The 71570-nt window shown below is 46.1% G+C and overlaps 2 protein-coding genes across 2 annotated transcripts; one reads left to right on the forward strand and one right to left on the reverse strand.

Annotated features, from left to right (window-relative positions):
- Nucleotides 1-2364: 2364 nt before the first annotated feature.
- On the forward strand, nucleotides 2365-31276 carry ASB2 (ankyrin repeat and SOCS box containing 2). Its single transcript, XM_082316641.1, has 10 exons — nucleotides 2365-2458; nucleotides 8452-8720; nucleotides 10309-10413; nucleotides 15528-15694; nucleotides 16373-16528; nucleotides 18513-18758; nucleotides 21051-21222; nucleotides 26057-26618; nucleotides 30062-30215; nucleotides 30969-31276. Exons 2-10 carry the CDS (start codon nucleotides 8476-8478, stop codon nucleotides 31103-31105), a joined length of 1944 nt encoding a protein of 647 aa, XP_082172767.1. The 5' UTR covers nucleotides 2365-2458; nucleotides 8452-8475; the 3' UTR covers nucleotides 31106-31276.
- Nucleotides 31277-37486: 6210 nt separating this feature from the next.
- FAM181A (family with sequence similarity 181 member A) lies at nucleotides 37487-38356 on the reverse strand (the record flags this gene model as incomplete). The annotated part of the gene is made up of 1 exon (XM_082317159.1): nucleotides 37487-38356. One exon carries the CDS (start codon nucleotides 38354-38356, stop codon nucleotides 37487-37489), a length of 870 nt encoding a protein of 289 aa, XP_082173285.1.
- Nucleotides 38357-71570: the final 33214 nt, after the last annotated feature.

The raw sequence follows: 71570 nt of genomic DNA on the forward strand, positions 1-71570 counted from the left end.
CTTGGGGTTAAGCTGAAAATGCAGATCCATAACTGTGAGTGCCCCAGGGGAAATATTAACAAATCTGATGCAATGCTAATAAATCATAATGATTGTTATTATTATGCTTTGAATGTGTTGTAATAAAGCCACAACTTTATTTTATTGGGGAAAAAAATCAACCCCCAAATGTATGAATTCATTCCTGTATAATAATATTTCTGTAATTAATATTTCAAACTTCTATGAGGTCTTCCTCTGAGGATACCAAAGTATTTCACAGATACTAATTAAATAAGGTCTTATTCGGCAATCTCTATCCATATAAGTAGTCTTGTTGGCTTCCCATCTGCAAGAAATTTTGGACTCTTCTCTAAAGTTAATGCATTTGATTATTTCCACTTCACTAATGTAGAAAATGAGACACAGAGGAATTAAATGATTTACTGAAGACAAAAAAGAGAGTCAGGGGTATCTGAAAATAGATCTTGTGAAGCAGAGTTCTGCGCTTTTATTGGAAAATGGTGCAGCAGTGTTCATATGAGCTCCAAATACATCAAAGGGGTGCATGGGGCTTTGCAAGGAAACCCAGGAACATGGGAGGGGAGGGAATTGCACTGTGCCTGGTGTGAATGGCATGGGGAACAACCTGCAACGTTCATAGCTGATGGGATCTTGAGTCCCAGTATCTTTTTTTTAATCTAACAATCCATCCTGGAAGACATAGGCACCCTTGCTTCTGCCAAACATGAATCTGCATCACAATATCGGCATTTTTCCTTGAGTTCAGTGGGACATCAAGCGGGCCATAAGAGTGACAAGGGTGTGGATCTGATGGGAGACTGACAAAAGGCAAGCAGAAGTGTTAAATGTGAGAGATATTCACTCTTGGTTTTAAGCCAAGGCTGGTTACAATCTTAAAGTAAATCAGGAAAAAAAGTGCTGGGTGTTGTTTAAAAGTCATGGAGGGTTGGTGACATGTTTTCAAGGGCGTAAGAGTTTCACACCCTCTTGGTGACAACATCCAGGGCTCCTTGGCCTGCCACAGTAACTGCTGAATGTCCTTAACTTTGGACAAAACAACAGCCCTAGCATTAGTTACGACGGGCAGATGGTTTTGCAGGCAGCAGAGAAGGTGGATATGTCAGCTACTGGCCACCCTGTTATGCTGGAGCAAGTCGGATCGAGGGGCAAGCATGGAGAGGGAATGATGTTGGTCCTGAAAGACCCTAAAAGCAAAGCAGGTGAGTTGGAAGGGATCACCTATTCGTGGATGATATGGTCTTGCTAAATTGATTCCCTTCAAGATTGCTCTCGTTAAGCCTTAGGCAGAGGGTGTTCATGCACTGACAGGGCGAGTACAGCTAGCCTGAGGCTCGACAAGGTACTCGGAAAGGACCCCAGACGCATTGCAATCTAGGCTTTATTTTCTTTATATGCAATGTTTTACCACGGGAATCAGTGAAGCAGGAGCTGAAGGAAAAAGCATAGGCATCATTTTGATACTGTATTATACTGCTTCCATTCATTCATCATATTAGCTGGACAAATACATAGAAACCTTCCCAAACTGAGTGTTATCCCCATGTTCCAGCTAATCCAACAGTGACAATTCTTCTCTATATGCCTGACTGATTCCTTCGAGCTCATCCCTGGATCAGTGCTATTTCTTCCTTGGATACCTTGCCCTCTGCCAGATGTGGGGAAGATGGCTACCATTTCACATTTATGGCCTCGAGGAGTCTGAGAGAGAGTCTGTCGTTCACATTTACGTAGTATGAGAGCAGTTCTTTTCCAGTGGTAAGCTCTTACAAATGCTACTTGGAACAGGTTCACAGCTGCTTTTGTCATCTTTTGGAATCCTGAAGTCTCAAACTTGCAGTCTTAAAAATATACGAACCACTCTAAAACATCAATAAATACCCATGTAATGTTTGCCTGTTTTGTTTAACAAGCAGCAGCTAAAAGAAAAGTAAATTGAGCTCCCTTCTCCCCAAGTAAATAAAACTCTCCAGGACAACATATTTTACTTCAAAATTATAAGGCATTTTTTTTTTCTCTTTAGGTTCCAGAAACATGTCCATATATGGTCTACTTGTCAGGGACAATAAATAATGATGTAATAGAAAGGTCAGTTTTGTGTCATTTAGCTACAGGATGTTTGATGAAGTGAAGTTCTTCAGATAATGCAACAAAGAAGAACTTTAGGATGGGTAAAAGTTTCTGCCGTGCATCTTCAAACAGGAAATCTGAGATTCAGAACAACTTATATTTTGGCTTGTATTCGCTGATCATGGGGTGATCCAGAAATAAACTCCAGGCTTCAAAGCGAGAGCATTTCAAAGCTGTCCTGCAGTTGATCGAAACATCCAGGCAAAGCAGGGAGACGAATACCAGCGAGGATTTTCTGAATTAAGACTTAATCAAGGAGATAACCCATTTCAACAGTATTATTACCCTTTTATTTCAGAACAAAAAGGTAATGCAAATATGCATGTTTTGAACTTATTTATCATTTTCAATCTGTCAGTTTGCTATGTCTATGCAAATATTTATTCCTATAGCAGTTTGTAACCTAACACCCTAACACAGTCTTGGGAGTTTTTGTGGTTTGCTTTTGGGTTTTTTTTCTTTTTCAAATAAGCCTTAAAACATTCATTGGTGTTAAGCAGAGCTGTAGCTCTGCCATTTCCTTATTTTTCTTTTACTTGCAGGTGATGCTTATATCTTTGTCCCTAAAATAACTTGCTCAGAAATAATTGCCGTTGTTGTGACAACATGCTCCGGTACAACATAGTGTGCAAGGCACAGCGTGAAGGCAATAAAGTGACATCAGCAAATTATTTCTTTCATTTATGAATTTCCATCTAGTATGACACAAAGCTAACATTGCACTGATTGCTGTGTGAATTAATGCTTTCTGAGAAGAAATAAAAGCTTGCAGGTGTATGCGTTTCCAGTAAAGTATTTGCACAGAGTCACAATTTGATGGCATCATAACATATGCCAGACTGATAGGTGACCTGTTTTGACAGCTGGGGCTGGACAAGGGGATTTGTTTGCTTGGAGGATTCTTTTGGGAAGCCTGGCTTTGCTCCTTCAGCACTGGGCTAGAACTTGAGCGGTTTGCATAAGCTGTCATTACAAAATATATTTGCCTGTTGCCGCAGCTGGACAGCATGAGGTGTCATTCTTCTAACGTCCCAGCTCTGGCAGGTCTGATGGGCACTGAGATCTTTCTGTTTTTAAAAAATCATTTGCTTCCCAGCAGTAGTTATCCAATATAATATCCTTTGAGAAATGCAAAGATTTATCTGGAAACTGACCTAAAATACAGCAAAAATGTGAGTACTTTAAGTGCTGCAAATTGGTTTAGGTTCCATTGCCAGCAGATGATCTGGCCTGAAAGATGCCTCAGTAAGAGCTAAAGTGGAGGCTTGGTTCACTGTGAAGATTTCCAGCCGTGTTTACCTTCCCCCTGTGTGCGCTCCTGCTGCTCTCAGAAGTAAAAAGGCAAACACATGGAAAGGCGAACACGTATCTGCAGAAGCTGGGGCTCAGTCATTCCTTGCAAAAAGCAAAACGAGCAAGCCGCTCCTCTTCTCTCTCTTTTGCAGCTTCCAAAGACTTGTTTTTGTTTTTAGAAATGTGGTTTATCACACCCTGAGCCATAAATACTGAGATCCTGTATTGAGTTACAAGCTCACTGGGGTAAACTCAGTGCAAAGGCAGGCGAAGTCCCTGGCTCTGCTCCCTTAATGACCTTGTCACTCACCTGCCACCCTCCTCTGACAGCAATAAGTAATTCTGCTAATTCTGCTGCCTGGGATCTATTGAAGGAGGACAGGCAGCCTTGCTAAGCTTTTCTTTGAGGAAGTGCTATCAATGGGGACCAGTTGTTTCAGATGCTAATGGTATTGAATAGCACAGTTCTGCATGTTCAAAGCCAGCTGTAATCCTTGTTGTTTATTTATGTTGCATCAGGGATCAGAGGCCCATTCTCCCAAACACTGTATGTTGACAGAGCTTGTAGTCCAAATATAATAGCAACCTAATTGTGTTTGTCTGTGGCTTTTGCCATGATGTGAGTGGTTACTAACTCACCCTGGTGAGTCGTACCTTTGGTTTCAAAGATCTGCCAGGTACAGCTGCTCATTAACGCAGGACAGAGCGTCACAGCCTGGCCCTGGCACAAGCATTTCCTTTCTAACCTTACCTCCTGGTCACTGGATGCAGCTAAGTTACCTCTGCATACCACAGGCCTGATTTCTACATCTAAATAAACAAACTCTCACTGAAATAGGGATGGCAAAATTAAGATCAGGATCAGGCCCTATGTGGAAATGATGATAAATTTAGATCCAGAAGATCTTGTCAGACTGAGCTATTAAATGGCAGCACAGGCAGCAGTATCCTAAGACATGTCTCTGCCAAGAGAGATCACTAACAAAGCCATTCAGACCTGAAGGCAAAGCGCTCTCTAAGGAATAATAAGGGCACTATCCCCACAGGTTTAAAAATCGGGTTCTGCTCTTACAGCCCATGCAATGCCATGTGCTACCTGCGTGTGAGGATGGGCTCTCGGGCTGCCAGAGAAATGCAGGGGACAGCCAAACATTGAAGCCTCCCCCAAAACCCTGAAGCTAGGGTGAACAGTAAACCCAGCATTTAACTTCTTATAAATCTGATTCCATTACTTTAAACCTACAGTAAGCAGGCTTAGAGCAAGCAAATAGATTCAAGCTGCATTTAGAAGGACCGCTTTGGCTGGATCTTATTTATCCAAACTTGTTTAACCATTCCTAGCAACAGATTGTTTTTTTTTTCACACCTTCGTTACAGAAGCTTATAGCTTTCGGTCCATTAGTCTAGTGGGCCTTCATAAGGTTGTAGTAGTTCACCACTGGCCACAGATGGGATTACCTTAGCCCTGCTGTGTCAGCTGAGCCAGGGTAGGTCCGGGTGGCTGCAGCAGCACCAGGCAATGCCACCGAGCTCAGCTGCAGTGAAAGAAGGTTAAACTGAATAAGGCTGCATTGCATTAGCCGCCAGCTGAGGGCATGTGCTCGGCCTGTTACCGCAGCTCAGCTGGCTCGCTGTGGCTTGTTACAGAAATAACTTGAACCAGTGCCTAAGCCTTGTGGCTCTGCAGCTTCTAACAAAAGCATCTCCAGGTGGAAGGGGAGGGTGGTGGCTCTGCTCTGCTCCGCTTGGGGCCATCACACAGGGAGCTGTAGGAGGAGGCACGTGTCGTACCTCCTGCCAAACTCAGACACGCCACGCAGGTCAGTCTGAGGTAGGGGAGACAGGCGGAGGGAAGCAAGAATGGCTTGAAGCCCAACTGGAACCAGCTCGGCTAGGGGTCAGGACAGCCAAGGCTGTCCTTGGCTATCAGGACCAACCCAAAAGCTCCTGTAGCCCCAGGATGTGACCCTCACACCTTCATTGGGATTGTGCCAGTTAGATGAGCAGAACAGAAAGCTTTTTCTATTTTGGGCCCCACGATGTTTCTTCCTGCAGGATGAGTCAGTGGTGGGAGCTGCAGCCAGCACTGTTGTTTCTGCACTCCGTGGGACTCCTGTCAAAATATTTAGATTAGTGAGGATCACCAACATGCAGGGGAGGTTCTCCCTTTCTCTGAGAGCGGGTGGGACCCGGTTAACCCGTACAAAGAATAAGAGGGTGAAACAGGAGTGATCCCCAAACTCAAAATGTTTCTTTTCCCTCCCTGTGCCTCAACAAGGTGTGAAACAAAAGAAGGAGGGAGGGGAAGATGTCCAGAAATGGCCTTTATACCTAGATCCATTGGGGATTTAGTGAGGCACCTAAATTAGCTAGCTCCTCTATGCCAGAGTGTGGAGTCGCATGTACAGTGGTCTCCTGTAGACTCCTCAAAGCCTGACTGCCCACGAAGAGACTCCAACACCCAGGTCAGAAGCACGGTGAGGCTGGACCCACTGCCTGCTCTGCCTCCCGTGCTGTCAGGATGCTGGCAGTGGGGCTGGGGAGGATAAAGAGGAGGGATCTGTGCCCCACACTCCACTGGCACAGGTTGTCCTCGGAGAGGAGCACTTTCAACTCCATTCTTGCCTTCTCCAAAGAGTCATTGTGCATCACCTCCATTACGAGCTTACGATCAGATCCTGCCCTCTCCATTAACTGCTTAGTTTAGGTCTCTGAGTCACCATCAGGGCCAGGTCCCTACATTTAGGCATTGCAGTGCTGGACACTGCAGACAAGCCCTCTGACTCCATCCTGTGGGTTTCACACATCTGCAGCGCACCAGTTACTGAGTGAGTACGTAGGCTGACGGACTATGGAAGTGCTGCCCAGCACACTAGGAGTTGAGCAAGCCAAGCAGCAGCAGAAGGTTCTAGGAAAACGAAGCTGTGTCATGGTTCTTGGCCGGGCGTGGGTTGGAGTGCAGCCAAGGACAGGTACTGGAATGGCTGGGGCATGGGGCGGGCAGCAGCTCCGTATGGGAGCTATCAGTGGTTGATGCCTGGGCTTGGTTCCTTGGGACACTGAGGGTCATAGCAGAGCTGAGGCACACCGGCTCTCAGTGGAGAAGGTAACCAACAGCAGCTATGAGCGATCCGGCTGAAAATAAAAAAGAAAACCCAACAAAATTGGGTTGCATTATTTACAGCAACAGAAGGTTTTATTTTGGCAGTTTTCATGGCTGTAAAATACATCCTTCATTGTTAAAAGTCATAATGTCAATCTGAAATCTGCTGGGCTTCCCTTTACCCTGAACACTTGCCACTTCTTCTGGGGTGTGCTTGGAGTCTGAGGTGGCTGTTGATGCGGGAGCTATCACCATTTCTGAAGTGAAAAGCTTAAATCCAAGATTTTATGTTACTTATTGCTTGATTCAAGTTCTTGCCATTTCTTCAAACTGTATTAGTTTCTTTTTTTTTAAATTATGGTTAAAGAAACAAACATGAGTGTCTTGACATGCATAGATATGGCTCTGTCTCCATTTGGGGAGCTATCATTTGCTCCAGGTCAGGACCATCTCCTGGCCATGCACACAGCAGTGAGGACTGCTAGAGCCAGGCAATCTCCTGATGCAAGGCTCGTGGCGTGCTGGGCCCCACTGCCACCGATGTGAGTGCAAGTCCCCGGGCACTCGGTGAGCCGGGGGCAGAGCCCCAGCCTGCTGGAGAGAGCAGCAATGCGGAGAAGGGGAGCTGAAGGCTTTGCTGTCAGTGGGGCCCAGCGTGGCGGGAGGCAGGTCCTGAGCGGCAGGAGGCTGGGTGGCTCTGCCAGGCAGCTTTGTTGGCAACCACGCTGGTGCAGTCAGCCATCCCCTCGCCTCTCCGTACCTGGGGAATATGCCTCCACAGTACCTTTCTGCTGGCTCCCTGTCCTCCCCTGCCCTGCCCACAGGCAGCTTGTACCTGTTGCTCCTCATCCCAGCGTTCTCCATTATTTTGCACAGTTCTCACTCACTGATGTGCTTATAAAAAGCAAACCTATTACCCCTTGGCTGTCATCTTCTTAAAAGAGGTAAGCTTTTCCATCTCCTCCCATGAACTAAACTCTTGAACACCAGTAGCCAGAGTGCTCTCTGGCATCCAGATGAGATCTTGCTAGAGCACAGAACCATACATGGCATTAGTACTTCCCTATCACTGCTGGAAATACTGCAGTATTTTGGATTGTCTTTGCCTTTTTTGAGTCCACGCTGCAGCGATGGTTCACAGTCATTCTGTGATTGCTGAGTGTGTCCTGGTGTTTCCCCCTTCTCTCATTTCCAGCTCTCAACCACCAGTTTTCAGAAGAGAGTCTGACCATAAGTCTTAAAGCTCATGACCTTGAACTTTGTTCTGTGAAAAGCGAAAAATCAGAAGTGAAACTGAGCAGTGTCGTGTTGCTCTTCTAGCTGAGTGAACAAAGAAAGTCACTTCAAAGAATAGCTTTGCATGTTGCTTGAGAGATCTCCAGATAAAGTGGAAAAAATTACTCCACGAAGTCTCTTTATACTTCATGGTGGAGAACCTGCCCTTGCAGAAAAACAGCAAACAGGCAAACCTCTTCCCTTAATTTTCTGCAATTAGAGCAAGAAATAAAACAAACAAAAAAAAAACAACAAAAAGAGGTGTCCATTGGCATTCTCCTAAATAAATTCATTTCAAAGATGTATCTCTCTAATCTTATAGGGATTTCCTTTACCTATTTTTCACTTGAGCTGTGGTAACCAGAATAAGTAGATAAAAACCTGCCTTGCTTGCAGCAGCTCCCTTCCCTTTTTTAAACACCAGCTAAATCAGTTACTTCTATGCGGTAGAAAGGAGTTAGTTCATTAAGTTTACATGCAGATTTTAGCTGTTAATGTTCTCTCCCTGGTGAAAGATTTCTGAAGGGTTTTCTGGTCAGTCTAATCAAGAGGCAGAGCTGAACAGAAGCACAAGATAGTTGAGTTTCTTTCATTTTCCAGATTTTGATGATCACAATTTCCTTTTACAGGAAAGCAAAAGCAAAATTAAAAAAATGGCTACAACAGCAGCAAATACTCAAAGACAAACGATAGGCTGTGAGGAATACAGTCTGTACAGTAGCTTGAGTGAAGACGAGCTTATAAAGATGGCCATCCAGCAGAGCTTGGAAGAGGACCCTGCGGGTCAGCCAGCTGCCCAGAGCCACCAGAAGTCGATGGTGGCGGCTCCCGGCGAGGCGGCCGCCCCGAGCCGCGCCAGCAGCCACAACCCGCCCTACCGCATCTACCCGTGGCAAAGGTGAGCGAGCGCCTGCCTGAGCCGCGCCGTCCCAACAAACACCCTGCCCGGGAAGCGCAAACAGCTTCCCCTGTCTGAACACGTGCTTTCTAATTAGCTCTGCCAAGCGGCTGCTCTGCGAGTCTGTCATTAGTCTGAAAGCCAGAGTCTGCTATAAATCCAATGAGGTCAATAATTCACGCCCTCACAGTGAAATGAGAATTTGCTTGATGTTGTCTGTTTTAAGCAACAAATAAAATAAGAAAAGGGGCACTGCTACAAGCTTTCCTGAACGACAGAAGCCCTGCCGAAGCCAGCGGCTCCTTTCCCCCATGAGGGCACACTGTACACCGAGCTTAGGTTTTGCCAGAGAGGGAGCACAGCGTTTGGTATAGGAAAACATAGTAGAAAAGCCAAAAATAGGTATATAAAGCAGTGTAAGCTGGCTACCTTTTAGATACTGCAGTCTTTAAAAGATGTAGTTATTTCAGATCAGAGTCCAACCTCAAGGACACCGCTCTCAGCCAAGAGCAGCTCCCGACACCAAAGCGTGGCGGCATCTCCCCCCCGGCGATGCCAGGCTGTGGGTTACAGACACCTATGGACAGTTTCAAACCCAGACATTGTTCTCCTTTCATTTTTTAAAAGGCAGATTTCTCGAGGGGGGAGGGAAGAGGCTACAAAGTCACCCCAAAACCAAGGAAAAATATCCTTTTACACTAATCTTTTTTTAATAATCTGGGAGTAACTGAAGTTTTGGTCCTCCTTCTTTCTCATCATTCCACTGTCCTCTGATGCCTCACTCATTACCACCTGTGATCATTTGGTTTCCAAGGCTGGGAAACTGGGGACAATTTAATTAGCAGTAAGCATGTTTCATAGCTGCGGAATCAGGATGCTGTACAGCAGGCAGATCTGCTCGCATCAAAGGTCGTGGCTTCTTGGTGGCGTTACCGTGCACTTGCACTGTCAGCTCTGCCGTGGGGACCCGATGTGGGGGAGAATAAGGGCTTCCCTGGCCATTTGGTCCTGTCCTCCTCAGGGGTCCTTTGACACCTGTTATTTTGGCAAAAGGCAGCATCTGCAGTTCTGTGAATTAACCTGTCCTGCCTTTGCCTCAGCCCAGCAGCTTTTGACCTCCCACTGGAGGGAAAACCTTTGCAGCTTGTAGCTCCAGATCTGTAGCATTGCCAAACTCTTCTGCCACCTGGGACAGCCAAGCTGGAAACGGAGCCAGCACCCGGGGGCCCTGAGTCCTCCTCTGCCCCCGCCTCCGACCTGCTTGCGTGGCACTGTGGAGGTGATGAATGTCACCTCGCCTCGTGCCTGCTTCCTGTGCGGTGGTGGTAGGGTTAACCTCACTCTTGTCTTATATGGTCATTTGAATCCCCTGACGCTTCCTCAGAGGGCCAAAAATAATCTCGAGCAGAGCAAGCAGCTGAATCCAGCACAGAGCAAGCCGTGGCCATCTGCTTTTATTCAAAGCCCTGACCAGCAGGCTTTCTCGCTCCGTCTCCGTGGATGTGTGTCTCTGTTTCTGCCTCAACATGACCTGTTTCTCCTATTCGGAGTATTTCTCCTTATTTCATTCATGTCATCGCCACTCCAGATTGACGGCCCAGCAGAGAGGCCGTGCTCAGCCATCCAGCTCGGGGGCAGCCTGGGGGGTCAGGCGAAGGTACGACGGCAGCCTGTTCAGCACATCCCAGCCTGTGTAAGTGCCTCCCTCTCCTGCTTTCCCCCCCCGGTCAAAACAAGCCTTGCTACCCACTCTCCCCCTGAGAGCGCTCTTCTAGGCAGTTCATCTGGAGGAGTTCATGAACTGCTTAGAGGGGTCTTGCTGATACCTGCACTGCACCCTTGCTGCCTTCCTGCTCTTCCTTCTGACCTCCCAGCTGCCCCGGGCCATGCCCTGGGTCTTGCGGGTGACCCACCTCAAACCTTCCTTGTTCTCTTCTCCCCCTTCGCCCCTTTCCATCCCTCCAGTGCACATGTCCCGGGGACTCCGGGTCATTTGGTAGCTCTGAGGTGACAAAGACAGCAGGGAAGGGATGCCTGCGCTGTGGTTTATTTATATAGGCAGGTTCCCGCATCAACACAGTAGATGAGGCAGGCAGGTGCTGATAGTAACTGCATTGGTATTAAGTTCAGGGTTCAACAGTGGGGAAGAGTGGGGAAAACAAACATTTTATCGTAGTATATAAACAAGGTGAGAAACTCCAGTCCTTCAAAGTAAATATTTTATAAATGCTTCCAAGATGCTGTGCCTGTTCCCAGCAATAACTGCACTGCCCTGCCACACTGAGGAGGGCTGCTGGGGAGCCGTACCACATCTTACCTGCCCAAGGAGGAAACCAGCTTGACTGACTTTGATCCTCCTGGCCACATTTTGTTGTTGGCAGAGACCATAAATAAGCTTAGGTGAACAGAGTCATGGATGAGGAAAGCAGACAGGCAAGCTCTGCCCCAGTGCCTGTGTGTAGTGGAAGTGTTTGGACCATGATGGGTTTATTACAGCTCCCTGAGGGGCAGAGTAGATGCAGGCACCTGCCTTTAGCTATCAGATGAAGACAGGAAAGTGTTGTAGGCAGCACTTGTATGTCCTGCAGAAAACTCTTCCCTGCCTTTTTTACCTACCCAGTTCAAATCCACTTTGTTTTATCCACCTTACAAGTCCCTCCCTGGATGCATGGTTGCAGTGACTACCCCTCCACCACTCCTTCCTTTCATCCCTCTCCCAGCTCTACATTCTTCCCTACCTCACCCTGCACCCTGGCTGATCAGGGCTCTATCCCACGCTCTCCACTGACATTGCCCTCCCTGACATATGTGAAAATCTCTTTCTGCTGAAACATGAAGCCTCCCTCATCCCTGTTACCTGCCAGCTCCCCTTGGCCACACTGAAATCGCATCCTCTCTCTGCACACCTTGCATGCCTCTATCCTGCTCTGGGTGCGATGACTGGAGGGCAGGCTTTTCTTCTGCATCACGAAGTTCAATAGAGTTCAGTCCACAAGAAGGCTGGGATAAAGCTGATAAGCTAGCCCTTCTCTGCTGCCAGGTGAGAGCAGAAATGTGGCTGGGAAGCCACAGAAAAGCATGATGGCACAACTGTTTTATAGCCCTGGTCTCCGAGCCAGGCAGGGATGATAGCTGGCTTCACCTGGGGAGATGTTGTTCCTTCATGCTGCCTGCATCTCACCAGGCTGCCAGGAAAAGAAGGAGCTTCTTGAACCCTTCTGTGCTCCACTGCACCTCTTCTGCAGCGCTCAGAACTGACCCCACCATACATCTCTTCTGCAATGAGTATTTATTATCTTGGCTACTGGCCTTTGAAATGCAGTAATTCTTTTGACTCGCCTATAAGGTTAAGATTTCTTCAGACCTTCAGGCTTCCTCCATAGTTCTAATACTTGTTTTTTCTATATCTGATGAAATCCAAGCAGCAGAATGTGTTGGTTTTTTTATAACAGCCAACTATGAGCCAGGCAGAGAACAAGGATTTCACATGGAGATTCGTTAAACTTTCTGTACTGATCTGGAATTCACTTGGCTAAAACATCTACAGCCTGGTCCAGCAAACCCCCTCATCTTACTCAGGAATCATTTAAGGTCAAGGAGCCCAACAGAAGTTTGCTTCATTCAACATCTGAGGGCTTAAGCAGAATAGTAACTGATTCTTCATGGATTTTTAACCCTTCTGCAGATCCGAGGTACCCTCTGCTTTCACTGAGGTCTCAGCTAACGTGATTCACCTTGCATTTGCTGTGTGCCAGCCCCATGCACAGACTCCTGCCGTGGCCCCCCTGGCATGCAGTAACTCATAAAGCGCTGGTAACTCTATCGTGTGCCCAAATCCCGAAGTCGAAGTCGCAGTGAGCAGCCCCGCACGTGTAACATGAACCTTTGCACAGAACAACAGATGGCTTCAGCAGCCTGGTGCCAGAGGCTTTTAAAGACAAAGATCCCCCATCTCCTCTTCTTCTCCCAGCCAAACGTGCCAATTGTTGCTGTTAACTAACTTCAACAAAATGCTCAATTTCAAACTTCTATATAGAAATCTATTATCTATACAAAACTAGCAATTTTAGTTTTAGTCCCCAGGGTACTCTAAATAGCATGGAGATACAGCAGTGTCCCTGGGACCTCAGCCCGGCGGTTAACAGAAGGTCAGTCAGTTCCTCCTGGGTGGGCTGTGGCCAGGAGGGCAGTTGCCTGCTCTAGCTGTTATCTCCTCAGGCAAAACGCCTGGCTTTGTGTCCCATATCTCCCCCCATTCCAGCGTTGCTATTTTTGTGGCTCTGCTGTCTTGAGATCACTGCTTCCAGCTATAGAGAAAGAGCAAGTAGCACTAAGTACTTTTTCACCTGGGAAATGGTGTGTTTTCCCATTCCTTGGTACCGGTGTTGTGTTCACCTGCTTCTACTCCAGGCCCTGAGTTCATCCTCAGAGAAGCAGCTTGGTCACTTTTCTTTCAGTGCTAATATCAGTGTTCATGGCACAGACTGGGTACCTCTGGGCAAGCTGAAATTAATGATGCCTGTGTGAGTTTCAGGCTGTTGGTCTGTCCAGCCCCTGCAAGGCAACAAAATCCAGTGCTGCTCCTGTAACCTGCAATAAATGCAGAGGTTGTACTGATGATCTGCTTTGTGAGGCTCCAGTGCTGAGCTGCCCATATTTTTCTGTCTCTGATCTCACTCTGTTCTGGCATTTTAGACCTTCTGTCATAACCAGAGTTTCTGGTTGTTCCCATCATCACTGCCCTGCATGACCTTCATCACATGCTGTATTCCTACCCTGGCGATGCTAATAGTCTCTCTGAGACACACACCTCCCTCCCCAGTCTCTCTGCCTTCAAGGCTGAAAGATTTTCTCTTTAGACTTAGTTCAAATCACAAACTCTCCTATGTTTTCAACATCCTTTTGTTCTCTGTCTCTGAAAATATAGCCCATGTTCATTTATTGCAAGTCCCCATCAGAACGGGAAAAATGCTTTTTCCTTTGCGGTGTTTGATGTCCTGGAGCTTAGCCATTTGATGGCTGCCTTCTCCCAGCACAGCTCAGCAGGAGCAGGACCAGGCGCTGGGGCTGGAAGGCACAGCACACCACCCTGCACAGAGCCACTGCCTGCCACGGGCAAGGACCCTGCCCGCATTGGCTGCAGGGTACCAGCTCCCTGCCTCTGCTGTCCTGTCGGCAGCCTCAGCTGGGGTGGAAGAAGGGAGGTAGGCCCTGCTACCGGCGCTGCTGATCAGTGGCACAGTGACTGTCAGGCAGCGTCGTGACTCCAGCAGAGCAGGGAGTCTTGCAGCGGCTCTCGCTGATGCTCTGCAGGAGGACTGGTGTGCCCAGGTCAGCCCTGCTCTGCAATTGCTCTGACAGAGCTCGGAGAAATGGGTTGCTGCCCGGACTGTGCAGAATGCATGCTTGGCAAAGGGAAGGCTTGTCAGAGCAAAGCTCACTTGTAGGCTGCTCATTGTGTCTCAGTTCTGGGTGGCATGGAGCACACTTCATGCTTTTTATAGATTTTCACAGTGAGCCTCTTCTTGAAAGGTTCAGAATTAGGTAGCATCAAAAAAGACAACATACATGTTATTTTTCTTTTTGCTGCTAAACACTGAAATACTGCTTTAACACTTTTCAGTGATTCTACACGTTTCAGTGACTTTCTACTCCCAAGAGGCTTTAAAATATTCCCTCCCTTCCAAATATTTTTTAATTCCTGTTACTCCCTGTGCCTAGAAGTTACTTGGCGTCGTGGAGCCTGACAGTGGTTTGCTGGGTTCAAATGGACCATAACATGAACCACGTCACAGCTTGGCACCAGGTCCAAGTTGGGGTTCCAGAGGTCCCTGACTGTTGCAGTTACTTGGGGAACTGCTGACTTGGCTAAGAGGTTTGCAACAGTGGGCTTGTCAACAAAGCTAATGGGTCTCCTCCCAAGCAGGCTTCTAAAGACCAGATTTTCAGAAGTGCCCAGCACCTAACATGTCTTACTGGCACACCAAAGACACGTTTTTGAAGGTCTATAATGTCCAAAGCGGTTATAATTTCTGAACATTTGCGTGCTCAGTGCTGAAATAACAGCTGGGGATCTCTGGGTCATGGTCATGAAGGGCAGCTCAGAATTTCATTTGAGTGGGTGGATATTTTTTTTTTTTAATCCTCCCTGGCTGAAGAAAGGAGAGCCCAGACCACCACTGTAATGTTCACGTGATCTAACCAGAGCTCTCCCTTCTTCGTAACTGGTCCAGCTAACTTCTGAAAACAGGCTTGCATAAGAGAAATAGGAAGTATCTTTAAAATACAAGAACAAGATTTATGGAGAATTTCTGCTTTAGGGCTAAGCCACCTGCAAATCAAAGTTAAAATTTTCTTCAGGGATGAGCAGGGACAATTCTCTTCAAAGCCAATCTTGTTTAAGAGGTCTCATATGGAAACACCTTGCCACATGGGAGGGTGGTGCAATTATCACAACTGTGGATGCTCATGGCGGTGTACAGGGCACAGGTAGAGCTAGGCTCCTCCAACTCCAGATATCTAAAATATAAATGTTTTTGTCAGAGATTAGTCACACCTACACTTTCCTTACAGTTCGAGGAAAGAGATCAGCACCTCCAGCCAGTGATTCTTCTGTTGTGAATGACCAAATTACAGCAGACAAATTTTACCTCCATAGGCCCTGTAGCAAGACACCTTAGGGCTACAAATACCTATTATATAGGCTGTAGGGGTTCACTGTTTTTGCCAAATGATACAGCGATGTTGCTGCAAAAAGCTTCTCAGTAATGAAGGAAGCAGTAATCAAGTTTTAATCTTGTTTTAAAGAGAGCTTGACCCTGTAGTGGCAGCAATCAAGGATGGAGATGAAAAAGCAGTATGTAACATGATGAAATCAGGAAAAGACCTTTCTGAACCTAATAAGGATGGATGGATACCCCTCCACGAAGCTGCGTACTATGGCCAAGTGGGTTGCCTGAGGCTGTTGCAAAAAGGTCAGTGAAGTTAAAACTAATTTATTACAAAAGGGAGAAGAAGAATATTAATAAACTAAAAAGCAGAAATAGCAGCAGCCAAATGCTTGCCTGGGACGGTGTGTGAACATTTTTTTCCAACCCCTCTGAGTGTATATTAATTTCACCTTCTCTTTGAGAATAGGTTTCCAGACAGAAGCCTCTAAATGTTAGGATCTTCAGGAGAAAATTAGATCTGGAGAGATCTTCCCAAGCCCTGGATTTCTCACAGTAAAGCCTTGTAGCTGAGCTCTCAGCTGTTGTGAACTGCTTGGCTGCTGCAGCTGACAGCAATTACCCCAGATCCCACTAGCTGGAGGTCCAGCCCAGCACCGCTGTGCTGGTTCTTGAAGGGGGTTAACTACTATAGTTTGTTTTCAAACTGCTGCTGAAGAGCAGTTACTCAGCAGCTTTCTGCATCACTACTGACAATAGCTGAACATTTTAATCTAAGCTGGTGACTGATTTACATACTTAATCTGAGTTATAGTAACTTTATAGTATATTCTTAACTTACTTTGGTCATGGAAGAGGAAAAGAAAAGAAAAAAACAACAAAAACTCACCTAAAACTGCAAGGATTTTGCAAGGTGATGGTGCTGCAGATACTTGTGTGCTTACTGCATGCCATAATGACTTTGGGCTCACCATTTATTCACAGCATACCCCGGCACAATCGACCAGCGCACACTCAACGAGGAGACGGCTCTCTACCTGGCCACCAGCCGTGGCAACCTGGACTGCCTGGTCACCCTGCTGCAGGCTGGGGCCGAGCCCGACATCTCCAACAAGGCCAGAGAAACACCGCTCTACAAAGGTGAGCGGCTGTGTTTCCAGGGATGCTGAGCACTTCTGGCACCACCAAGGCATTGCTGCAGGTGCTCTTGCGATGTAGGGCTGAAACTCAGCAATTAGCTCCCATTTTGCCCCCTCCTCCAGTAGTCCCGTATCTCCTATGTCTGAACTGCCATGCCACGGCTTCTCTTGTCCACATCAGAGACAGGATTAGTGGCTGCCCTGCGGGGTGCAGGCTGCAGCGTGGTGCTGAGGGTGGGATGAGTGATGCTTAGTGGGGCCTTAAGCACAGGGTGTCTGCACAATGTCCCAAACTTACGGGAAGCAGAAAGCTGGCTAGTACAGGAATATGTATGCTTTGCTTTTCTAAACAGTAGGACCTAAGTAGCTGTTAGAGCTGGGAGTACAGTAACTGTGGACATGCCAGTGATTCATATACTGTGTGCGCCAGGCCAGGCTGCGTGCTATGGCAGATGCATAAAGTTATAAACAATTCAGTGAAGTCGATGAAGTGTTTAACAGGGACATACAAATTTGCTGTTGGTCGGAGAGAACACTTTCTTTAGTAGAACAGCATTACATTCATGATATCACGAAGATTCAGAGAAGGAGATGATCTGTCACACCTTCGTGTCCCTTCCCCTTTTATTGACTGCTCCTGCCATGACTATTTTTAGTGCTCTAAAACATTAAAAAGCAGATATTACCGGTTTCAACAGTAATCTTGCCTCCAACTTTGGATGCCTGACATTAGAGCTGCTCAGTTTAAAATGCCTTAGTTTTAAAATTCTGGCTTATAATCAGCTAAAGGAAAGCTGTTCAACTGTGCATTAAACACAGTAGTGATAGAGTAGTACTCATAGTAATAATAATAACAATAATATGAAAGCACCCTTTAGCCAGAGAAAACCTGGCTAACGTAAGTGGTAGTGTTGATGTAAAAATCTTCTGGTCTATCCTCCAGCAAAAAAAGGAGTGGAAAAAATTATCATAACAAATTACTCATCCCTAGCATGGAAGCAAACTAAACTCTGCAGAGGTATGCATAGGTAATTACAGCAGTGCCGAATCAGATAGTTGCTTTCAGTACACATGAGTGACACCTATGTATGGGAGAGGAAGCCATGGCAATGTCCCAAGGGAAGACTCAAAACCAAAAGTCAGGATCTCTGTGAGAAAAAGACACTATTATTTCAAAGAAAAAAACAATTGCTGTGGAATGTGCTGGCCTCTCTTTCTGCACATCGTACAACAAATGCTAATTGGGCATTGTAAAAGTGGCTGCTTATTCCAGGTACCTTTGGTTTGGGGTCCCACAGTAAAAGTGTGTAGGAAGCCTCATGATTTGGGATTAAAAAAGCAATGGAACAAATCACTAGAATAAAAATCAACAAAATGCTATTAATTATCAAGAAAATACCTTTAGCCCAGGATGGTCCTGAACTACCTATTGTTGCAGGCCGAGAGAGTGCTACTGACTCACACCATTATTGTTTTCTAAGGATTCTTTTCTGGCCACTGTTGGTTTGAGCTTTTTTTTATTTTCTTGTCTATATAGAGCTTTATCTTCAGTCCATGGCAGTAAGATACAGAGTCAGTTTTCACAGAATTTGGAAAGAAAGTGTTCAGATCATGTGATTTCTGTAACACGTTTGTTCTTCATAAATTATGTCCTGCACCTTGTCACCTCCCTGTGTCACTGTGGTATCCAGTTGGTACAAATGTGCTGGGCTGGATTCCCCTCAGTACCAGGCTTGGCACAAGTCCTGCACAGGACACTTAGCCTCCCCCAGGTCCCGGCTGAAGATTGGCCTCACCGCCACATCCTTTACGAGCCCCAGACAGTGTCATTTGGCAACAGTTCTGGCTCTCATATTGACCTAGATGGATCTTTGGTCTTACTCACTAGTTGTATTATATTGCCTTATGCTACATGAAATGGATACCACAATACCCAGAATCTTTTCAAAAGCCTGTCCTAATCACTTGCCTTTTTTCCAAAACAGCCTGTGAGCGCAAGAATGCAGAGGCCGCAAGACTCCTGGTACAGTACAATGCTGATACCAACCATCGTTGCAATCGTGGATGGACTGCTCTCCATGAGGCTGTCTCCCGAAATGATCTGGAGATTATCGATATCCTTGTGAAAGGGGGTGCCAACATTGAGTCTTCAAACACCTATGGGATCACTTCTTTATTTGTGGCAGCTGAGAGTGGGCAGTTGGAAGCTTTGAGATACCTGGCAAAATGTGGTGAGTACAGTTGTGCCGTTACATGCCTTTACTCATTTCATTCTTAATATTTCAAAGTTTCCATTAATTCTCCCTGGCTCAGTTTTTCCATCTCTGAAGACAAGGCCTAGCCTGTAGAGGTGCTGAAACCCTGTTGCTCCAGATGGCTGAATTGTGTAGGGTCTTTCAGAGAGCATGGTCTAGACACATGCGCTTCTTCAGCATTCATTCATGGTCACCTACTTTGGGAAGTAACATGGTGCTCTCTAATTGCATTGCCTGACAGCTTTCAAAACCCATATTGCTGCACACATGTAGCCTCAAATCCAATCAGTCATAAAAGACAACTGTAGGTGGTAATAGATGGCAGAAGTTGAACATTAGCCAACCCCATCTGCTCATGAACATGTGCAGTGATGGGCAAGGTTACCTCTCCTCCAATAATGAATTCTGCTGAAAACAGATGAAGTACTATTGTATAGTTAACGGATTTACACCACGGAGAAGCAGACTCGCTCTCCCCCATGTGTATGTGTTCAAACATATAAACAGAGTGAATTTGATTCTAGTTTACACTAAACCTACCTTTTACTGCTCCACTCATGTAAAACAGCTTTACAATAAGCATAACATACTTTACTACTACGTGGAGGCATATTTTATTTTCACTGTGGGCTAATATCTTCAATGTAGGTAAGAACTGGGTCCTTCACTTGTGACACAAGAGCTAAACAGAAATGAAGATAAGAAAAACTTCTGAAGCTGTTAGTATGGCTAAGAAAGATATGAGAGTTGGGGGACAAAAAGTGTGTTCTGCTGTCCAGCTGGCATTGTCAAGTCAGTTTTATATGACCGGTTAGTCCATCATACTGCCTATGATTTTAGAAACTAAGCCAGAATGTGATTTGTGTTTCAACTTAGATAGATATTAGGATTTCCTTAAAGTTCAATTTTGAGAAAAATACACAGGAGAAAATCCAATAAAACTGTCCCATTGTTTCAAGCCCTGAAAAGCTCCTCTGAGAATCCCAGGAATGATATCACTGCATTGTTTACGATGAGCAATGTTCATCATAAAAAGGGTTTCTTTTTCATTTCTTTTTCATTAGGAATGTAGTCCTGTGTTATGTTTTGTCACTGCAATTCTCCTGATGTTTTCAGCTACAACATCTTCAAAGGGCCAAACACAACACAGATGTTTCAGTTTGGGATGAGAGCACAGGGAAATGTTCCCTTTGGCAGGGAGCTTTCATGATCAAACAGGAGACTGATTGGCTTCTTTATTGGGGTTTAGAAGCAAAACTCCAGTGAACTGTCATTCCCATTTAGGATACATATAGAGCAGCCTTCCTGAGGACACCATGGTACAGTACATTACAGTCGAAACTGAGGCTTTCAGACCTTAAATATCTGGTACAGAAAAAGCTAGATTCCAAATTGTTTGTGGCCAAAAGTATTAGGTCTTTGTTTATTCTTGCATGTTGTTTACTAAGCTAAGCACACACTAGAGCTCAAGAAAAAAATGCCCTAAATAATCTAGTAGCTCATTAATAATATTTTTCTTTTTTTGGTAAAACTCACCATTTGTATCCTAACTTGAACCCTTGTGAAATGACGAGATATGGCCTCAGGTGTTGAGTTTTGAGATGAGATATTCATTGACTAAAGCATGCCCAAATAAAAGCTGATTAGAATTGTCGTTCGGTACTATGCAGATGTCATGTTAGAGAGTCCTATTTTAGCCTGGATATGTATTAAAATTAAAATACAGTGTAAATGTATTTAAACTATGAATATATAGAGTATAAATAGTATGTGTATATATAAATAAATTTGTATCATAAATACATAATCATACAATTTTGGAGAGCACCTATTGAGATCATCTGGTCCAAACTCCTGCTCAAGAACTGTGTATATACATAGTGTAAACATATAAATACTAATGGAATTATTGTGTCCAAAGAAAAGGCCATGCTATATAAAGAAGAACACATTTTAAAGTTTTTGCCTTTGAGATGCAGCTGAACGGAGCCTGGATTCAGGACTGGCAGCTAATGGTTACCACCCATGTTAAACTGTCCTTCATAAAATTCAGATCATAGTAAAAATCAGTGGAGATCTATGATATAACTGTTTATAATTGATATGACTGTATCACCTTTTCATTTTGCTCTGATATGACCTCATTCACATTCCTTCCAGAACATTTTGTAGCTCCAGTGTCATGGAGACATACATGTTCATTCAAAGTATGTTGCTTCCATCTGATTTTAACCTTTTGGTGCTACAAAGATTTTGTTTCCTTCCTAGGTGCTGATATAAATACTCAAGCCAGTGACAACGCCTCTGCTCTTTATGAAGCCTGTAAAAATGGGCACGTACGTATTGTGGAGTTTCTTTTGTCCCAAGGAGCAGATGCTAACAAAGCCAATAAGGACGGCCTGTTACCTCTTCACATAGCAGCAAAAAAAGGGATTTGCGAGTAAGTTTTAGTTCATTTCATAGTTTCATCTTTTAGACAAGAATCCAAAGTCCTTCTATGACCCAGATCTAATTCTGAGCATTGCGAGCAAGGGAGCTGCCAGTTGAGAACTGGGCTTTCTGCTTGCAGAGCTCAGGTTGGAAATTATGAACTCAAGAGTGTGTTTGCGGGTTGGGATGGGATGGGATGGGTTGGGACGGGGTAAGCAGGAATGTGGGGTGCAAGATCCCTTTAGCTTTGCCAAGATATCACCCATTACAGCTAAATAACCTCATGTATCTTGGAAGTGGATTAAACTGAGCTCCACAAAATATGCTTGAGATGGAATGAAAAAGCATCTTTGGGGGGGGTGGGGTAGGGTGGGGATTAGTCCTCAATAGCTATTGCAGTGTAGTTTGCAATCATTTCCCTACATGAGCCCATTGTGATTCTTCTGCACAAGCAGAACATGCTGCATTCATCTCTGGTGTGTTCAGGTTTTATTAACAATAATTCAAATGCTGACAGCAGGAAGTGGTTAAGTGAATCTCTAGGGCATTAGTGAGATTGTTGCTACAATATGGTGTCCAATTCTGGTACCCTGCCTTTCAGAAACCTTTCAGGAAATTGGAAAGGCTTCAGAAAAGAAGTATAAGAATTACAGTCTGGAAAATATACTTTATTAGTGAGTGATTAAATGACTCTGAAATGTAACAGACAAATGCATAAAAAGATCCAGTGGTTTGTTTCTGAAATGAAATGTGTTTGGGATAGAGCTGTGAGAAAAGTAACTAATGGAAAAAATAACAAGGAATTGGGTAGATTTACCAGTCCTCTGAAGTAGAGGTGTTGATAGGAGGGGGAGAAACGCCACAGCCTGTGATAAAGGATATCAATTTAGAAGATGCTGTCTAGGGATGGGATTATTGCACTGTCATGTAAATAGCGTTTACCTAGCTCTTTCAAGACCTGGGACATTGCAGCATGCTTCTGAGCCTGAACTCCTTAGCATTTACTCCTGATCCTAGGGCAAGTTTTAGCTCCTGCCTTTAACCCCTCGCTGCTGGAAGGGTGAGTGGCCCACAGCTATTTTTGCAAAACACAGTCACATCTTGCAGTGACAGACCCTTTTGGTGACTGTAGTGAACTCTTCTGACTATCACGGTTTCTATCAAAATCCTTTCAGCAATAGCCAAAGGGCAGTATATCCTACTGCAAAGACTGTTTCTGAATAGTAAAGCTATCTTTGCAGACAACTGCTAGAGGGGATTCTTACATATTTTACAATGTCTGAGGAATGAAAACTTTTGACAGCACTACACCTTCCCATAGCATCTTTTATCCTAGCATTTAGGTCTGCTTGGGAATCCCAATTAAGCTTCTCAGATCACTTTGATAGACCTAAGGATATTCATTTTCTGCAGTTGGAGTAGGCCTGCTTCTTTGTGCAAGCTGTGTATTCCAGAGGGCAGCCCAGTGTGAATTTATGTAATGGGTTTATACGCTTACAGCATGTACAAGAATACCCTGCATAGACTAATGCAGGCATGATTCAAAATTTTCTCTGGGGTTTGAGTTACAAAGACATTTTCTTGCAAACAAACACATTTTAGATGAGAAATGTGCCAGAGATAGAACGCAGCTCCAGTTGCTCACTTTCAAAAAACTTCATCTGAAAGTACAGTAAGTTGGTCTGAATCCAATTTGTATATAGAGTCTGGACCAGCTCTCTGAATCTTCTCCTCCCCTCTATAGTTCCACACCCCGACCTGGAAAGAAATTTACATGGAAACTCTGCAACCTGAGTCCCTCCCCGTGTCATGAAAGCAAGGGCCTGATTCAGACCTCACATCTATTATAACAACCAGCAGCATAAATGAGACCAGAATTCAGCCCAGACTCTGAGTTCCTTCACTTGTGAAAGACTGAGCACAAATTTTTGTGCACAACTGCTGCAAACTAAGTGCAAAAGAAAGAAAGAAGAAAAAGATCTCTTATAAATATTTATCTAAATGACAAAGCTTTAGCCCAATAGGCTGATCATTCTTAATTCCTCTGGCATTCAGTAAAATAACACCCTTCACGGTGACCTCTCTTTGTATTCCTGCAGATTTAATACGTAATTCTGCAGGAATTCCACGCTTCGACTTTTTGCCAGAGCACGAAGGCTCCCTACCATCAAAAAGCCAAGAATGTGGTCCCAAGGCTCAACTGTCAACTCTTGTTGCTTGGTGTTTGTTTATTTTAAATGACACCTTGTCAATACTGACCTGAAATTCATAAGGGTCATCTCATCAGCTGTAGGACAATCGCAAGCAGTCATTTAACTCCTTCCGCCTCGGAACTGAGATGCTGAGAAGGGAAGACTTTGTGAAGTGTGGGCAGATTTATTAAGTAAATGCAAGTCAATAAACTTGGCACACTCATACTAAGCATGCTCTGCCTCCTCCTCCGTATAATTTCTAACAAATAGAAATCACAGAAGCAGGTGTCAGGGATGAGGGGAATTTCAGCACTATTTCAAAACTGTACATGAAGCTCAGCCCTGTGATAGACGTGGGATGTAGTCTGGCTTGTCCGGCCTTGGCTGCCTTCACTTGAACTGTCTTCTCCCTCTAGACAGAGAGGAAAGACTGCAGAGGTGGAGGCACCATATTACTGAACCAACCCCCTCTGGAGGATGAGGAAGAGAGACAGGTTCAAGCTACAAAATTAAACTCTGATACAAATTTGATGCTTCCTGCTTTTCTTCCCAAAATAAATCTGCGGTACAGGGAGCGTACTGAGGTCTGGGACACTGCAGCATTTGGATGCAGAGCCTCAGTGTGGCACCCCTGCGGTGAGGTTCAGGTCCCCCTTGCAGACAGAAATGACATGGTGCCTCTTTAACTCAGATGTGAAGAGCTGGCTGAAGCACATATGCTGGAGGGAAAGAACAAAACAGACCCTTAAATCTTCAAAACAGTTGATCATGGGATGACTAATGCTGGCACTTGGCATGGTGTCCTCGCAGTGCTCTGTGCCCTTTTTGTTATTATGGCTCTTACAGAACATTTGCTAATGGTGGGAAGTTGCCAGCTCACCAGCACCCAAACCTCCTGCTCCCTGGTGAGCGTCACAGTACTGGAAGATTAGTGAGTCTGCCTGGAGAAAAAAAAAAATGCGCTTAATTTCCCAAGATATTTACATAATTTAAAAAGACTTTTTGTTTAAAAATGAGATGTAGAAGTAACTTGGAGACATCAGCAGTCCATCATGTAAATAGGAACATAATCCTGTAAAGTGTTATGCATCTTCAACCCTTATTTCAGCTTGTGGGAGCGTTGGAGGCTCTGTCTTTCACAGGATCATTCAGTTCATCACTGACAAAGGTTTTCCTGAAACTAGCGCTTATATTTGGCTTAGTTCATTATGTAAATATATGTTTGAGGGCCCAATGTTGGGACCAGCCATTGCAGTCAAGCTGAAGATACGCAGCATTTTAAGAGAGACACGCTACATGGTAGGAAACTGAGCTTCACATGTTTGTGTGTTAGAAGAGCTGCTGACTGCTAGATAGAGGAGTCTGCATGGGAGGAAGAAGAGGAGGAGAAGGTGTGCTTAGCTTGCTGGCTCCCACAGGTTCCTTTTTTAGATATCCCTCTCTCCACAGGCATTATATAGGGAGCATGGGCATCTCCTGAGACAGCAGGCAGACTCAGGTTGGATGGTCTCTAGTCTTGTTCTGGAAGTAGCTTAAGGTGACTTGTCTGTATTTACAGACTCAACCTAGTACCTTGGCTAAGCCACCCAACTTCATGAGCAGGAAATGAGGGTTTAACCCATGGGGCTGGTCATGTGGCTCCAGTGATACCTATGGAGACATAAAAATGATCATGGATTTGCAACTCCAGGGCTCCTGTACATCATATATTTGAATTTCGCATTACATAACGATAGCAGCTTGATTTATGTTGCAGTGTTTAAGGCCACATCACACTTTCCAATAGCAATCCCTGATTACTGGGGTTTAGGCCTTGGCTGTACATTGTTTCTCCCTGGGCTAAAGTATGGAAACCAGCCTGGAAAATATTTTTATTTCTTTTTCTCCCCTTTCCTAATTGTCTTTTTGGCTCACCATGATCTGGGATGGACGTTGATAGCCCCGTGGGTTTGCCACAGCCAAAAGCCACACAGTGAGGGCCTCCAGGACGGGGATCAATCCAGGGTAACAACTGGAAACCAAATATGTAGTTTATCCTAGCTCAGTCCTGCAGAGGAAGGTTTGATTTCACCTCCTTTCTGGTCTCAAGCCTCTTGCTGAGACCCAGGAGGCATACTAATGCCTCGTGTTGGTGCCCTTCTCTGCTGAGCAATAAAGCTATCCTGATGGAGGTGGGAAGAGACAGCCCCTCTGCTGGCACCTCAGGCTGGAGGCCGTGCGCCTGCTCCTCCAGTCCTACCCACAGCACGATGATGAAGGTGCAGAATGTCTGGGACATCCCAGCTGGGTATCTGCCATTTGGGCTGTGGCACCTAAGAGAATTACAACAGGGCAGGTGAGGTGCCAGCATGTTGACTCTTCCAGCTTAACTGCCCCTGTAGCTGCCATTGCCTCATAGAAACTGGGTGATAATTTCAAAAAAACTTGTTCTTCCATGAAAGAGGGGGTCACGCAACTCATATTTTTGGCAAGGTAGGAGCACAGGGAGTTGTTGACAGGTTTCAAGTTCACACCCTGGTTTCTCTCAGAAAGAGTTGTTCCTGTGCCCGAGTTAGCAGGCTCTCTCATGGTTACAACCATACAGCTACGATTTGCTGTATGGTTGTAGATCCCCTAGAGCTTACTGCTGTTCACTGACTCTCCACCTGGCAGGATTGTCTCCATGCTGATCCCTGTGACCAGCCGCACCCGTGTCAAGCGCAGTGGCATCAGCCCCCTGCACTTAGCGGCTGAACGCAACAATGATGACATCTTGGAAGAGCTGATCGATGCTGGCTACGATGTCAACTCCGCCCTCTCCAACGAACGGTCTTGCCTTTACGAGGACAGGCGCACCACTCCCCTCTATTTTGCTGTTTTTAACAACAACATCTATGCCACAGAACTCCTGCTGCAAGCCGGAGCCAACCCCAATGTTGACCTCATCAACCCATTACTCATCTCCATCCGCCATGGCTGCATGAAGACCATGAAACTGCTCCTTGACCATGGAGCAAACATTGATGCCTATATATCAAGCCATCCCACTGCATTTCCGGCTACTATCATGTTTTCGATGAAGTACCTTTCCGTGCTGAAGTACCTCCTCGATCTGGGCTGTGACGCAGGTTCCTGTTTTGAGTGTCAGTATGGAAATGGCCCACACCCTGCATTAAATTACAGACGGGACAGACTTAATGATCCTCAGCTGTCCAAGGAGCCAACCATAGTACAGGTAAGCACTGCCTAATTTACCTACAGTACTTCTGAGGACGTCTCCTACCCATGTATCTTGACAACTTCAATGTATTTTTTCTCCCAACTTCCCTGTGAAAGAAGATGCCTTCATTCCTACTTTATTTACAGAAAAAAGGCTCAATAAGAGTCTGTGCATGTTCCAAGTCCATGTTCAATGACAGCAGGAGGGTAGACAACAGCCGCTGTGGCCCTAGCTTGAATTTGCAGTGAATTATAGCCATCTTGACAGCCTTGCCATCAGATCTACAATATTCTTTTCCTCTGGACCTGAGGTGCCAGGAGTGAAGCATGTTTTCTTGACAGGCAGTGTCATATGGGCGGTAGCATATGGGCAGTAGCATATGGGCAGTAGAAACCTGCTTGTTTTATTTGCTCTGTAAGATTTGTTTTGTCTGATAGGCAATTTAAGCTCCCGGTTAAATTAAAATTGTCTAGTGCTTCACTTTATAAGGGTAAACTAATGAATGTAAATAGTTGCAATTTCCGAGCCTACTGGATAAGCAGCCCTGCAGAGGGGCATCAACACGCAACACAACAAAGAAATCTCAGCACGGCAGTCTTTCTATTTCGCAAGGAATCAGGGAAGAAGTAAATCAGCTTCTATCTAGTTTAAGTGTAGCTTTGAGGGATTCAGAAGAAAGCATCATTTAGCTCAAAGAGACTGTCTTCCAAAAGACTTTAGTCTTCATTAACATGTCTCAGAAACAGAAAGAAATCTTAGAAAGAGGATTGTAAGAGTCCATCAAAATAGTCTCTTATCCCAAACAGAGCTGTCCTTGAGAGTGTTTGTCACAGCAAAATTGCTCCAGGACACCACATTTTTGTCAAAGAAAAAATAATAAAATATATGATCTCTAGTTCTTGAACCATGATATGGTAGCTTGTAGAGTGAACAGAGGGCTGGAATTCCAAGGCAAGGAGAAGCCTTGTCTGTAGCCCTCGACGGTATTCTAGCCACTCAAAAATAGTTCTGTTTTTACTTATTTAAGCACGTTACTTCCCTCTGGATCTCACCTAAAACTACTTTTAGTGCCTGACAAAATATTAGGTCACTCACAAACAGAGTCATCACCTCAAAGGTCAGACCACGTGAAGCAGAGGTAGCAAAAGCTGTGTAAAATTGTATCTGTGCCTAGAGAGGGACCGGTGAGGGACAAATGCATTCAGAGAAAAAGCAATCCCTTCCCTCTGATATTATTTTAAACTTGCTTGTTACTGCTGGGAATTTGGCTAGTAAAACTAAGGCTTGTATGGTGCAGCTTCATGATACAGTTGTGATATGGTTTGTATTCTGAAATATATAGGATCTTATGAAACTATAGCCTTCTTGACACAAAAGATGTGCATTTTTTATTTTTTTTTATAATATTACATAAGGATAATAAATTTTAATGTTTAGCCTTTATACAGGAAAGACTATGAGCTACTGGAAGTAGATTTGAAAAATGCATAATTATAAATCATTACTGTTGCTACTAAACTAATGTGTCCTGGAGAAAGTGAATGCAGAAAAATGGTTGCTGTCTCACTCCACATTTCCAGAATTGCAGTGTCAAAAGCTTGAACGTGGGGAGTGAAGTATCCTACTGCCGCGAGAGGGCATTCAGGGGCCTACCGAGACTGCAGGCAACGCGTGTCCCAGGCCCACAGTCACTTTGTCCCTGAGTCAATTCCATTGCCTGTAGTTGCAGGTTTGCATTATTTTGCTTCGTCTTGCTGTGCTTCTTTTCCTGCAACATGCTTTGGAACATTTTTATTCCGGAACACGTTTTTGTAGGCTAAGCTTGTGAATAGGGAAGAGACAAAAGGCAGGCAAGGTCTCTGGTGGATTCAAGAAGAGGAGAGCAGCAAGATCCAGTGTTTTATTGCCCTATGCACGTGTCCTCATTTAAACTCTGATAAAGTGGCATCACTGCTTAGAGGTGGTCGTGCAGATCCCCAGTTTGCATGTCCGATGGGTAACTAACTGCATGGCAATTGCATACGCACTGGAGAACGACAGCCAGATATACTAACCTGAACTTCCTATAAGCGGTCCAGGTAGGAAACTGTGGGTTGTCTGCTGGGATCCTCCCAACATTACTGTGTCTGATTTTCCTGGGAAACATTACATGGTGATGCTCAGTGGAAAAAAACAGTCAGAAGAGCAGTAAACACCTCTGTGAACGCTCTCACCTTGAATAAAATGGCCTTACAATTTTCTGCAGCTTTATTCTTTCCTAGGTGAGCTAATATAATTTTATTTCTGAATAAGAGTATCCACACAAGAGTTCAATGCATTTTGAGTTAGGGTTCATGCATGTATACTCAAATGTGATCTAGTTACAGGAGCTTAAACTGAAAGAGGTTTAAGCTGGTGCATTTTCCTTCCTGTTTGGGGTGGGTTTGGGGGGTGCCTGCAGACAGTCTCAGTGACTAAGCCGACGGACGGTGCTTAAGCCCCCATTATTCAATTGGGTTCGGCCATGCGCCTGAGTTCTTATCCACACAGCATGATTTAATTCATCTTAAATTTTCTGACTGCTCACATGCAGATAAGTCCACCGATATCTTCATCATATGCAGCACCCTAACAGCGATAGATGAAGCTGTCTGGTATAATATACATATTTAGATTAAAGTGGGAAGAGAAGTCACTACTTCTTTTGAAATGAGACTGCTTAAAGTTGGGTCCTTAAGTCTGTTCTTCAGTATCTCCATAAGCAGCCCTCCATGCAACAGCTCTGAATACTCTGCACTGGGGGGCAACAGAAGATTTGCCTGATCCACGACTGAGTAAGGAAGATGCTTCTGCTCTGCATTAGGCTCAGTATAGTTCTCCCACAGGAGAGTAAAACTGCCTGGGATTCATCTCTGCAGAGATTTCCCCACACTTGTTTCTAGTGAGGTGTTTGGTCCCCAAAAGCTGCAGATACCAGTGGGTTCACCAGAAGCAGGAGGTGGTGTGCTCTGCCGAATCTCCCTGTTTCCCTAAGCCTCCTTTGTGCACAGTTGCCCCACAGAGCCCCTCCAAAGAAGGGAAAGGGACCCAGCACGCTCAGTCAGAGTGCCCTCGGCTGCATGAATCTTTCAGCAGTTACCTTACTGGCTTGGGGCAAAGCTGCGAGCGCTCCTCTGCCCTCCCATTTCTGTGGAGGTAGGACCTCTGGACCCTGTAAACGATTCAGCATCCTTTCCATGCTCCAGAGCTACAACTCCACCAGGGTTTTGTGTCCTCCTGCGGTTGTAAAGAGGGGATTCTGCCCTCAGTTGCAAAAAAAGAGTCTTTGGTTGAAGTTTTCTGAGGGGAAACTGGTAATTGCTCTCACAGGTGGTAGAAGGGTGGGACCACCAACACAGTCAGGACTGTTGCTATCGTTGCAGTTTCCATGGGTGCATTCATGTCCCACTGACTGTCGTCAATCTCTTTTTTCCTTGAAGTTTTGTGAAATGGTGTCTACTCCAGAGATAAGTCGCTGGGCTGGGCCGATCATCGATGTTCTCCTGGATTATGTGGGTAATGTGCAGCTCTGTTCCCGGCTCAAGGAGCATATTGACAGCTATGAGGACTGGGCTGTCATTAAAGAAAAAGCAGGTATGGTCACCCAGGAGAGAATCTGGCACGAATAGTCCCACTATTGGATTCAAAACCTCAGTCACCATCTCCTCTTAGTATTCGTCCCTTAAACTGGATAGGATTTCCCTGCTGAGACTGAATTACATTTTGGACCAGGTATGAGGCACTAGAAATTGCTGGGGTGTCACTGACTCTGTGATGTTAAATGTACAGCAGCTGTGGATCTGACCCACTGGGAATGAGCACTGCCAGTGCAGGAAAACCCCTCTGGCTGCACCTGGGGTGCAGTCAGATCAGGGCAGGCGGGCAGCGTGACCACAGCAGCCCAGCAGGCACCAGTGGCCTTTAAAGCCTTTACTAGTATTCTGCTCTCCTAAACATCCTTTCCCTGAGGATCCAAAGTCTTTCATAGACATTATCAGAATTAGTTTTCTGGCACCAAGCTAAATTTGATACATATTACATTTATTTTCAGTGGGAAGACTAAGTACTGTGAAGCGGCTTGTTTAAATCCTCCTTGAAAGCCCATTGCTAAGGCTGAGATGGGATACAGCACCCCATCCTCCAGCCCCGCTTCCTTCCCTATATGTCATGCCTCAGAATAGATGAGCTGCCACCAATGCCAGACGCATCATCCCTCCATTACAGAAAAGCCCCTTTTTTCATTCCTCCTTCTCCCATTTTCCTCTTGCCACTGGCCTGGCCAAGTTGAGCTGCCCCTCTCAAGTTCAATCCTGTTCTGCTCATGTTTCTGACCTGCCTGTCTTTCAGAGCCTCCACGACCTCTTTCCCATCTTTGCCGCATCAAGGTACGAAGCCTGGTTGGAAAAAACCGCATTAAACTTCTTGACACCTTGCCTCTCCCGGACAGACTGATTCGATACTTGAAACATGATTACACACAGTGAGCCCAGGCACACTGGACGGGCAGCGGCTTCCCAGCACGGCGCGTAGCGTCATCGGCACAGTGAGGGCGCACATCGTGCACGGTGGGGAGGAACTGCTGCTGGCTTGGTCAAGCGCCCTCCAATGATTAATCTAAGAGAAATATGCTTCTGAAGCATGAATGAGAAGAAAAGGGAGGAGACAGAGCTAAACATAGGACTGTTAGGTTTTCCAAGAGAAAACACATACGATTCACCTCAGAGCTTGGTCTGCAAAGAACAAAAAATGAAAGCCAACACTGAAAAATGAATAGTGCTGAAGCAAGTACCAGTGAGGACTTCAAAGATATCCTGGGGTTGTGGTGGAGCTTAGCATCCTTGCTGTGATCACAATTCAGAAATTATCAAGAGTCAACATATTTGGGAAAACAATCACATTTCCTTCACTGACTGAGATTTTTATTTTAGTTTCTATTTTACTTTTGGGATTTCTGCTAAGTGTGTTGGTTTCTAATTTCTGATAACTTGACACCATCTTGCTAACATTTTTGCTTTCATTTTTTGGACCTTTCTTACTGAGTACTTGATTTCTGAACATTCAAAGCTCAGAACTTTTTCATAGACTAAAATCCAGAAATGCCGATTCATTTAAAATTCAAGGGAAGGTTTATTTAAAAAGGATGTAAGAATTGTATTTGCACATAGTAAATACAGTTCATGTTGTATTACATTTGCAATAAGAAGTAGGTGAAATTCTGCTTGAGAGAATTTCCTAGACTGGGAATTTGAAAGCAACTCTGAGCTCTTTTTTTTTTTTTTTTCCTCTGTAAATTAGTAGTAGCTGCACTGTAACCACTAGCATTACTCTGTCATGAAGCTGGTGTCAGAACAGAATAAAGCCCTAGATGAGCATGAACAGAAAGTGATGTGGAGGAGAGAAGCGAGGTACATAGGGAGAGAGGCAACACTACTAAACCAACTTTACCTGTTGCTCCACTAGAAGATCTTGTCCCTACAAAACCCAGCCTCTCTTACCTCCTTGGATCTCTGTGGCTGTAACAATACAGTCACTGGAAGAAAAGAGGGATTATTTCAAAATTATGAAAGTCAGACTTTGAGATTTATGAAAATGAATACCCAGAATTAGGCTTACAAATCCTTATTCAGGTGCCTAAACAATGACAAGTTACTTGCACCAGGTGTAGTTCCACTTAAGCCAATGGGACCACATTTGGTGTCAGATATTACTGAGGCATAATAAAAGTCTTAGGATTTAGCCTTGAATTTCCTGACTTTGGAAGTCTGAAGTATCTATTAGCTCCCTTTGACACTGATGAAAGTTATTATCTCAGCTTCTTTGAAAATTAGGTCACCTATTTACAGCTCAGATCCACAACTGATTTATGGCAGCTTAACAAGTTACCATCTATCAGCTGAACCACTGTAATTGTCCGTGAAATTCTTTTATTGAAGTTTTTAACAAGTCACATTCCCTCACAGCTGGGGAGGCTGAGGAGCCCATGAACCGTTATTGGCAGTGACTACAGCTCAGTTGACAGGTGTGACTTGCTGAACCACTGATTTCAGGAGAGCCTCCTTCCTTACTAGGCACCTAAGTAAGGATGGAAGAGCCTAAATTTGGAACTATGTCTTTGCAGATCTTATGCTAGAAGCACGTGCATTCTTACCTTAGGCAACAAAGAAGCTGTGCACCATGGTTTGTTTGGATTCCCCACCAGAGACCTGACAGATCTGGTTTTGTTTGTTGGCCTGCATACCATCCATGGAATCAGATAGAAATGTAAGTAGGGAAAATGCATTGCATCGAGTTTTATTTGTGTGGAGTTTTATACCTTAACACAGGACTAAAAGTGTGTTGCACACATACAAGTCCGGCTGGGCACAGAAGTTCAGATTTTGTGATGGTTTTGTGTGAAATGTGTTCAGCACTTGTGGGACAGAATGTGAGCAGAAGAAGAATTGGTTACAGCTACGGGCACTCTGTCCATAGCTGTCCCCTTCCCAAATGCAAAGAAGTTGAACAACCAACAGAGTTTCAGTTCACACTGAACAGTGATCTTCTTGCAAAGCTTTGGAAAGTCAGGTGAGATTCCTCCACTGCTGAAATTTCATCCAGTGACTTCCATTACTACCAGTTTAGGATCTACCCCCTTGTCTCCTGCAATGTGAACAGGAAATTGCTTCAGGTTGGAAAAATACTGAGTGGAGGGAAAGGGATGGGGAACAGGAAATCTTTAGACCAGTTTTGCCAATGAAGGCCCTGTATTGGTAAGCAATAGCTTAAGAGATGATAGAAAATCACCTGTGGAGTTCATGCATCTCTCCCTTTATGAGGCTGAGCAGCAAAGCTCACTCACAATATGAGCTTACTCACATTGATATAAATCAGAAGAAAATTCCTTGAAATTAAATGAGTGTAGCAGAGTCATAGAGGGTGACAGATAGAGACACGGCTTGGTGGAGACCATTTACTTAAGCGCTTGCTTGGTGTGCAATGACAGCCCAGGAGACCGCTGGCTGGTGGAAGGATTCACAACCACCAACTGCATGTATAACCACAGAGGTGGGATTTCATAAGCTATCCCAAACTGGGAACTTCCCCCGAGCCAACATTGTTACATCCGCAAAAGTCTCGCGAGTAGCAATTTCTTTTTATGTTCTTGGAGAAGTTGAAACTGGGTTTGAGAGGAGCAAATATGGAAAGTCCATTTCTTCTTTCAACCGAGAGACCTTCATCTCTATTGGGAGACCCATGTCCTGGTTGCTGTCAACCATCTGTCCTGAGCAGGAGAGTCACTGAGCTGGAGAGCACTGGTCTGATGGGAACCTACCATAACTACGGGAAGGATAAGGGCACACTGTGCACAGAAGCTGAGGAGAGAAGAGTCTGTTAGAGGGGGAATCTGGTAATTATAATGTTATTAAGTCCTTTCTGCTTGATCCTTACACGCTCAGTTTATATTTATTTGCACTGAAATGGAGCCCACTACCTCTCCACTCCAGTCCTTGACACAATATTTTGTGCACAATACTGAATCTGCACAAATTCAATGTGCATTTAATGCATCTATCTTGAAGTTACTGTGAAAAGACAAATACCCCAAAACCCAAACAAACCAGGCTTTGTAAGCAGATCAGTAGTTCTAGTGCAAGGTAAAATGGCTTGTTTTTACTGAGTGTGATAGATAGACTCCTTCAGAGATGATGACTTTATGTGAAATGTTCTTGGAATATTTCATGACCACGTTACTGTACTTTTCTTTTTTTACTGCAACATGTGCAATTCACTTGATGTTCTTGTGCACTTTTTTGATTTTTTATTTCATTTTGTATGAAAGCTTTTTCATTTACCTCTCCCTTCCCATTATTTATAAAAGCTATTGTGGTGTTAACAGTTTAAATTTGCATTGTTGTAGTAAATAGCAGCTCTCGAATGTTATGTTTGCATCTTTCAAACAAAGTACGAATAAACAAGTAGATTCTAAAGGGCTATCAGCTGTCCTGAATAGCAACATTGAACAACCAAACACAAAAATAGCCAGGAAAAGTCTGAATCAATCCAAGCTTGAACAATTAATAATTTTGATGTTAATCTCAGGGGTGAGAGAACAGTAAGTATTGCTAGAGAGGAGACAGAGTTGCTGTTCTTTGCAAACCTGTTGGAAAGTCTCACGCATCCCCATTCAGTGATTTCGAATATACTTAACAATTGTCTTCTGTTCATTTGCGTTTTACTTCATTGCTGCTCCAGTTCAGAGCCCCAGCAAGGGCCACCGCCTGCCCTGGGCTGGGGAGGGAAGTGCCACGTCACAAAGGATTTTAAGGATTTTAAAAAATAACATCAGTTTAAATCTGAGGGTAAGTGCATAAATATCTGTGTGTCTGAGGTCATTTGGAATGGTCTGGTTCAATCCTTCATCATAACTTAAAAACATGCTATTCTACTACATGGAAAATGTACAGCAACATACATTCAACTAAGAAACAGTTTAAAAGAAGAAAAAGAAAACAAAGAGTTTAATATCCAAAAGGTAGAAACTTGATTTTAACTCTCTTCTTTCTCTGGATTTCTTCAGAAGTAAAATTTCTACAGAAGCTATCCAGTTTGCCAAGTATTTTAATTTTAATAGAAATCCATACTCTGGTGCGATACGCAGCACTTTCAAATTTCCCTTCTGAACTCAAGCAGGAACACAGCAATCACTGCAATAACTGTGGTTCGTTCCACGACCTGCTCTGGTCACCCAGATGGAAATCAAGACCAGTGCCAAGGAGGCTGCTCTGCCTTGCCAGCACTGAGACAGAGTTCAGCATCTGGCTTCATCTGGATTACAACAAACAGTGACATAGAGCTATTGGTGTGAGAAAGTGCCCCTATTTCCATGTAAAAAATTCCTTACCTACAGCTCTGCAAATTAAGAGCCATAGTTCTCCTCCCATTAACTAAAATGTGGGTACTCCCTCTGGTTTCTGTCAGAGTCTCCTTGTGGAGAGGGACTGAGTCCCCTCATGGATTTTTTTTCTGAAAAGACAAAAAGGGAAAGATATCTAAGTATATTCATATCTTCACTTCTAGATCAAGAGCTAACCTGATGTCTTTAACCCTTAGATCAGCTCTTTAATACCTTGCACCTTGCATGGAGTTGCAGGTGTGTGCTACCAAAGCCATTTTCTGCTCTCTCTCCTATAGGAGTAGTCTATGCAGGCTTGATACATACATTAAGTGCTGGTAGCAGGGAGAAAGCAATGAAAGCCATCTCTGTTTCTACTTTTTGCCTGCTGGACTAACACATCACAGCTGTTGTTTCCATAAAAGTAAACTGGGATATACTGTGAGGTTTGGGGAAAGAATGAGCTGGTTTTAGCCTGAGTCGTTCATATCCTAACGAACGCCGCAACCTGGTTATACAACACCAAGCCCCATCAGAAGATCCAAAATTATACTCTACAATTGCTTAAGATGATAATTTTTTCATGACTGCAATGTGCTCAAAAGAAGCGTTGCCTGTTTTTCCCCTTATGGAGATACCAAGAATCATAGGGAGCTACGCTAGCCAGAGAACAAGCCGATCAAGGGTACTTTTGTAATTGAATCCTGGGAGAAGTTCCCATTAGCTTCAGCAAGAGCAGGTTCAGGACCTGGGAGATCACAAGTGTCCATTCTCTGGCCCTTCCCCCCCCCCCCCCCCCCAATACACTTCTCTTGACCCCAGTGATTTACTCCAGTATAACTGAGTAGATACATAGGCCTGCATTATTAAACCTTTCAGATCTCATGTTCTGTGCCTTAGCACCACTTTCTCCATGGGTTTAAGAGAAATCCAACTTTAAAAAATACCCTATTAACTTTTCTAACACCAATTTGTTAAAATAAATGGAAAAATACTAGGCAAATCATTTGCAGCCAGGTCTTGTAGTAGCATCTTGTAATCAGGCAAAATAAAAGGTGTCTGTGAGCCAGAAATCAAGGCAGGCTATTCTGTACACTTTTTTCTTCTATCTATTTTATGGTTTTGTATTCAACTAACTATATAAATTCTCATTTGTTCTGTTGATGCAGAACAATTCCTGATGCAGAAATTCATCCTGTTTCTGTTTGCACCAGCTTAACACTAGCTAATTTCCCAGCCCCAGAAGAATTACTTTTCATTTACATCACTCTGAATAGGCAAAGATTTCAGCCCTCATATCTACCCACCAGCTGCAAATCAAACCTGTGTGTACCTGGTGGGGCAAAAATAAACAGACTGCATTTGCAGAATCACCAAAATAAAATTACCTCCTTTCTTCCCTTAATTTTTTTCTTTTAATTCTCTCAGTATTTACATACAAGAAGAACTTAAATCAATTCACAAGTGTGGCTTCTACGTTAAATACTGTCCTTCCAGTCTCTTGCACGCAAAAGGAAGTGACCTGAATATCTTGACTTCTCTGGAATTACTTTAAAGTACAAAAACTCTTTGAATGGGCTTAATTCATTTCATTTCGCTGCTGCCGCCGCAGGGCAACCCTGGAAAGATGTTCCCACATGGAGGAGGTCTCCTAGGTGTTACAAGTGCGGCTATGAATGGCCCGCAGCCCCGCTCACCGCCGCTTAGACAATGCCTGTCGATGAAAGAGCCCTGGTTTGCCTCGTGCTCCACGCCACCGGCTTCGTAAGGCTTATTCCCAATTTACACCCGTGTACTGAGAGGAAAGTGGAGCCCGAGTAGCTTCCCAACAGTTACTAATTCGCTCCAGCCCGCCCACGAGGAAGAGTGTGATCGCCGGCCTCCTTCCCCCGCCGCTCCACGCTGCCAGCAGCTCACGCCCGGTGCCTGACCAGGCATCTCAATTCACTCTCAGGAGCTGTCATGTTCACCACGACTCTGATACCTGCCCCGGCTAAAGATAGCCGAAAACATTGAAAATCGGTGGGGGGACGGCAGGCTTGGTGGGGATGGGCTTCAAAACCACAGGTCTATAGAGCTTTTGCCCCGTGCCGTCGGCCTCCTTGCAGAAGTGCGGCACCTCCGCCGGCAGTGTGGCCGCACTCTTCCTCCACAGCCCCAGCCCCGGGAAGGGCGACGGGGGCAGCGTGCCCGGGGGCTGGTACACCCCCGGCCCGGGGCAGGGGAAGGGGCAGCAGGTCCAGGCGCCCACCCGGCCCGAGAGGACCCCGGCAGGGTCCTTCTCCCCAGCGTGCGGGGCAGAATCAGGGGGGCTCTCTGGGCCGGCAGCGTCTGAGCTCCGTTTCCTTTTCTTCCCCTCGTAGGGAGGAGGGTCTCTGGGGGCCGGGAGCCCCTCCGGGAGGGCAGGAAAGGCCCGGCCCAGCAGGCTCTGGGCTGGCCGTGGCTCTTCCCAGAAGGAGGCGGGGAGCTGTCGCTTCCTCATGGGCACCTGGTCCGGCCTGGTGGCCTCCGGGTTTTGCTCCTGCAAAACCTGTTCCCCGCTGAGGGTCTCCTCCGCCTCGGCTGTCCGAAGAACCTTCTCGGCAGCAGCCCCGCTGTGGGGGCTGGGGTCAGGTGCCTCGGGCTGGGGGCAGCGGCCCCGGTCCTCTGCCCCCCTGCGCCAGCCACACTCGGGGGGTTTGCTGGGGTGGCACCGTGGGATCCGTGAGTACTTCTGAGAAAACCGCTTGAGCTGCTTCTGCAAGTATTTTCTGTGGTCAACCGACCGGCGACAAGGAGCCGATTTATCCAGAGCTGCTTTGATGTCGCTGGAGGCCAGGTTGACGAAGTTCAGTAGGGTTTTTACCTCACTGTCCGATGCCATCTCACTGGGTGCGCTGTGTAGAGTTTCCCATGAAAAGTTTATAATCCGCCTTTGGACAAACCTTGGCACACCTGCGAAACACGATGGGCAGACTTAAGAGCGGGAAGCCTGGGTTCAAATAGCACCAAGCAAATGGAGGGAGGGTGTGGGGATATGTCAAACTTCTCAGCCACACAAACAAGCTGTCCATCAGCTCACCTCCATGCTGGCAAACTCCTGACGGAGCTGCCGCACGCCCGCAGCCCACCGCCCCGCACCGCTGCCCCAGCACGCACCGGCACGGGGACTGGCTCATCGATGCCGGCCAGCCCGGTGTCTAATCTTGTTAAATAGCGCTTAGGTGGAAAGAAGCCGGGGCGGCTGCTCCCGCCTCCCTGTAAGGAAGCGCGGACACTCACCCGGCGCGCGGCGGCTTTTCTCGCCGGTGCTGGCGGCTGTGGCGTCGCTGCAGAGAAGAGCCCCTTCCCTGCTAATCTCGTTAGGCAGGTTACACACCGCCAACCTCGGCGGAGGCAGCCGGGGCCCGCCAGTGTTTGGACGCAGTTTAGCAAGCACTTGAGCAAGCTGAATGAATATCGACTCCGGCGAGTTCGGGGCTCTCCCAGGCCAATCAGAAGCCACTTTGCCAAATACAAAGCATCCCAATCAGGCATCAGCCTCCCCTCCTTGCATTCTTTGCCATCACAAATTGTCGCCATGGGGACAGCCACAGAAAGACAGCTAATAAATACAATCATTTCCCTGCGATTTCTACCATTCTCCCCTATCCTCTTCACCCATACCGAGGCCTTTCTTTTTAAAAATGACACAATCCGAAGTGAAAATGCTGAGGATGAGTTAGGAAAGTTTAGACACCCTTTTCTCTGCAGTCCCCGAAGCCGTCTGGGGGTTGATACTAACCATGCTTCATTGGCACAGGACAATGTAATACGGGAGACCGGGCTAGCCTACTTTTAACCGTTCCCCATCAGAGCCTTTTTTTTTTTTTTTTAAGGGGAGGATGATGTCAGAAAAAGGTAGGAAAGGAACAAATCTCTAAAGAGATGTGCAGATATCCATGGAAAGGGAGCTTGAGCGCTCAAGAATCTTGTCTTTATGTTTGCCCCCTCAATTGAGTTACACAAAAGCTGAATTACCCATTCAAACTACCCGGACAAAAGGATGGAGTTGGATAGTACTCTTGCATCTGTAGTCAAACAGTTAGAGACTTAAATCGAGTCGTCATGATGGAGAAAGAGTTAGACAAAGCCCATAGAATTGCCATCAGCAAACATTTTCCTGTGTCATATTAGTGGGTCTCCATGACTCCCCCTGGCCTGGGGACAATAGCACAAGTTTGCACACTCGACTACTGTCACCCTGCCAACGCTGGCAAGGAGCAGAAACAGGACAATCCTTTAAGGGGAAAGCATGCCCGCTGCAGGGAAGGTAAGAAGAGAGGGAAGAAAAGGCGTGTGAAATGCTAATTGAGCTGCTTCCTTTACTGATCCAGAGTTATGCGAGCCCTCTGCCTTCTCGCAGGCTTGTCCCTAAGGGGTGGCAATAACTTAATAGCAGGAGAGCTGGAGGAAGAGGAGAGCAGAAGGGCTGCCCTCGGTGCGCATCGGGCACAGAGACGACACAGAGCTGGCAGCAGCCTGTGTGCCAGCCCAGGACCTGCTGCCTCCCACGGCCGGAGCAGCACTGCTCCCGCTCTCCAGCCGGCAGCACCCTGGGGATGGGAAGAGTGGAGAGGGGCACAGGACGTGTGCACCCACTGTCAGGGAGATGCTGCCAGCTCTGAACCAAACACATGCATGCCCTGGGGAAAGCAGGGACTGAAGCCCAATCCATTTTGCAAGTAAAATCTACCTTACTCAAGTGAGGCATCAAAGGCCTGAGAACTGAGGGTTGAAACAGCTACATTTTACAGTTATTTTACTGTATCTATCTCTTATTACTCTTATTTTTCTCAGAAAAGGACAAGATCCAGACTGTGCCATTATACCAAACTCTGGGCAGAGGCCTCAGGGACAACTCTTCAGTGTCCCCGTACTGGTATGCCCAGTGCTGCCATCCCTATTCACATCATTTCTCCCAGTCTGGCCCGAGCCGCATGTGCCAGCGCCCTGGCTCAGGTGTTTCAGGTCTAGGGAGACCCCAGGGCCAGGACATCCTGCAGCAGAAGGTGCTACAGAGCCTTTGGCACCATGGCAGGCTGTAACACAGTGGCTGATTTGCCACTGTGCCTCTCCTTCCAGTTTCTATTTCAGAAGCAGTTCATTCCCTGGGAGACCTGGGGCAGCTAGCCCTGCCTGCAGCCTCTATCATCTGCTTCACACCAGCATGCAAAGCTCTGCACAATCTTCTCCTTTCAGCTCGTTTGGGAGGGGCAATTTCCAGTCACCTGCCTGAGCATCTATTTCGGGATGCGCTAGCCAGGGCCTGGCCTCTCGGTGACCCAACACGGCAGCTGAGGCTACAGGGAGAGGTTTTGTCTAGCTCATTGAAAGAGATGCACACCAAGGGATCACATCTCTGCTTGTAGGAACCAACTGCCTCCTGTGCTTGAGCATTTGAACCCAACCTGAACACCATGTTGCATAGTGCAATCTCTTAACAGATCTAGTTGGTTGCCCAAGGGGTGAGAAGGAGAGACAGAGAAACATGGGACAGGTGCCTGGAAGCAAAGGATTGTCTCAAGATGTTAATCAATCAACTGTGTCCTTAGAGGCCTGGGCTCAAGACCCCTGGGCTGTGCTCTGAGACTGAGGGCTAACGGGCCAGTTAGATTGTGGACGGTCAATATGGCTTGCCTGCTTACTGGAGGATAAGGCAAACCTGGCACCCCTCCAACACACCCATTGCAGAAGCTCTCTCCAAGCCCCCAGACTCCAGCTGTGCCTGTCCCCTCCTGGAAGGACGCTTGCCTGGGATGCAGCTCCTTGGGTACCACGTGGCAGCAGTGGAGGGGCTCCCCGTGCCCCGCTGCGCTCACTGCTCCGGCATCCCGTTCCCCTGCAACGGTAGGGAGCTGGAGGGGAATGAACCGGCAAGCAGGATTTAAAAACCAGAGCAACCCACCCTTTCAAGGTCAGACTCAGGTTGAGCTGCACAGGGTTTTCTCTAAGAGGCCACCGGAGCCCTTTTGTTCCTCGCTGCTCTCGCCGTGTTCATCCCAATGTACATGTGAAAGGAACAATTAACAATAGGGCACTCCTCTCCGAGGATCCAATGCACTTTGAAGTGTCCACCAACCAAAGGCTCAAGAATGATACATCATTTTCCACTGTGAATGTGTCAAACTAGTACAGCAATTGAAAAAATGTCTCCACATGCCTTCCCAGCATGCAGACAGGGACCAGCTGGAGAGCCACTTCATATCCGACATGTCACCCCCTGACAGCTGTCTTCTTGGGAATTTTTGGTATGTGAAGTTTTCTAACTCCTTTTTTTAAGTAAAGCACGAGAATAAATCCATTCACTTCAAAGTTGCAGCCAGGCCTCTCCTAAACATGCATTATTTCCTTCAAGACTGAATAAAGGAGAGAGAAAAGAAGAGTTTCTTACACAAAAATACCTGGGAAGTGTTTTTAAAGTGTCACGCATTGTAAGTGATGTCAGTCTTTAGCCACTTCTACACCAAAACCTCCCACAGCTTATTTCCAGGCTGAGGGGCCCATTCAGCAAAGGTATTCCAGCATCAGGCTGGCCTGGACTGTGTGAGCAGACCCACTGACCTCAACGCACACCATTAACTGGGGTAGGGATCCCTCTGCCGTTAAGTGCCCTGAGCACTTCAAATAGCAGGAACACCCAAATCACCTCTGTTATTTTGATGGTATGTAAAGCAAAGAGCAGCTCAGTGAACAGCTGAGTGATACAGAGATGATACAGAAGTCACTGTTTTGACACGAGTTTACTCCAAATTCTTTTTCCTCCCCTAAAACGGAGCTTTTTCTCCATCCTAGCCTGAGCACCAGGTGTTGGTACGGGGTTCAGCCTGCTGTCAAGATGGCAACTCTGCATATCGCAGGGTATGCTTTCTGGGCAGGCCTGGACTGGCATCAGCTCTCCGTGGCTTCTTGCTCTCCCTGATTTGGGGTATCTGTTTGTCAGAGGCACACGTCTGTATGTTAAACACTGTTATCCTCATCTTTTCCCTATGGGTGTTAAAACTAGGCAATCTCCCTTAATTTAAAAAAAAAAAACCTTTCAGCTTTTTACTTGAAAAATAAGGCTTCTTAACAACGGTCAAAAGATTTTCTTTAGAAATTCCCTAGAGGTTTTGCTTGTTTGTGTCTAGGAGAGGAGAGAAAAAAAAAAAAATTTCCATTGTTTTGTGGAACATTTCAACTATTTTTCCCCATTTGGGTCACAATCCTGTGACTCCTTGTTGAGCCTAATGAATGTGCACTTTAAAGCAAAGGGAAAACGGGGCTCCAACTGTTTTGAAACATGATATGAAAATAAGCTGGAAAATTCCCAGATGGGCCACCTGGGAATCATCCCTTTTCTTTGCCCATTAAGGTCAGATAAAAGCAAAGATATTTCAGTTTTCTTTTCACTCACCTGCTGTTTCCTAAGCTTCTTCCCTGCCTTTACACTTGGAAAAAGAGAGAGCGAGGGTTTTGAGGAGAGGAAGGAGCCTGAGGGGAGGTGATGATGGCTCATGGTGAAACCAGAAGTACTGGCCTGGAAAGAAGTATTGGGATGGAGGAAGACTACTAAAGCTGTTTCTCAGGGGTCCTGATTTTAGATTTCTTGTTGACAGTGACTGAAGCAGAGGGATGTTAATGATGCGCTGATGGCATAAAAATGGAAGATGTTATTTAACATCATACTGCAAGAACTGGGTGACTTTAGGAGTGAATGCAATGGGAGAGGAAAGGATTGTAGTAACTCTGAGCCATGCACCTCAGGCACGGATAGCGGAAATTTCAGCCATGAGGAAAGATGTCACAGTCTGGAGATGAGAAGAAAAAACAGGTCATAGGATGAAAATTAATCCCCCTCCATCCAGTCTGACCTTCACAGCTGGGGCACTGATGGCGTCCAGGCCTCCAAACAGGTTGTCCTCTGGACTCAGAGCCTGGCCCCAGCCTGGGACGTGAGCTTGTCCATCCCAGGACCTGCAGGTTCACTTTGAAAGGGAAAAAACCTCTACATTACCTTCATAAATATTTCTGAGGATGAAATCCCTCTGTGAGAAAACTGCTGTGGGCAAAGCTAGCAGCCTGGCTCCCAGTCCAAGGACCTGAAGGACATGTGGAACAGGCAAATGGTGACTATGGTTGCAGGCCTGCGGTCTCTGCCACCAGCCCCCAGGGGACGTCTGACAGTGAGTGCACAGGGGTGCAGCCAAAGCCCTCGGCATCCCTTCCCGCACCCCAGCACGCAGGCACTGCAGACAGCAGCAGGGATGTCTCGCCCTGGCACTGACCCTCATGCAGCCTGGTCCTGCCCTGCAGCTGAGTCCTCTAAGCTCAGCAAGGGAAGGAGGGAGATATGGGATTTCTCCCCTGACTCGTGCTGTCCAGCCATCCCCTTTGCTCTCCCTCCTCATCTCCTTGGTGGAGCCAACACCTCTGCTCCCAGGAGAAGAGCAACCTGGCACTCCCACCAGATGAAGCTTTGGCTCTCCCCCCACCCCCTCTTTTTTCCCTCTTGACAATCTGCTTTGACCTGAGTGACATCCTCTCTTTGCTTTCAATCCCCGATTTTCTGCACTTGGGGACAGACTTTGAGCAGGCACTAAGTGCTGAGGCCGTGCAGAGGCGGCGCGGGGGGGCCGCTGCTACCCCGCAGCCTGCCATTCAGGCAGATGGTGGAGGGGGCCGATATGAATAGCTCCTGTCAGTCTCATAGAGCGAACTTTACAATTGTGCTACGTGTTGGACCGCACGTGACTAATGCCATTCTTCTGCAGGCTGCAGGCAGGACACAGCTGTTTCTTTAAGGAAAATTTTGTTTTTCTGGGCAGAAAAAACCACCCATGGCAATATTGTATCCATGTATCCAATATTACACTCCATAATTAGGCATGATCAAAGCCCATCCTGCCTTTAACTGCCTCTCTTTCTGGTAAATTAGATAATGTTTAAAAATGAACCCGGCCTTGGTTTGGTCCTTCTAGAGGTTTAAATTCTGCCTCCCCACACAGCAGGTATGCACTGAGAAGCAGCAGCAGGGCCAAATATAGGTTTCTTTACATAATTCTGGAGTAATTAAGTATTTCAAGATCAGTGATGAGTTCAATGCTAAAAGCTAAACGGAGCTTCTGTTGACAAAAAATAGTGCTGCAAAAAGGATTAAAAAAAATACAGAAATGAATGTGAGCATGTGAAAGGCTGAAGACCTTCTCTTAAAAGCTGCCAAAAAAGAAATGCACAGTGAGCTCTGGACAGGAGATGAGCCTGGATCTCAAGCCTATGGTACAGAAGAGCCATGCCAGACTGGAAGGCTAGCGCTCCTGCTGCCCACATTTTGGTCAGGCTCACAGCCCTGTTCCCTGCTCCACTCTCTTGGACAGGGCTTCTCCACATGGGTGTTTCTGCAGTGAAGTCAGTGCCAGGCTCTCCCACTCTGGTGCAGTCAGGAACACGCTGTCACTCCTGCACCTGCATTTCCTTAGCAGGGGGCATGCCCCTGCCCCGCGGCCCAGCCGGCGTTGCACCTGCAGCCAGGCAGCCCTTGGCACCGGGACAAGGTGCAGGCAGCCACAGGCAGCGCTGCCTTGAGCTGGCCCTCTGCGGCGGTCTGGCCATGAGGCTGCAAGCGGGCAGCCACCTAGCAAGGCACTAGTGGGCGGTTATACCCCTAATATTTCCTTCCACCTGCCTCTCTCATTGCATTTCCAGACACAGCATCTGCCCACCAGCGCTGCTGAAACACCCCACGGAGTGTGGAGCAGGGCAAGAGCTTTGGTTTGACTGGTGGGTGAGCATCACCTGCAGACCTGCGGGTGCATCAGCGCAGCACAGGGGGAGTTCGGAGAGGCTGAGCTTTGCTTAAAGGACCTTTTCCATCCCCATGGAGGGTAAGCAAGGTAGTGTCTGAGCAAGAAGGATGCCTTTGATCTCCTTCCTCTCCTCACATTGATGGGCCGCAGTGGCTGTAACATACTGTGTTTCTGTGGCATTGCAGTCCCGGCTCAGACTGTGTTTGCGCAGCACAAATTGCCCTCAGACCCACAGTTGTTTGAGGTACTTCATATGTAACATTGATAGAGAGAATAAAAACTAACCCTAACTACTGTTTTAGTTTCTCTCTGTTAAGAAACAAAGTTAGAAATAGCACGGGTCATTATTGTCAAACCAAAAAAAATCCTTTCTAACCTATAATGACGGCTAGAAATAGCTGATGAACTGCACCCCTCTTCTTGGACCAGATCTTCAAACTCTCCTGATCTGCAATATGGGAGCTACCAGGGAGCATTTCCAGCCCCCAGTGTCCCTTCTGGAGGGATACTAGCATGCAGGCTCAGTGTCCAGCCTAGCTGGGCTGAATTATCCATCCAGAAGGCCTAGCAAAAACTCTAGAGAGACCTCTAAACCTTCTCTGTGCTGTCTGTTGTCTTGACTCATAACCTGAGCACTGTTCATAGTTTGGGGAACTCAGCCACCTTTGCTGTAGCCAACAGTAGCTTGAGGAAGCAGCACCAGCCTGTACCGAGTTCAGCGTCACCCCTCCATCCCAGCTTTGGAAATGTCCTTCTCTAAAGTTGTCCTTATGTTTCAAAGGAGTGTGGAAAGGCGACGAGGGCTGCAGTGCTGCTGAAGGTCACCCCGGGAACCCCTAGAAGGGTCGCTGGGAGGCGAGTGCCAGGAAATGTGAACAGCACGCTGCACTCGCTGAGCAACCTGCAGACAAGGAGCCTCGCAGGGCCCGCTTTTCTGCAAGGTGGGTGGATGGAGAAACCTCCCCGGGAGAGGCAGTGGTTACCATATGGACTGGAAAAACTGTGCTGACTGCTGCCATCCCCACCGTGCTGACAGTGCCTAAACGTGCACCCTTGTGCTGCGCACCTCGGGGCTGAGCTGGCATGCCAGGGTCTGCCTCTCGGCGTGATGCAGTCGATTCACGGGCTGCGCTAACACAGCTACGTGGCCACCGGCTGGGGAAAACGCCTGCCACTGCGCGCCTCTGCTCTGGGTGTCCATGTGCCTTTCCCGGGGGTGCGCCGACGGTATTTGTGCTGCGAAGCCGCGGAGCAGGAGGGAGCAGTGCTCGTGTCCCGAAGAACCAGCTCCAGGTGAAGGCAGGATCGCGGCCTTTCGGGACGGGAGGCGCCGGCTCCCAGGCCGGTTTCGCAGCAAGGCCCGCAGGCCGGCAGCGCGGCTGCCGCCGCCCCGAGGAGCCGGGAGCGGGGGCGGGCGGAGGCCGCCGGCTGCGGGCGACGCTGTGGCGCGGAGGCGCCGCTAGGGCGCGCTGGGGAGCGCGGCTGGGAGCGGCTCCGCGCCCGGGCCGGCGGGGCGGGCGCTGCGCCCCGCGGCCCTCACCCCCCAGCGCTGCGCCCTGACCGCGCACCAGCAGGGGAAGAAACACTGTTACTCGGCCGGGGAAGCCAACGTGGGGGTTTTGGTTGTTATTTATAACAAACCTGAAATTCCCTTACCCTCTTCTCGCCCTTTACGCCGTGGTGCTGGGGTGCGTCTGGGAGGCGTTCTCCTGACACAGCACTGCTTCCCAAAGGATGCGCAGTAGGAGAAGCCGTTGCAGGCAAACAAATGAGGCTCCTGTGCTCAGGAGTCCCTTGCGCAAGCAAAAGGTTCAAAGATGCCTGAGTGAAAGCCTGAGTGTCCTCAAAGCTCCCTCAGTTCAATAGTACCTGAGTGTGCTCAGCACCTTTCAGGTGCTCAAGTCCAGCTCTTTGGGACCAATCCTGCATTCACAAAGCATCAGGAGGAGTTTCAGAGGAAAATGGGACCTGCAGTGCATATTGCAGTGAAGAAATTGAACAAATCACAAAGCCAATATTAAGCAAAGCATCAGTGATCAGAATCAGTCTCTGCTGGAGCTCAGGTGTTTGCTACAGCAGTTCTGGGCTCCGTACTCCCACTGAAGCCAAACTTGACCTGGGCATGGATTTCTACAGGTGCCAAATTAGGTTCCCCCACAAGTTTTCTGTTAAAAACACAAGAACTGGGTACTTGGAGCAGATTAGCACTCTGTTTGTCTGGGATATCACAATATTTATGTCCACTGGGATCCTATACATGGGTGTTGATGGGAGGCAGCAGCGTTTGGTATGTGCTCCTGCAGAATGTAAAGGACTTAGAACAGGAGACCAAATGCTGAAATAAGAAAAAAAAGAAGAATGTTTATTTGCCCTAACACAGTCTTTTCAACCATCTTTTCCAGAGAGAATGCTAGTAAAGAAACAAAATGAATATTTTACTTGTTTATGAAAAATAACAATAAAAATATATTGTCCAGGTTGGGGAGCCAAACCAATTTTTGCAAGTCTGATGCCAAGTCCATCATTTGTGTTCTTTTCTTTCTGCCCTCAGTGGATCTGGTACATAGGAAAGTCTGTCACCGTTGCACAAGCTAGATCTGTGCATCAAGCGGCCAGGCATGTGCAGAGCTCCACATGAGAGACAGTGGTACTGGGGAGCCTGGTCTGATCCATCATGGGGACCACGGAAATTAATCTAGATAGATGATGCTTTAAAGTAGCTCTTCACTCACAAAATTCTGTAATCAGTGGCTCATGGTGAATGAGAAGTATTTGTAGCTATTTCTAATAGTAGCTTATATGTCTATTACTTGCAGTGTGATTTGCACCTTAGCAACGAAATATAATAGGCTTTTATATCTGATGAGGCTTTTTTATCTGAGGCGGCTTTTGTACCTAAAATACTTAGTCATAATTTGTATTACTTTCTTCATTAATTATATTGTGGGGCCAGGCTGCAAGGACAGCAGAGAATGGTACAAGCAACACTTTGGCTCAGCTTTGGCAATCCTCAAGTTAGCAATTGCTGTTTGTTCTAGCACAGAGGGATGACACAAAGTAAACTGGAAGAGACCGGTGGCTTACCAGTGTGCCAGCCTGGCTGAAGCAAAGCTCTGCATCTGCTTATCAGAGAAAGATCTGTAGGCCATAGAGCTGTCTGCACTGAAAGTAAAGGGGAAAAGGAAGGGTCAAAACGCAGTTTGCTGTCCTGCTAGGAGTCTCCTTCCCACCTACAAGAGGTACAACCATATATGTGTGTTGCTATAGATCCCAGTTCAGGGGAACACATGAGCACAAGCTTATGTGCAACTCTACAGATACCAACACAGACTTACTCAGATGGACTCTACTAAATTAACATTTCATTAGCAGCCGTCAGTTCCCCCTACTCCCCTTTTTTTGGACAAGAGTTCTCAGAAAGACATTGCTCCGCTGTGTTACATGCTCAACAGAACGCTAATTCCAACACTCCAGGCTTGCTTACAATGCAATATACTTAAAACAGTTTTCCAGTTGTAACTGATAGAACTTAAATTTTGGATACTGAAGAAGTCCCCAGGCCTGAGCTGGTGGAGAAATCACCCTCAGTCTAAGAGCTTAACCTAGGTGTACAGGGACCTTCTTTTAGGGATTAGTTTTGCTGAAAGATGCAAAAGGTTGACATTTTCTGATAAACAAGTCATTACACCTGCATTATTCCCAGAGCTGGAGATGGTCAGGTGGAATATCTCTGGTCAAAGGGAAGCACAGGCAGCCTCTGGAAAGCAGACCCTCTTGGATAAATTGACCTGGATCAAACCACGAAAATGATACGGCATTCAACTAAGCGTGCTAAAAGAGCTCAAACAGGAAATTGCTGAGCTATCAGTGCAGAGCTTACACCAGCCTCCACTCCAAGCAACAAAGGTGAGTAATGTGATAGGCAGTTGTATGAATAACAGAATAAATAAAGCAACATTTCCTCTGGACCGGAGGCAGATTTACCAGAGGAGTACCCCAAGGGCTTATGCTGGGATCTGTGCTGTTCACCATCTCTGTATGTGGCATGTCAGAGCAAGTGAATACTGGCAAAGTTTGCAGATGATACAAAATTATTCATAATAATCAAAGCTAAAGCTGACTGTTGCAGAAGGAGCTTATAATACCAACTGACAGTGAAGTGCCAGATGAAATTCAGTATTGACAAGTGCAAAGTAAGGCACTTAGGGAAAAAATAACTCTACTTATACATCTGCAGTGACGGGCTCTAGATAGCAACACTCAAAAGATCTTGGGTAACTGAAATTAAGGTATGAGGTTTCTGAAAACATCACTTACTGCCCTGCAACAGTCAAAAGGCAAATTGGGTAGTAAGAATCACTGAATGAGAGAACACAACAAAACAGAACAGAAAACAGTATTACAGCACTGAGCTAATAACTTTAGAAAAGATGTAGAACGGGGAGCAAGGATGGTCAGAGTTTTAGAACAGTTTCTTTTTGAGGAAAGACTAAATTAGACCTTTTCAGCTTGGAAAGAAAACTACCTGAGGGGATTTGATATAAGTGTATCAAATCACCAATGGCGTGGAGAAGGTAAAGAGGACAAGGGTAATTTGTGTTTTTCCAATGCAAGAATTAGGGGTAACAAATTGAATTATCATACAGTAGGTCTAAACCATAAGGAAGGAATTTTCCACATAATGAATTAAACCGTGGGACTTGTTGCCAAAGTATAAATGAGTTTGAAAAAGACTTAGACAAAGTCACACCATATAGGACCATTATTAAGCTGAAAAATCCACCTTCAACCTGTAGCTCAGGGACTCCTGAAACTGTTGATTGTCAAAAGCCGGAAAAGGGTATCAGGTACAGATCACTGTGTACTTCCCCTGTCCTTGTGTCCTTCCTTAAATATCCACATAAGCTGTCATCTGGAGTGGGATACTGGACTAGAGAGACCTTTCATCTCATTCACTAGAGTATTTGTTATCTGAAGGAATGGGAAAATACATCCTGGGTATGATTGTGCAGTGCGAGGCAAGGAAAGGGTGTACTGGAACAGTGTGAAAAACAAATTCCCATTTCCTTCCAGCTACTGTTTACAAGTTTGTTTCGGGCTATTCTGCATTGATAACAGTTTTGGTTTGATGCTCATAAAAGGAAGCCTGCAACTCAGATTTACTTATGATGCTTTTTTAGAAGAAAGATGAGATTGCTCTAAGGGGAGCTAACATAATTCAGTGTCATCCATCATGAAAAAATATGTTATTTTTCGAGAAGATTTTGTTTGAGTTGCTGTTGTATTATGGTCTCAGTCACAGCATTTTTTCTTATACCAGAATATACAGTACTAAGCCCATCAAAACAAAAGCCCCAGTCCAGTTTTGAAAACAGCCACATGCCTGCTTACCTCTGAAGCCTCTCTCCAGTGTGGCTGGAAGTCAAGGTGGCCGTTCATTTTGGTACACGTGAGTGTGTATATGCTTGCGGCTTTGGGGCCCAGAAGAAAATCCGAGCCGGAGAGAGAGACATAAAATTACATTCTTTCTTGTTTGCTGGTTTGCAGACCCCATCAAGGGTTCAGATGCGCTAGTTCAGTGGCACAGTGTCTGTACTCAGGGCTGACTATGGGGTCTAAGGCCTAAACGAAGTAGGCAGTTGTTGAGGGCAGCACACAGCTGGCAGCAGCCAGATGTGCGCCTGGTGGCAACAGTAGCCAAACTCCATGTTTGTGGGGCACGCAAATTCAATTTTGCTCAACTTGCCGCTGAGTCTCAAGCTGCTCTGCCTGGTTTGCAAACGCAGGGGAGGCGTGTTCCCGCTGGAGCTAAAAAGCACTGAGATGGGGCTGTTTCTGCTGTCCCATTTTATTCACACAGATTTCATGGCCACATTTGAGGACACATTTGATACACAGACAAAAGCAAAAGATTTTGAGATGTCCCAGGAGCAAGACAAATACCCATCCTCAGCCCCATGAGACTTCAGATACTGCAATGAAGTGCTTGGTAGGAAAACTTTGCTTGCTTTCTGCTCCAAACAGCCTAGCTTTGATAAATGCAGCAGGACGGATCTGTGCTGCGCGTCCCTTAACTGAATTACGATGTATAATCCTCCCTGGAACAGAACATTTACATTCCACTGACCTAGTTGAAAAAATGCATTAATTTCAATTTATGTAAAATTCTCCCAATAGAAGAGTGAGAGGAGAGAGGCGATGTCTTATTTGCAGTCCTTGCCTGCTTGGAGCTAGAAGTAAGGTCCAACTTTTTAATCAGGATTTTTGAAAACACTGAAGCGTTTCAATGGGTGGCTTGTTCATGTAAATCCAGATACAGCTTTATTACCTCCCATTTTACCTCACGGGGCCATGAATAAAAAATGTGCCATCAACCTGTCTCCTCTCCACTGAGGGGTGTCTCTCCTCCTCTGGGGACCCCAGGGCAGTAGGGCACCAGGGGCAGTTTGACACAAGAGAGAAAGCAAAGGCTTCACCCAGACATCTGATTTCGACTCCCCCTGTTGCACGTCTCCATGGAGGCTGATCCCATAGCAAGGGGATTGGGGAACTTTGCTGTTGAGGGAGGAGGTTAATGGTGCATCTTCCTACATCGGCTGACCTGAAGAGCACGGTTAGCCCACAGCCCAGCCCCAGTGCTGCAGTGCCCACAAAGGAGAAAATGGCCAGTAATGTTTGTGAGAGTTGGTCGTGTAGCCCGAAGTTTGGCTGTAGGTTCACTTCATCTGTCTCAGTGATTCAAACACCACCAGCAAATTCACAAAAGGGACTGAGCAGAGGGTGGGTTTGTACTGCTTCAGCATGGAAAAACAGATGGAAAGATGTCTCATGTTAGAATTCCCTTTAGTAAGAATTACTTGTGGGGTCTCGACTCAGCAATGTTGTTCCTACTCCAGCCAGCCAGCCCTGTTTCCACACGGGAGGTTGTCAGAGCAAGGAAGTGGTAGGAGCCATCATTATTTGCTTAGCAGGCTCTTTGGCTGCTACTAACATTACTGTAGCCAGTGGGAAATAAAGTCAATTCAGGAGCTTTTCGTACCAAAACGGCCTAGGATCGGGGAGCACAATGATGTCCAAGTCATCTTTTCCGTCCTTTCTTAACTCCTGCATAAAGAGTAAATTTGCGGCAGATGAGCATGGGGTCATGTGTCTACCCCTGCCGTACTCATGCTGGCAGCCCAGCTGTGGCTGAGGGGCCTCCTCTTTCCCTGCCCAAAGCAGGAGCTCTGTGAGCCTGAGCAATGCCACAGCTGTCCACAGGAGCCTGTACGCAACCTGAGGGAGCGGCTCAGAAACCCACTGATTCGGGGAGATGTTTGGATCCAGACTCTGCCATGAGCCCTGATCCTATAGCAGAAACATCAAACACAGCCTATGCTCATGCAGTGTTGCTGCACAGCATGTTGTCTCGTGCAGTCCTTGACAAAAGTTGCTATGTAAACACAGGAACCAGAACTTGAGCAAGCAAGAGAAAAAAAAAATAAAAATAGAGGTATCTGCATACAGCAACTGTGTAATTCTTACATCTCTATATCATGTAGTACCCCTGCTGTTTACAGTGTTACACCTTTCTCTGGTTCAAAATCATCTCTGTTATAGCTCCAGGAATGAGAAAAACTTTCCTTGTAGGTGCAAGTAAGCATCTGTGTCTAATGGAGATATCTCAGGGATGAATTTCATCACCAATGCATAAGGGCAAGAGCTACCGTGCTTTCAGGAGGCCACTGCCCAGCTGACATGATATTTTTACTTGGTTGCTGGTATCTTTAGCTTACAGTAAAGCTCATTTCAGATGGAAAGTACTGTAGATGTTTTGCTCATTACCAATGGAAATGCGATGGTGTGTTCTCAGTAACGCTCTGAATGTGCTTATCTCCAGCTGTTTAAGGACACGTTCATATTACTGAAGAAGGGCAATCCCTACACTAGACTGCAGCTGCTCAGAGAGATATAGTATCATAAAATGCAGACAGTGATTTGTGACAATAGAGAAATTTTTCTTTTTTCCCCAGCCAAAAAGCAGTCATTTTGCACTCTACCTTATGCAACATGAAAAAGCTATTATGGAAAGTAACCTTTCCCTGTTTTCTAATAAAAGGATACCAGCAACGTCAGGGGTACAGTATCAGGCAGGTATAAATAATGAAAGGAAGGAAAGGAGGAGGAATACTGCCCACAAAAGGAAGTAGCCCATTAGCGCCCAGAACATTTCCAAAGATTTATTTGGTAATGAAACCAGCAATATTCATTCAAACAGTAGAACCCAATCGTCAGCTTTTCAGCCTTGATAACTCACAAGCTGTCAGATCTCCTTCCAAACACACATACACCCTCACAAACTTGTCTTTTTCTGCAGCTGGACTTTGGCACTATCTTAAAACAAATGTTTCAAGAGAGAGAGGTGGCTATGCAATGATACAGCTTTCACTACAAAGATAGAAAAGAGAAATAAATAAGTAATATCAATGAACCAATGTGCATCTCTGTAAAATTTAAGATTTGGAGAACTCTGGCAGTACAGAGGGAATTTTATTAACAATAAAATAATAATAATTAATTAATATTTATTATTTATAGATTTTATTTCCAGGTATGGGAGTGTTGAGAAGAGACAAGAGTTGATTGCTAGCATGAGGAACCAAGGCTTGGTAAAAGCAGTCTGCAGGTGGAAATATTCTTTCAGCAGAATCTTTATTTAACATGGAATTTCTCATGATCTTCAGGAATTTGATTTACTCATAGTCTGTAGGGATTTGCTATTATTAACCTAGTTTGTTTTCAGAATCAACAATGTGTTAAAGACTGTCATTCTGCAATGTCACTCTAACAGCAAAGCTGACAAACGGATTTCTGACAGATTGTTCGAAGACCTCGTGACTTTCTGTGACGGAGTGACTACATCAGTGGACAAGGGAAGAGCTATGGATGTCATCTATCTATCTGGGCTTCTGTAAGGCCTTTGACATGGTCCCCCACAACATCCTTCTCTCGAAATTGGAGAGAGATGGATTTGATGGGTGGACTGTTCGGTGGATGAGGAATTGGCTGGATGGTCACATCCAGAGAGTAGTAGTCAATGGCTCAATATCCAGGTGGAGATCAGTGACAAGTGGTGTCCCTCAGGGGTCCATATTGGGACCAGTACTGTTCAATATCTTCATCAATGACATAGACAGTGGGATCAAGTGCACCCTCAGCAAGTTTGCAGACAACACCAAGCTGAGTGGTGTGGCTGACACACCTGAGGGTTGGGATGCCATCCAGAGAGACCTGGACAAACTTGAGAAGTGAGCCCATGTGAACCTCATGAGGTTCACCAAGGCCAAGTGCAAGTTCCTGCACCTGGGTTGGGGCAATCCCTGGTATCAGTACAGGCTGGGGGATGAAGAGATTGAGAGCAGCCCTGAGGAGGAGCTCTTGGGGATACTGGCGGATGAAAAACTGAACATGAGCCAACAATGTGTTCTCACAGCCCAGAAGGCCAACTGTATCCTGGGCCGCATCAAAAGAAGCGTGGCCAGGAGGTCAAGGGAGGTGATTCTGCCCCTCTGCTCCACTCTGGTGAGACCCCACCTGGAGTACTGCATCCAACTCTGGGGTCCTCAGCACAGGAAAGAGATGGACCCATTGGAGCAGGTCCAGAGGAGGGCCACAAAACTGGTCAGAGGGATGGAACACCTTCCCTGTGAGGACAGACGGAGAGAGTTGGGGTTGTTCAGCCTGGAGAAGAGAAGGCTGTGGGGAGACCTTATTGCAGCCTTTCAACACTTAAAGGGAGCTTATAAGAAAGATGAGGACAAACTTTTTAGTACGGCCTGTTGCGGTAGGACAAGGGGTAATGGTTTTAAACTAAAGGAGGGTAGATTTAGACTAGATATAAGGAAGAAATTTTTTATGATGAGGGTGGTAAAACACCGGCACAGGTTGCCCAGAGAAGTGGTAGATGCCCCATCCCTGGAAACATTCAAGGCCAGGCTGGATGGGGCTTTGAGCAACCTGATCTAGTTGAAGACTTCCCTGCTCATTGCAGAGGGGTTGGACTAGATGACCTTTAAAGGTCCCTTCCAACCCAAACTATTCTATGAGTCTATGATTTTGAACACATCTGGTATTTTGTGCAATCTAGTGCCCATCACACCCAGATACTTGCTAAGAGGAGGAGCACGGATACCTGAGTGTCCCACCTCCATCACCAGGTAGAATTGCTTCAAATAGGGGTGGCCCGGTGTGCTAGACCCTGGACCAGGCCCTGTTCCCTGTGTGGGGTCTCTACCAGCGAAAGCAATTCGGTGGACCAAACTGGGGATGCTGCTAAATGTGTTTTGAGGGAAGAGGGGATAGATCTGTCAAGAGTCTGGCAAGGCTTATTATATCAGCTGAATTGTCCTATAAGCATTGTGTGGTCCCAGAATATCTAGGAACAAAACTGTCTCTGAACAGCTTTCGTTGTTTAACTTTTGTGTGCCACCTTTAGGACAGGCTCAGCTGAATGCTACCAAGGATTTCTGGCATGGTAGCTTCATTGGCTTGATGCAAATGCATTAGTCTCTTCCTTCTCTTCTTGCTATTCCTTTAGTTCATATTTATGCAAGCACACTGGTCAGAAACTCCTTGAGACTAAAATAAAGCTCCTTTTCTTTCCAAGAATTAGTCATTAATTATCCAGTTACAATTTCCTGGACCATTTAGGTAACCCAAATTCCAGCTAATGTGTTAATTCATTTTGTGTCAGTTCAGCTAGGTCACATTGTGTCATTTTTGTTTCTTGATTGGGTGAATGAAACCTTTAAAATGGGATGTAGCAAGTAATGAATACCCTGTTCATACAGTAGAGTAATTCTTGATTTTGTGTGTGACTGACTATGCAAACAAGATTACATCCAGGCCAGTGCAGCCAGCCACCACGGGGTGAATGCAGCACGCCAGCTGCACAGGGAATAAGTGGAGTTTGAAAATGTCATTGCGGACCTGGTCCAAATGCTCTGAATGAAACATCCCCCTTTTACAAAGCTTTTGTAGGAAAAAAAAAATTAACTGGCCCTACAAAATGATCAGCACTATTATCTGGGTTTTTTTGTTTAACAGCAACTTTTTAAAACCTTTTAAACACCTATTGTCACCACTGAACTGAGTCTAATTTTGTTATGTGAATGCTTGTCCCAGGAATAGCTGTTACCAAAAAATGAGTAAAAATAAAGAAAAACACAGTAAAACAATTGAAAATTGAACAAATTCAACAATTGAAAATTGAACTAATTCAGAAAGGTTTTTTTTTTTTTTCTAAAATTGCTTTTGTTTTTTAACGCACAAGCATGGCCATCAACCACTCAGCATTATTTTTGCAACTGTGGAACAGAGAAGCCTTAACATACCAGGACCTCATTGTCCTTTGCTTTAGCCTTCTGTACAGGCTGAGCTTCAGTCATGAAAATCTAGTTCTCCAACAATTATAAAGGAGAGGGGGGGAAATTTCTAGAAATATCTGAAAAAGTAACTAATGTATGGATCAGGAACATGGATGAATCCAGCAGCACTTGGGGGTTTTCACAAATATTTACAAACGCTGTTTGCAGTGTGCAGGCAGCCCTAATCACCAGTACAAAAGCCCTATCAGGCTGGTGTTTAGCAACTGTGGTGAACATTAAGAGTCTGAATGCTTGTTGGCTCTGGAGAGATTGCTTGGTAGTGAGAATATTGATTTGCAGGCAGAAGATTTAGATAATCCATTTCCAGGAAGGCTTGTAGAAAAAATAAGTTCTGATTGCTGTATATTTGACACAAAAGAAGGCTGCACTTTGTTTAGTTGCATCTGCATTTTACACATCAGAAGCTGAATAGTGTTCCTTTAAAAACCTGCCGTTTGCCAGACTTCACACTGTTCTGCTTCAGGCAGATGGAAGCAGGGCAAAAGGGTGTAGGAATTCATTTTATCGGTGCGACTGATACAGCTGGAAAAAGCAGGTAAGCATTTAAACACAGAGATCATTCTTTAGGTCTGGAACAAGCATCAGGCTTCAGGCTGAGTTTAATTTAGTTATGATAATTGATTAAACAATGACACTGAATGATTATGTGCAAAAGCTGGTTGGTACCCATGGAGCAGGTGAATAGAGCAAGAGGAGACAGGATGAAGTCCTGCAGCCCAGAGAGTAACAGCCACCCCCGAGCAGCTTTGGGAGGGGAAGAGAGGACATGTTATATACTACAAAACGGATGTCTTTGCTGAGTTGGTAATACCTAGTCTCCAGCAGAGCTGTGATTTTTTTAGGTAGGTGAGCTAACCTGTTGAGTACACATTATCTGTTGGTGACAAGGAAAATGGAACAGATCCTTCACAGTGTAATATCAAGCAGATTATATTAAGTGCATCTGGTCAAAGAAATACATGCAAGCTGCCTGACATGTCTCTCAAATGCCGAGATGTTTATTCAAAACGAGATTGTGGGGCAGAATGAAAGACCAGTGGGAATCTATATGGCTAATATTGATTCAGTTAGGAGCTTGCTATAAAGCTAAACACAATAAGCTTCCAGTGAGTTCAGCTGTCTGTCTCTGTGTCCCAGGCCCTTCAGTGCTGTTGCCCATTAGCGAGCCTCTTTTAGCTTGGGGTGAGTTGCTAGAAAGGCTTGAACTGCTCTGGGTCAGGGCTCCAGGTCCCTCCTCCTGATCCTCCTCTGCTCTCCCGCACCAGGACTACTTTCTCTATGGGTCTTTCTCTTTGTATTTTCCACTATCACAGATTGGTGTTATTTCTAACATCATCTTGCTAACAGCTTTTATTTAGAAGTAGAGGAAAGTAGGATCTCTCACCCGTGTGTTTATCTTGCTAATGGGAATTATCTGAATAGAAAATGAGCACAAGCAACACTCATTTACCATGAAAAAAGCAAGCTGGAAAGCATCAGAGAAATACAATGAATGAACTCCTCTTGCTAATGGCTGACTGGCCTTGTTATTAATACAGATATAATGATGTTAAGCTTCTCTATTAAGTCAGCAGACCGGGGCTATTGGTTACACTTCATTTCTAAGAAACAGGCTCATTTTTCAATTACATTGTAATTTACGGTGTGTTTAAGTGCCTGGAAAATGCAAGAAGTTCAAGACCATCTCACTGAGGATGCTGCAAAGTTTCACTCAAACAAAAAACTCAGTACAGAAAGACCACGTTTGCTGGCTTGTGATTCACTTCTTCCCTGTTCCCAGATGAAGGGAAGAAAGTGACTACACCCATGCAGCCTAGGGACCAAGATTCGTAACAGATAAAACTGAAAGTAAGCAAAGATCATCCTGAGGACATGACTAAAGTTGTCTGCTTTAAACCCTCAGCCAGAGCCCTCCAAACACCAAGTTACCCAGGTGTGCTCAGCAGTCACATACTGGTATGCAGCTGCAATTTTGGAGTGCCTGGTGGGGTGAGGTTAGAGCATCTTTCTCTCTTCCTCATGCCTCCGTGCCCCTGGTGCAAGCAGTGGGACCATTTTCAGTCCTGACCCATTGCTGGGGCATAGAGCCTCTGGAGGCTCTCCCGGGGCTGCTGGCCACCCAAGGGGAGCAGGGCAGCAGCACCCTCATGTCCCCTGAGTTTCTGGGTGTGCTGGGAAATAGCATTACCCCAAGGGTGCTGTTGGACAGTGATAAAAGCAAATTGCAGGCCATGCTGTTTGCATCTGGATCACTGTGCATACACACTGTACACATCTGAGCACCCAGCCTTGCCCTGACTCGGCAGTGTGGGTTGCCTTCTCCTGCTGTGCACACAGCTGCAGGGAGCTGGCTGTCAGGTACAGCCTCTCTCATGAGGCCCCTTCCCTCAGCAGAGTCTTCTTCCCTCTCAGTGTCCTTGTTTTCATCTGTTCAATTTAGTGATGTTTTGATGTCTAGGAGCTGGGAGTGCCAGGGGATGCTGTATTCTCTGAGTTGGAAATCTTGTGCGAAGGAGACAGTTAATGGTTGCCCAGGAGGGTGAAGCATGACAGTGGAAGGAAGAGCTGGCTCTGACTTAAGTGATGAAGACAAACGTAACGGTGGTTGGCGAGAGGAGAGTGTTTCCCTTGCCAGCACCCTCCCTTTGCCATTGCTTGGGGGCACCAGACCACACACAAGGCCTTGCTGGGCCTCCTCAGACCTCTTGGATATGCATGTTACCAGGGTGTTAAGGGTTGCCCTCCTCTCACTACTGCTGGCGGAGGAGCCTGGACCAGATCCTCACAGCTACTGCCTTACTCTCATTTAATTTCAGTAGCAGTAGCTTCTGACGTACCTTTTCCCTTTCTCAGCTGAAACCCAAGGCATGCTATACTGCCGCAAACCCCTTGGTGCCTTTGGGGTCCCAGCACCTAACGCAACCACCAGAAAAGACTTCTGCCTTTCATGACCCTTGCGATACCAGTTCACATCTCCCACACACAGCAAAAGCCGTCCTGCTGCCCTTTGGCTACTTTGGGGACCTGCATCTAGCAGAGCTAAAACACTTGTAGAGGTGCTCTGGTCATGGGTTGCCATATTCTCGGATGGGAGATCGCTGTTTCTGTCTGGTTATCATGAGTTATCTGGTTCAAGCCACACTAAGGTAAAACACAAATAAAGCAATCTATTCACAGCCTCAAAATATACAACAAATCTACAATGCTTGCAAAAGATGTTGGCGAAGAAGATAACATTAACTTCCTACCTGATTTAGTTATGTTAATATTAAATCAAGAAGGACTCTTTCTCTAGTATCAGTCTAGAGATACCAATCAATCTCTAATACCAATCATCCTGGCAAGGTGGCCCCAAGGGACGATACCCCTACGGCTACCTCCTGCCCGAGCCCTTTCCCACACACTGCAGCTGTTTGGCAGTGGTACGGGTGGGAATTGACACCCCAGAGAGCAGCCAGCAGCCCAGTGCACAGCAAGGGCAGCTGCTCCGCAGCACAAATAGGAACATTTTCAGGGCAACTTGCAGGTTTCCACAGCTGAGCATTTACATTTTAACACCTGGGGATCTTAGAAATATTGCAGATCAACCATGGTCACTTGAAGTGACAGAAAGCAGGAAAGATTATTAGGAATCCAATCTGTGGGCTAAGTCAGGGCAGGGCAGCGTGCACACCACTCTATCAGGGCTTGCATCAAGCACTGCAGTTTGGCCTCAGTCCAATGTGACAGAAGTTTGTGGCTGCCGGTCACCTCTCCCCAGTCTCAGTCTGGGCCAGAGGAGGTGGCTTAGATGCAGAGCCCAGGGTGATTTAGGTCAGGACAGTTAACGATCTCCAAGCTCTCCCTATTGCACACAATGCATTTGGATTTCCCATTTGGAATCCATTTGGATTTGGATTTTCTTTCTGCACAACTTCAGGCAACAGCGTTGGAACAGGACAAGCTCTCAGCTGGACACAGGCCACAGTGGCTCCAGCACTAGACCCCAGACCTGGCTGCCATGAACCCTGCCCAGCTCCCAGCCCATGCCCCAGCAGCCTGCTAGCCTTGGGGAGGCAAAAAAGCATGTGGGGCAGAGAAACTTCTCACACTTCACACATAGGGAGCAGTTGTGCGAGATCAGTTCGTCTGCATGAAATTCAGATCCCTGTAATGCTGTCAGGGAGACCTGTTTGGCTGCCTTGAGCTGAGCGAGGGACGGTCAGGCAAACGAAACCTGCCTCTGGGCACAGCTGAGTGCTGCACCTACTCTTTGCAAGATATAAACCAATACTAATAATACGACTAATAACATGTGAGGAGACAGTGTATGCTTTCTCTTGCTAAGACAGATCCACCCAGTTTTCTGCTTGTGAGGTCTCTGATGCATGGCTGCACGTTGCCTGCTCCTTCAAGACACAGACCAGCCCCTGAGAGGGGAAAAGTCACTTTTGCTTCCCAGCCAGGAAACAAGAAAGGTCTATTCCCTAGTTCCCACTGGGATAAAACTTCTTCCAAGGGCCCTGCTGGAGGTGCTGAGCAATAGGGAATAAACCTCCTTGGAAACAGGGAATGGCCTCATGGTGGTAGGGAAAGAGTGAGCTCTGGTTGTTGAGCTGGGCTGCTCTGTGAAAAGTCCCAGTGCTCAGAGTCCGAGAAGCAGAAAACAACTACCTGTTCTCTAATTCCCTTTTTCTGAGTTTCCCGAGTCCCATCCCAGTTGCACAAGTAGTCTTTATCATTATCTTTCCAACACAGCAGAGTCCTTTCTAAAGCTAAAGCTGTGGTTACTCCCCTACAATGCAGGAGGCAGAGGCTGAACTTTGAGAAACTTTTGGGCAAGCCACAAGTTTAAACTTGAAGTTGATCCAGCTGCACAGCATGTCCATCAAGTACTTATTCTTTGCAAACATCCACTACAAGTAGAAAATCAAGTATCTGCTCTACAATATTTGGGAGACCCAAGTGGTGGGTCTTCGTCAACACTTGGCTGCTGATCAAAGGCAGTTCAGTTACTCTCTGACTCTTTCTCACTCGCTTTATATCACCCCAGCAAGACAGCTCAGCTCCTGCCAGCACAGCAGCAGTGATTTACTGCTCACGTTGTGGGTAGGGACAGGGCCTGAGGTATGTCCCTTATTCCCCCATCTCTTGGTCTTTCATCTCCAGTGACTTGCAGTGCACTGCAGACATGAGCACACCTTTGCCTGTTGCCCAGCTCAGTGGGACTTCTGGTAAGACACCTGGTCCCAGGCAGTGGGTGCTATTGATCAGCCAGTGATCCCCTTTCATTTGGGGGTGTGGAGGTGTGCATAACAACACTAAGCGTCTCTGACAATCTGAAAGCACTGGCTGCAGAGAGCAGCCAGCGACATTTCACCTCCCTGATTAGGAAGAAGCAGCCTTTTGAATTTTAGAATGACTGATATTCATGACCTTTTCCTCTTAGCAGTGAAGGACTGTCTTTAAAACATGCTCTGCCTGTGTCTGGGGATGTGCAGCGAGCTGTGCTGCTCTTGAAAACAGGACTTGAAAGGACTTCATTTCCCAGGGTCTTGGTCTGGAACCAAGAACTTACCCTGTGAAGGGAGGGGAGTTGGGGGATTTGCTCATTCAGGGTCAGAAATAATATGTGAGGGATCATGTGGAAGCAGCTGTGCTTTCTGTCTTGCTTGGCTGTGAGGAGCAAGAGCTGGACCCTCAACTCCAGGACACCCTGCCGCATGGGCTGGTGATGGCAGGAGGGATGGATAGCTGGAGGAGACCTGCTGGAGCTCAAGCGCAGGTCCCATCTCCCACCATGGGACTACAGGGCAGGAGCTGCCCTGGTGCCAGCTGGGTGACGATAACACATAGCTCATTCCCCTCCTAGTGTGCCTTGTGCTGGCATTTTGTGGTGGGAAACATTTCACCCTCTGGTGAGGGTGAACTAACGCTGCCACCAGCTAATCTCGCTAACAGACTGAAACCCCCATAGCTGCCACAAGGGTTTGGAAAGCTGAAGCCTCGTTTTGCAGATCCAGCAAACTGTTGCAGTTTGCAACCTATACCCTGCATGAGATAGGGGAGGAAACCGCATGCCCAGTGTGAGGGATGAAAATACTTCCTTAGCACAGATGAAAAATTAGATGAAGATGCAAGTTATCTCTGTACACAAACTTACAAAGACAGCATGCACAACCAAGCAAGGGGGTGGAGATATTTTCATCACAGCTACAGGGCTCTTTCTTAGTTTCCTACATACCTGTAAGTAAACAAATATCCCACAGACTGGGGTCTGATTCTGGTTCCTTGTAGGAAATAGCAATGCCAGGCTTGTTGCCTGCAGCCTTATCAAAAATCACAGCAAGATAAAATTCTCTATTAAACAATTAAAAAAAACAAACAAAAAATAAAATCAAGGAGTCAGAGAAGATGATCATAGCAATCTTATGATCATAGTGAACCTTTTAAACTTCAAAATTACAATGCTATAGAAAGGTTATTATTTGCTGTGCAACATAAAAATGTCTGCTCATTGCTACAGCATTATTATAATCATTATCCCTAGTAATGCCTAAACCAAGGCAGTTTGTTTCCTGTCTGCATAGTGGAGGGGAAGTCCTGAGAACTGCAGACCCACAGCTGAGAGTTAAATTAGGCTGAAGATATTTTTACAGCTTTTGGCTTTTTTAGCGTACCTCCTTTTGCGTGGATGCTCTTTACAAGCTGGAGCTCTGCAGCTGTAAGTAGGCACTGGGAAAAATCCAAGGAAACTTTCTCAAATACGCGCATTAGCGACTAGTCCTAAGTCTCAGCTGAGGTTGTTGTACCTACTTAGGCAGTGTTTGAAGAGCTTTCAGATCATAATGAATTCATGCACCCTACTTCATTTAAATACATGGAGACGCCATTTTTCAGTGCATAATCCTGAGCTCTCCCATTTCATTTTGCACATCAGACAGGAAGGTACTCGGGATCAGTCTGACCCCATTCATACTGCCATTATGAGAGAATAAAAACTCCCTCTTCAATGAACTCATGCAGGGGTGACATCTCAGGATGGACTGTTTGGTGCAGTGAGCAGCATCCAAGGGAGCAATCCAGGGACCCTGGTGCCCAGCCAGGCTGCGGGGGGAGCACAGCAGAGGGGCAGCGCATGGCTCTGCCTGTAAGCCCCCGCCCCGGTCTGTGCCACAGCTCCCCAAGGGTCCCAGCCCTGCAGCAGGGCAAGGGGCTTTCTGAGCTGCGTCTCTCACTCCCTTTGTTCATCCATCCACCAACCTTACACAAACAGAGGAAGAGATGACAGACTGTTTAGTGCAGATAATATAAGGGCTTTTCAGAAGATGGGGGGTGGAGGGAGGACTTTTGCAAGCATGGAGGAGGGTGTGTGTATTGATAGACACATCAGTTGCCGAGATTCGCTGCAAATAATGGCTCTTACTTCCAACAGGCTTCCCACCTGGTTACTTTTTAATGTAAATCAGTCTTTCAGCTCCATCACCTCCGTGTCCCAGTGGCAGACCTTAACATGCCCCCATACAGCTTTTGGGCACACACTGCCATATGGCTTACATGGCAAGAAAACTGTCCCTGTCTGTGCGGAGAAGCCTTACGTGAAGGCAGAAAGTTACACACTGTATACACATTCTGTGCTTACTTACACCTAGACTTAAGCTTTTTATCTCCCTTTAGTTAATACAAGGGCACCTTTACAAGCATGGCATGATGCACACTCCCAGCTTGTGACACAGGGCTCTCTGTGATATAAAACTTGTCTCCTCCACGGCAGCCCATAAAGGTGCATGGAGTTTCCTGTAATGCCAGTGGCTTGGTTTGGCGCAAAAAGCTCTGACCCCTAGTTTTACGATCCCAGAGATCTTCTCACCTCCCTTTACATCCAAACCTGGCCCAATCCAGACCTCTCCCCAGTAGGGAAAGTACTAAAATAATGAAAAAAAAACAGGAAGAAGAGATGCCTGGTCCAGAGGAGTTGCAGATGGCCATGGTGTACAGCAGAGAGCTGTCTGCAGATGTAGAATGGGCCCTGAACTGGCCTAATACTGCTCCCGTCACTGGCAGGGAGTGGTGGGGGTTGATGGCACCTGGTCCACCCTTGGTCCCAGGTGCCAACCTCCCTACCTCCAAAACACTTTCGATGCTCAAAGTGCCCTTCACCAGATCTTACTGCTGTGAAAGCTGCAGGCACTTCAGACCCACTATTGCCTCTTCACATCTGCCACGGCTGCTCCAGTATGCCAGCACACCCCAGCCCATGGCTGCCTCCTCTCCAGGACCCTGTCTCCAGCGTGCTAGCCCTGGTCCTGCTTCAGCCAGGTTTGCCAGTCACCAGTCTGTTCTGGGGTGCTTTCAGAAAAGGGAAAAGAGGGAAAGCCTGCTGCAGGCTGTGCCAGAGGTACCTAAGTAATTCCGGCAGGCACGTCGCTGCCTTTTTGTGGCCCTGTCTGTGCAGCAGCTAATCCACAATGCTGATAAAGTAGTTGTGGGTGATGGAGACCTGACAGTACTGTCCTCTCCTGTGCTGGTGGGATCATGGATGGTGAACTGGCTGGAAGAGGTGGCTCTAGAGCAGCATCAGCAGGGCCCATGCACACTGCTGTCAGCGAGACCACTTCCAATCACATACGGCCTGCGGCTGTTTTGCAAGAGTAAGCTCAATGGGTGCAGCCTGGTGCATGAATCACAGAATATGCCTTCCCGTGTAATTTCATCAGCCATAAATCATGAGTCACAACTAGGTGTGACAAGTATTGAGTTCTGTGCGAGCCCACAGATGGTGTCCATACCTGTAAGACTCCGGTTTTGGAGCATTTTGAACAGAGTCTCTAAGCCATGTTGTCCATAGCTTGGTCTTTCACCCTTGGCAACCCGCTTGAAGAGGTCGTCTCAAGCACAGCAGATCGCCCTCCCTGCATTGTACCCTACTGCTCTTCTTTTGAGCTAGCAGCATCCAAGCCTTCCCAGTGTCTTTCAACACCCTTTTTCCCATCACCAGGATGAAGGACGGGAAGAAGAGAGTGCTATTTTTCTAGATGTTAAGCAAATCATGCATCTCAAACTCAGGCAGAATGCAGTCACCATGCACTTCAGGTGCCACTGTCCATCTCACAGGTGAACAGATCCAGATGAAGCCTTGCCCATGCAGTTGAGGCTGACATCTGCCCTGTGATGTGAAGGGAGCGAGGCCAGGAGACCTCCTGCGGCAGCAGCACTGGGAGCTGGCAAGACAGCAGCAAAATCAGCTTGCACAGAGGTCTGCGTGGTGGCAAGCTTGCCCCAGCAAGCTGGTTAAAGCCACCTTGGGTACCTTTACCCTCCAGGGCAGGCATGCCAGGATCCTTCAGCCTCTTTTGAAAGTGTAGTCACCTCAGCTTGCCCCTCGGTCCATACTCTGGCTGCCTCTTACCTAAAGGAGAAAGTCCTCTCACAACCCCCCGCTCCCCTCCCTGCCACTGCCCCTTGCCTATAATTAAATAATAATGGACTAATGGAACATGGCATGATGGTAAGTGCTTAAAAGATTTATCTTTGTGTCTTCATTTAAGACATTTTCATATCAGCCAGCAGTTTCCAGCCATCACGGTAACTTATTTAAATGATTTATGTGGAAAAACAAGACATTCCACAATACCTCTAAGACGGCTCCTGGAGTGTGGCTGTTGCTGGCTAACACTGCCTCTGGGAGCCGAGGTACTCATTTACACCTTGTACTTCACATCTCCGTGGGGGGGTGATTACCCCTGATAACAACACCCCTTACTAGCGATTTTAAGCATTTCTGCTTGAACAAATATGAAGCTGCATGGAATAATTTAAAAAGCACAGTGTACAGGAACAACATGGGAAAGAATTATTTCAACGGTGCTCAATTCTGCAAATTGAAGTGACAGGAAAAGAAAAAAACAAATCCCAGAAAGAGATTTCCCCAAAGTAAAAAACAAACAAACAAACAAAAAAAAAACACAAACCACATTTAGGGACTTTAGAACATAAATGGGGGGTGAGGTGGGGTGATTAATCCATGCGAATAGTCAGACACTAGACACTAGCCCATTAAAGCTTTCAGAAGCATTGACTGAGAGCAGCTGCAGAAAGTACATTTTTGTTCCATAAAACAGTGGCGAGCCATTCTACAAAAACAAACAACCAATTTAAAGAATCACCATTGCCTCTCGAACTGCCTGGTTTACCCATTTGCAGAGAAATATTGCCAGTTAAACAAGACTGCAGTGTACTCAAGCCTGGCTTATCCCGTTTTTGAAGCCCTTCAGTGAGAAGCGCCTCATTCCTCCCTGGACTCAGAGCAATGCTCCTGCATGTTACGTCGATTTGCAGCCTGGGAGTCCAACCCCCATCACCTTCACTGCAAATGCCTTCCCAATACCAATGACGTGATATATCCAGCTGTATGACATCCTTGTCTACATGCATGGGGCTAAGGGGACTCTGAGACCCATCCTCCTGCCAGTCATGCATCACCCAGCTGGAGTCAAAGCAGTCTTCAGTAATCTCTGCCCTGCAGAGATGGGGCGCAGGAGCACAGTGCGGCAGGCAGGCTCCCCTGGACCTGCACAGGGAGGGATGCCGAGCGGAGCGTGGGGCAGAACCTGGGGCCGGGATGCTCAGCTCACATCCAGGGCATGGGGAGCTCTCCCATGCACCCACAGATACATGTGCGCACAAGCATGCTTCCAGGCTAGTTGCAGTGACACCTCAAACACCACTTCAGAGAGCTATGGACAGAGCTTGCTCAGGTCTCCTCTATGCATTTGTGTTTTCCACCCTCATTTCATAAAGTCAGTGAGTAAATTAAGACCCTCAGCAGGTGGCTGTGACTTTGTTAGGACCTTGAGCATGTGCCGTTACGGTAGAAAAGGGACAGACAAGAGGCACTCCTGCCTGCATGAGGCACTGTGCGTCCCCACTGACCCTCTTTCCAGAGCATCAGTTGCCCAGCTGCTGGCATGCAACAAGTCGAGCAACGAGGTAGAAGGGAGCATTCAGCATTCCTTTGCGTTTACAGTCGGAGGCGGCTAGCAGAGCACGAGGACTAGTCGGAGATCTTCCAAGTATTTGAACATGTTTCCACTTATTAAGTAGAAGTATTTCCAAGATTAAACAGAAAGTTATTTTCTCGCAGGGACCACAAGGCCTGTTAAGCACTACAGAGGGCACGGCATGTAGAGTACATCAGCAGACGCAGTGTCTCGCCGCAAACTGTGCTCGAGCAGGGCATCTCCAGGCCAAGCACAGAGTGCAAGCCTGAGGGGGGCCTGTCCTTGCTCTCCCGCTCTCTGCTGGTTTAATGGGACTGCAAAGCTTTACTGCTACAACCTGAGCAAGCCCTGCTGGTGCTGCCTAGGCGGTAACATGCCCTGAAACTGCTGCAAGCATTTGCTGTGTGTCTCTCCCAGTGCCCCACCACCCCCAATCCCATTTCTCCATCTCTGAGAACCAGCAGCACTAACCTTGCTAGATAATATCTGTTTCCCAAGGCTGCTGCTGCTGTGAACGAAGTTAAATAGCCTTCCTTCTGGCTGGGGACCCTGTCTCTGAAACACTCGAGGTTCAGGCATTTGTTCTCATTACACTCAGTAACATATTCCACCAGTGCAGGCTTTCTCAAAAGCAATAAGTTTTCATCAGACTCCTTAGCTTTGATGAAGCCATGTTTTTTGATAAATAATAAAAAACCCAACTCAAAAATAACTATTAATTATTCACTGGAACAGCAACTACGATCTCAGTCGCCTCATGTCCCAAACCAATGCCCCAGTCAAGGGGGAGGATGGGGTGGGGGAATAAAACAGAGCAAAACAAACAAACAAAAAAATTGTGTCACTCTGCTCCACAGTTCACTGAACCTGTGGGCTCACAATACTGCTTCAGCTCACTGGGAGCAGAGCTAGGTGTTTACCTCTGTAACATCCCAAAGAAGTGACCGTGCTGTTACCAGGTAAATGAAATCAGTTTTGTCACCAGGGCAAGCCAGTGCAGGTCTTTGGTGATTAAAGAAGCCATGTGAAGGTACATCAGTTGCAGTCCAGCCTATATTACTCGTATTAGCTCTTACAAGAAAGGAAAGCTCTGAACAAGCTCTAAATTCCCTTGCAGGGACTCTGGGACTGCAGTCAGGCTGCAGTGTTACTTGAGACAAGTCAGCAAAAGACCATCAAAGCACACAAGATGAAGTACTAGGATAGCAGAGGGACCTGACATTTCAGGAACATTCTCCTCATAATATCTCAGTGTGCACCATAGGCATGAATGAGCAAGAAATCCCCACACCCTGTATCTAGTTAAACTCATGCCCATTAAAGAAGTCAGGATTTTCCTGCAATTTATCAAACTGTGGTAGTGACAGGCGATACTTGCCACCAGGCATTGATATTTTTCTTAATGACCTCTTCTGCATGAATTATTATCCCTAATCTAGAAATAGGGACAATGAGCACTACGAGGCAAAATGTTTTGTACAAGTTATCTCAGCTATTACAGAAAGAAACAACAAATTATAAAACACCATTTGGTTCCGAGGCTCAGTGTGGCCATGAGTCTTTGCTCTCTGTTACTGTCCTTTCTTATAAGTACAGGAAAAAGGAAGGTGGTTTTGGTAGGAAGACCTAGATTCCCTTTTTTCATAAGTTCCTTCTAATAAGAAGGGAGGTTTATCCTGGAAAGCAAACTTTATCCCTGATTATTGCTAAAAAAAAAAAAAAAAAAATTGTAAGGGTATATAGTTGTTTTAAGAAGTGTTGTGTTGTTCGCTAGTGCATGGCGAGGGCTGGGGGTGGAAAGGTGTTTCTCTTTGTGCACAAGGCTCCCATGCAAGCCACGAAGCAAGCCGCCTAGTTCAGAGACAGCAGATAAACTGTACCTGGGCTCCTATGGTGTCGTTGCTGCAGAGGCAGCAAGCCAGCCACAACAGCACCTTTGGTCTCCCCAGCCCCTTCCTTCTCCCAATATATTACATAGAGACATTTTCATTATAGACTTGAGAAAGGTGTTTGTGCCAACTTTTAAGTCTTCATATACATCAGTCATCCCTCTTGAGATAGGGGAGGGCTTTTGTTACCGATTTAGGGCTTTGCACTTAAGAATTTTTATAAGCCAGTGCTAGGAAGATTAAAAACAGGTATATTTTTATGTTTGAAAGCCAATAATAAAAGAAACCACAGAATATAAATAAATACTTGGGGGGGGGGGGGGGGGGGGGGAAACAAACAAAACAACAAAAAACAAAACCTCACACACCACTGTCTGTACTTTCTTACCTCCCCCAATGAAATCCACAAATCCACTTAGTGGCTGTTCTTTCTTTCTCTCTGGAGTCTGATTCTCCTCTCATTTATATAGCTGTAAATCCAGACTAATTCCTTTGAAGTCAGAGAAGTCTGAAGATTTCAGAACACATAAAGTAGGAGAATAACTGGTCTCTTTATAAACAGAGACTCCCCAGCTGGCCAGATCCTGATCCTGTTGATTTAGTAGGTGTTTCCCATTGAGTTTAACAAGAGCAGGAGGAGCCATTTCACTCAGCTAAGTTACACTTGTAGCCCGATATCCTACTGACTCCACAGGCTCAGCTCCATGGAAGTTACATTGGTCTCCAGTGCCAGCAGACTGGAGGTTTGATTTTGTGCGTGCTGGCGTAACTCAGCAATAATCTGAATAAGTAGGTGAAGTCCAAGTTAGGTCCATTATTTGCAATGATAGATATCTGTGTTATTTGTCATCAAAACACTGATTGCTGTTTTATAGATTGAATTGGGCAAATCACTAGCAATAAAATGTCGTTAGGCCTCCAGCTGTAAGTCTGATAGCTGATAGGCAGTTTGGAATATTAATTGGTGCAATTAAAAGGTAAAGAATACTTTGAGGAGATATCCTAAGGACAGCTCTGGCCAGGCACCAGAATGAAGTCAATAAATAGGTGTCAAATGGGTATTAAGCAGAAAAAGAAATGGGCCTTGCTATTAGCAGAGTATGTTGCTTCAGATGCAATAATAAAGTGACACAGTCAAGAGGCTGGATAAAAATCTGGAGTTCTGGAAAAGAGTATCTTGGGTATCAGAAGGGTTTGTTGATTCCTGTAAGTATCATATTCATCTGTAAAATCTACCATCTTTATATTGTTGGGTTTTTTTTCTAAGAAACACCTTTTTTTTTTATCTTTTTAAACAGAATTAATCTTTTGTCTTTAAAGACTTATAGCTGGTGGAAACCTCAGTGATCTCTTGGAATATGAGCTGTAGAGTAGGTGCAGAAGTTGAAACCAAAAACATGATTTATAGACCTCAAAGTGCTAAGTGGTTTTCTTCTGTTTGTATGCATAGCAGTAACTGACTGTATCTTCTTTTAACACACCACAGCCTACAAGATGCAGCACTTTCCTCTCACTATGCTATCTCCTGACCATAGATAATACCGGAAATGATGGCTCTTAAAAACTATTGACATGGCCTAAATGCTGTGGCATATTGTGTTTGCTTCTACCAAACCAGGTAGAAAGTCAGGAATGAAGCCAGGTGGCGTGTCCACCTGAGATGAGATGCTCCTGCTGGTGGAGTCTGGACTGACATGATCACTAAAGGGAGGTGCAACTAGGAGGCATTTGGTAAACTCACACCCACAAAAACATTATAAAATGACACCAGCACTGCTATATTGTCCAGTCTGGAAGAAAACCATATAACCGCAGATTTGATTGAGTTTCTGCTGGGAAGTCAATGTAATCATCACCTTCAAAACTAGGTCTGCTGTCTGTAACATAGAGCCAAATTGCTTATGATAGCTTTGAGCAGTTCAGTTATTCTTACCTATAAAAAGATTGGAAAGAAATTTCTCTGGGTGCTTTTTATCGCTT

This window comes from Platalea leucorodia, assembly GCF_965183815.1.
Source record: "Platalea leucorodia genome assembly, chromosome: 7".
Taxonomy (NCBI): Eukaryota; Metazoa; Chordata; class Aves; order Pelecaniformes; family Threskiornithidae; genus Platalea; species Platalea leucorodia.

Coding starts and splice junctions, on each gene's coding strand:
- ASB2 (XM_082316641.1), top strand. CDS start 8,476: ATGGCTACAACAGCAGCAAATACTCAAAGACAAACGATAGGCTGTGAG. Junction 21,223..26,056: donor GCAAAAAAAGGGATTTGCGA/GTAAGTTTTAGT, acceptor TCCACCTGGCAG/GATTGTCTCCATGCTGATCC. Junction 30,216..30,968: donor TGTCATTAAAGAAAAAGCAG/GTATGGTCACCC, acceptor CCTGTCTTTCAG/AGCCTCCACGACCTCTTTCC.